This window comes from Rhinatrema bivittatum, chromosome 3 (assembly GCF_901001135.1).
Source record: "Rhinatrema bivittatum chromosome 3, aRhiBiv1.1, whole genome shotgun sequence".
In the NCBI taxonomy this organism is placed as follows: domain Eukaryota; kingdom Metazoa; phylum Chordata; class Amphibia; order Gymnophiona; family Rhinatrematidae; genus Rhinatrema; species Rhinatrema bivittatum.
In genome coordinates, this window is record NC_042617.1 from 419,923,538 (window position 1) to 419,995,626 (window position 72,089).

Sequence of the window (72,089 nt, forward strand, 5' to 3'; positions counted from 1 at the left end):
GACTTAGAACAAATGTCAGGAAGTATTTCTTCATAGAGAGGGTGGTGGATTCTGGAATGCCCTTCTGGAGGAAGTGGTGAAGACTAAAACTGTGAAGGATTTCAAAGGGGTATGGGATTAACACTGTGGATCCATAATTGCTAGTGGATGGGAATGAAGAGAAGAGCCATGGGGGTGATTTGCTGGAATGTTGGCTACTCCCTGATGATTGCTACCCTTACTCAATAAGCCTTCACACGGTTAATGCAACTCCAACATTGCTCTCTGCTTCAATGGCAAGGGGAAATGTGGAAAAGATGATTTGCATTCAGACAACAACCAACAAGGACTGAATTACACAGTCTGGGTAAACAAATAAGCATTGGGTAGCTTGCTTATTGCGGCAGTTACTACCCTAAACCAATTAAGCCTGATACTTCACTTTCAATGCATATACAGCATTGATCTCTGCTTCAAAAGTGGAAAACAGGATTTACATTCAGACAACATCCAACATCTGTGCAGTCTGGGTAAACAAACATTGGGGTATCTTGCTTGATGTGGCGGTTACTACCCTTAACCATTAAGCCTTATGAGTCACCTTTGATACAACTCCAACATTACTCTCTGCATCAACGGCAAGGGGTGGCAGGAAATTTGAATCAAACAGTTACCAACAATGGCCCTGAACTTGGGGGTCGGTGAAACAGATAAGTATGGGAAAATAAGTGAGGGAGCTTGCTGGGCAGACTGGAATGGCCGTTTGGTCTTTTTCTGCCGTCATTTCTATGTTTCTATGTTAGGTTCCATATTAGGAGCTACCACGCAAGAAAGAGATCTAGGTGTCGGTTCAGTGTGCTGCGGCAGTCAAAAAAGCAAACATTTTATGAATAATTGGGAATTATTAGAAAGGAAATGGTGAATAAAACGGAAAATGTTATAATGCCTCTGTATCGCTCCATGGTGAGACCGCACCTTGAATACTGTGTACAATTCTGGTCACCACATCTCAAAAAAGATATAGTTGCAATGGAGAAGGTACAGAGAAGGGTGAACAAAATGATAAAGGGGATGGAACAGCTCCGTTATGAGGAAAGACTAAAGAGGTTAGTATTTTTCAGCTTGGAGAAGAGACGGCTGAGGGGGGATATGATAGAGGTGTTTAAAATCATGAGAGGTCTAGAACGGGTAGATGTGAATCAGTTATTTACTCTTTCAGATAATAGAAAGACTAGGGGGCACTCCGTGAAGTTAGCATGTTGCACATTTAAAACTAATCGGAGAAAGTTCTATTTCACTTAACGCACAATTAAACTCTGGAATTTGTTGAAATAGGATGTGGTTAGTGAAATTAGTGTAGCTGTGTTTAAAAAAGGATTGGATAAGTTCTTGGAGGAGAAGTCCATTACCTGCTATTAACTAAGTTGACTTAGAGAATAGCCACTGTTATTACTAGCAATGGTAACATGGAATAGACTTAGTTTTTGAGTACTTGCCAGGTTCTTATGGCCATGATTTTGTACAATCAAGAAGGGTGTGAAAATTAAAAAGATATCTCAAGGCGTATGGGAAAAGATAGGGATAAACTAAATGAATAGGAAATCATCAAGGAATATTATATTTGTTAAAGCTTTAGCTAGACCAAATGGTGCTTTCCACTGACATCTACCATGATACTGTGAATTACACTAGTTTCAAGCAAGAGTCTTTAACATTCATATGCATGTAAAGGTGTATTTTAAATCTGGACGCGTGCACATCTAACACATGTACATGTCTACTCGACTTTGTAAACCGCCCATATATGCACACATGTATCGATGCAAAAAAATCTCGCATTGGGAAAAAAAAGGGGCAGGATATGGGTTGGGAATGGGTGTTCCAAGATGGGGCCGAGAGATATGAACACATGAAGCTATCAGCCTGGGTGCACATCCAGGTACATTTTAGCGCCAAAGTTACTTCTGCAATGGATGAGGTGTAAGTCTCAATAAAACAATTTCCAGGTATCTATGAAATACCTAAAGGGTGTGTGTTAACTGGGGGGCATGCAGGCTAAAGAACCAGAGGGGTCTTTTTAAAGATGTCCATTTTGCCCAAATTTAATTACTTGTTTCAGACATTACCAATCCCAATTCCCACGGCCTTACTGAAAAAATGGCAGAAACGTTTTTTAGCTTTCCTTTGGAAGCAGAGGCCTCCTCGAATAGCGCAAGCGATATTACATCACCATAAATTGAGAGGGGGGATGGGAGTTCCAAAATTACAATGGTATTATGCGGCAGCTCAAATTAGTTTCATTTTATCCTGGCACAGAAAAGCTGAACAACCGCGGTGGGTGGCTATAGAACAAGATATCCTGGGTCAAATGCCTCTCCAAGCTCTACTGTGGCTACCTAGAGCCACATTGAGAATAGAGGGTTCTTTTACCCTCTCTTTACACACTTCTCTTCAGAGCTGGGACAAGTGGAAGCATCTCATTGTAGGGAACAGGCAATATTTCTTTAATACCCATTTATTCTACAACACTAGATTTTCACTGGGCTGGAATTCTTACTATTCACAGATCTGGAAGGCGAGTGGTCTTCATACCTTGGGTCAGATATGTAGTAATGATGCTATGTTTTCTTTTCCACAACTTCAGGAGACATATTTGATCCCATCCTCAGCTTTATATTATTATCTCCAACTCCGCCATTTTGTGGCACAGGAACACATTCAAGATGATCTCAGGAAGGGCAAATCCCAATTTGAAGGTTGGTGTGACTTAGCTGACTGTATTAAGGGAGGATTGTCTAAAATATATATATTACTACAAGGGTCCCTAATGGGGAGTCCTGCTTATACACATAAATGGGAGAAGGAGCTGGGTCAAAACTTCACAGATGAGGATTGGGATCAGATATTCTCCAGCACCAAATGCAGCTCTATTTCTACTTCACTTACTGAAAATGGATATAAAGTACTGTTTCGTTAGCATCTTACACCGTACAGATTGCATAGAGCGGGTCTCCGAGAAGATGCCTGTTGTTGGAAGGGGTGTAGACAGATAGGAACATTTATCCATTTATGGTGGAGGTGTGTTCATGTACAGAGACTGTGGCAGGATGCTATAGATATTATCTTTTGCACACTCCACAAGAAGGTGGTGCTGTCTCCTGCTCAGGGATTACTCAATGTACTTGTTGATGGTTCCAATTCTGAGAGTTTGTTGATTAATCAATTCTGCATAGGGACTCACTGTATTTTGGCTGCCTCTTGGTGACAGTTAAGAGTCTCCACCAAGGAAGCTTTGTTTCAGAAACTTGATGCTATGAGCTCCATGTACAAGATCACAGCCCAAAAGCAGCAACATCTCCCTAATTTTCAGCAGATCTGGCAGCCATATCTTACATGAAGGGAAAGCATGCAGTCGGCTAATTATGTTATCGACTCTACCTGACAATGTTCACACTTTTACGATGACAAGATAGTGGTTTCATCTTTTTAATTTTTATTTTCAATGGACCACCATATACCTAACAATCTTGTCTTTAGACAGGCCACAGATACATAAACCAATTACGCTTATTTGCAGTATGACAATGTGTTTAATTGATTATGTTGCTTATATACATTATTCATTTCACTTAGATGTCTTTAGATTTATTACAAGTGACATACAGAACCTTACAATCTCAAGATTGAGGATTACACACAAGTATCACATGTTACGATGTTCTTTAGCACAGCATAGTCTCTATGGTATGTGCTTATTTATTTACCTGTTTGCATTGACTGTATACACGTACGATGTGCTTATATTTGTTGTTAAAACTGTTCAATAAACTTTACATTACAAAAAAAAAAAAAAAGAACCAGTGGGGTCTTGAGGACCTAGCTGTAGACTGGGCAAACTGGTGGACTCGTGCCTGTTATACAATTCCCTCGCTTGCTTCAAAGCCGACATTTCCTCTTAAAATTAGGAGTACACATTCATGCACCTGGCCTATTTTATAACATGTGTGTGTAATTGCATGCACAATATAAAAATTTCAGCGCATCTGGCCGTGCGCCCATAAACACGTATATGGGTGCTTGTGCATCCATTTTAAAGTTACCGCCCCTTTGTACTGCCTTAATGCTTCCTCTAATGACAATACCAGAAGATTATTCAAAAACTTTTAAAATAATTTATGTAAAGAACAGTTCCTGTTTGACATTTTTCTTCTGGACTGATACATTAGAATAGTGTGTAATATTTTTACCTTACTTTCTGAAGTGAGGGAGAGTTATGTGTTTTTCTGTTTATCTATCTGTGAGTGCATGTGTGTATGTATTTTGCACATTAATAACTTTCTTATTCAGTGTGCGATGGACAAAAAAACTGTCAGGGTACATCAGAGAGACTTTGAAGAGTTGGGCACAGATATTTATTTTTCTCATTCCATGTATTCCATGAATATACACACACAATTGTCATTCCCTAAAATATTTTTGGTTTTGTATCTGATCCACAATAAATTATCACCATATGTCAAGGGCTGTAAAAGGATCATGACAGGGATATTTTTTTGGTAATTCGTATATTGCACAAATACAAATGTGCAATTACACCAGCTAATAACTTTCTGATTTTCCATCTGACCCACACCCGATTTTTAGGACATACCAGGGACTCAACAATGATCATAACAAGATTTTTATTTTGATCAACAAAGGTGCATATTCCACAAATATACATGTACAATTACACTACCTATTTACTTTTTAGTTTTGCATTGAATGCACATCAAACTTTCAGGACATCTCAGAGGGTTTACAAGGATCAAGAGAGATATATTTTTGGGGACAGTCCACAGATTCCAGGAATTCCATCATATTTTTAGAAGATACGGGGAACCCAAGAAGAGTCAGATGTATGGGTTTTTTTTTTTTGATCCATGTATATACATGCACAAACTTGTGCACACATTCAGAAAATTAGACTCCATTAGTTCTGTGTGGAAATTCTAGCTGTTAATTTTTTTTTCAATTCGTTCTTTAGAAATCACATAAAAAGAAAAACAGGTACTCGAGGAAGCAGGTTATGCAATTTACATGCACAGATCATGCCACCAATCTAAATAAACCCCCAGATTGTCATTTTTCTGTGCCATTAAAAGTATGTACATTGTTCATGTACAGGTACACAGCAGAATTTGTAGATACAATTTAGGATGCAAGTTTCACCCAGGAAATCTAGTTAGTTATGTCAGTAGTTACTCAGCTAGCTCCCTTTGAAAATGGACCTCTTAATATTACAATAAGAGATTTTAATTTTAAATTAATCCTAAAGTGGTAGGAGAACCTCAATTTTTCGATTCCTTATGCAACTGCTTTTACACATGTTTGTTTTCATTCATTGGATTGCTTTTTGGAAGGTTTAAACAGATTTTTTTTTTTTAACTGGGGTTTTGGTGAGCCTAGAAATGTGCTGAGTGCCTCAGTTTTATTTTTTCTTCTTGGTCCCCTGATATTCCATAATTAGAGTACAGATGTTAAACCACTGCTTTAGTATAGCTAACTGCAAAGTCAGATTTGTTGAAGTACTCCCCCAACAGCCATGTGGTGCAATTTTATAGCAATATATGCCTTAAGTAGGTAAAACTTAGCTAAAAATAATCTTATTATAGCAGCCGGATGACTCGGTGGCAAGGCTTCATGCTTCTATGCAGGAAACTTCAGTTTAATTCTCAGACTATCAGACTAAGATTCTACTCATTGAGTGTCAAGACCTGGAAATACAAAGGTAGCATTTATAGCCTCAAAAGTGTTTGGAAGGGAGAGTGGGAAAATCAGCCATCATACATCTTTGAGTGGATTTTAGGATTCATGAAGATTGTAAAGAGAACATGGAACTACCAGGGGCTATTGTTGCAATGATTGATTTATAAAAAGAAGAAAATAGAGGAGATCCAATATGGCAGCTATAGTAGAGGACGTGTTGCACTACTGAGCTCTCTTCTGTGTGTTGTTAAATTTTTCCTGCATTACAGTGAAATGCAAGGGGAGAGTGAGGAGGCATTCCCCTCCCCCCCCCACTCCCCCCCACACACACACACGTGGACTCTGGTGACTATTTTGCAGAACTTACTGATTACAAGCTCTGTGCTATGCTCTAATCCTGATTTGTCCAACATCTCTGCTGCAGAGGAGACTGGAGGGCAATTGCCTCCCTCCCCCTCCCCCCCCCAATCGAGCTGGAGCTTGAGACCATGCTTTAGTGTGGATGATAGAGCAATGACTCCAGTTCCTACTCGTAACATTGCCAGAGGTAGTGTGAGTTGTTCTTCTAAGTTTGTGTATGGTGGGGTGGAGGCTCTGGCTGAGAGAATTGTGGAAGATGGATGTTTAGCAAAGGAGGTGGGCATTGAAAGCATAGCACAGCATCGCTGGCAATGAAACAGGAAAGTGAGAGGACAACTGGAGACTCCCCTGAAATTCCACCTGAGCAAATTGGATAGCACCTGGCCCATGAATCAGGGGTAAAAGTGGCTGATATTCCATCCTTAAAAGCTGTAATAGCCAACCTGAGTCAGTCCTCTGTTGGAAAAATATGCTGTGGTGACTCTGAAGGCCATCTGGTCAGTTCTGACAGATTTGGAACAGACTGTTTCCTCAATGGCAGTATTGACTGTGGAGACTGACGCTCACTCCCAAGAGAGAAACTTAGCAATACATTAAGTTAAAATTAAGGAGATTGAGCAGCATACTCAGTAGCTAGGTTCAATGCAGGCTATGTGCCTTCAAGATAAGAATTTGGTGCATTCAAAATTGGAGAACTTGGAAATATGTGCAGAGTTTGAATCTGCTGGACCCCAGGGGCTTTTGGCAAGTCTTGGGGGACCCTCCTGACGCCCACAAGACTTGCCAAAACTCCAGCGGGAGTCTGGGAGCGACCTCCTGCACTCGGACCATCGGCTGCCAGTATTCAAAATGGCGCCGATAGCCTTTGCCCTTACTATGTCACAGGGGCTACCGGTGCCATTGGTCAGCCCCTGTCACATGGTAGGAGCACAAGATGGCTCCTACCATGTGACAGGATCCGGTCAATGGCACGAATACCCTTTCACATGGTAAGGGCAAAGGGTCATCAGCGCCATTTTGATTAGTGGCAGCTGACGGCCCGGGAGCGGGAGGATGGCTCGGAGCAGGAGATCACTCCCGGGACCCCCATTGGACCACCAGGTACCTGTAAAATGTTTTTGGGGGGGTTGGGAGGGTGGGGGAAGCTAAGGGGTTAGCTTTAAAGGGTCAGGGTGGGTTTTTTGTTTATTGGCTGGGGCGCAGCCGATAAACAAAACCACGATCAGGCCCAATGGAAAAAAACCCACATGTGAATCGGAACCGGAATCCGAACCGATTCCGGTTCCGATTCACATCTCTAGAATTAATTGTTCCCCTTAACTGAACATGTTTAACTCACATATCACATTTAAATAATATTGGTTAGAAGGGCACCAAATTATTTGCCTGCCCTGGGTGTCAACATGTCTTGGTCTAGCCCTGATGTTCATACACACAGGCATGTCCCACAGATATGGAGAACTGCAGATCTGGTCTCTCTTCATAAAAGTAGTAACAGGGAGGAGGAGTTTGGAAACTATAGGCCATTTATCCCTACCTCAGTGTTGAGAAAATTGATAGCTACTCTTCTGTTGGAAAGGACAGTGGACGATCTACAGTCCAATAGATTACAGGAGCTGAGGCAGCAAGGTTTAACCACAGGCAGATTGAGTCAAATGAATCTCATTGATTTCTTTGATTGGACGACTAGAGAATTAGTTCAAGGTCATGTGCTACCTGTGATTTACTTGGATTTCAGCAAAATGTTTTGATTCTTTCCTACATTGGAGGTTCATTAATAAACTGAGCAGTCTTATGGTGGATACCAAGGTAGTACCCAAAAAGCACAAAGGAAGGCGATCTATAATAGCCGTCAGGATGAAAAGAAGAAAATAGATGCCTGTAGTCTAAAATTAATCCTTTATTGCAGTAGAGAAACAAGGGTAGCCCGACTCTGGCCGAGTTTCGCTGTTACAAAACGGCTGCCTCAGGGGCTTACATCAATCTTCTTGAGTTCATTAGTCATATACAAACTAAAATGAAAGATGATCATGTAGATAACTGTATGATCTCTTATGTTGCTCCGTCTTGAAGCGTTCGCAAACATCGATCTCCACTTGTGAAGTGGTTTGACTTCACAAGTGGAGATCGATGTTTGCGAACGCTTCAAGACGGAGCAACATAAGAGATCATACAGTTATCTACATGATCATCTTTCATTTTAGTTTGTATATGACTAATGAACTCAAGAAGATTGATGTAAGCCCCTGAGGCAGCCGTTTTGTAACGGCAAAACTCGGCCAGAGTCAGGCTACCCTTGTGTCTCCACTTCAATAAAGGATTAATTTTAGACTACAGGCATCTATTTTGTTCTTTTCATTCGGGTACCAAGGTAGTGTCTGGATTAGAAACTGGTTGAGTGATAGAATGCAGAGGGTAATGATAAATTGAATTTACTCTTAGGCAAGAAAGATGATTAGTGGAGAGCCCAAGTTGCTGAGAAGTTAAAGGGAAAAGTTTGTCTTTTTTCAGATGACACTAAGATCTGAAATGGAGTGGATACCCCGAAGGAGTAGACAAAATGAAAAGTTATCTAAAAAAGCTTGACTTTTCAGCTTGGAGAAGAGAGGACTGAGGGGGGACATGATAGAAGTGTTTAAAATCATGAGAGGTCTAGAACGGGTAGATGTGAATTGGTTATTTACGCTTTCGGATAGTAGAAAGACTAGGGGGCACTCCATGAAGTTAGCATGGGGCACATTTAAAACTAATCGGAGAAAGTTCTTTTTTACTCAACGCACAATTAAACTCTGGAATTTGTTGCCAGAGAATGTGGTTCGTGCAGTTAGTATAGCTGTGTTTAAAAAAGGATTGGATAAGTTCTTGGAGGAGAAGTCCATTACCTGCTATTAAGTTCACTTAGAGAATAGCCACTGCCATTAGCAATGGTTACATGGAATAGACTTAGTTTTTGGGTACTTGCCAGGTTCTTATGGCCTGGATTGGCCACTGTTGGAAACAGGATGCTGGGCTTGATGGACCCTTGGTCTGACCCAGTATGGCATTTTCTTATGTTCTTATGTTCTTAATACTTGGCAGTTAAGAATCAATTTCATATGTGGATAAATGTGAGGAACAGGCATATTCAAAGGAAATCTCCAAGTTAATTGTAGTTTAGTCAAACACAATGTGGTGCTCCAGTGCAAATGTTTAAAGAAATAATTCCAATTTCAAAATACCAAGTTCAGCAGGATTCTGTATATACACAACAAGTTGTTTTAAATTCAATCCACCAACACAGCCATATTTCACCAGACGGCTTCGTTGGGGAGGAATACAGCTGAAAGAAAAATAGAAACAGAAAGTATATAATAATTTGAAATTAAATCACAACGTTGGATTTTTACATTACAGACTCTTGAACTATTGGGTGTTATATAAAAATTCTTAGATTGCTGAGTAGGTGCCTTTTTTATTTAATTTCAGATTATGCACTTTATATTTCTATTTTTATTTCAGCTTTATTCACACCCGAGGAGGCTATCCAGCAAAACATGGCTGTGTCAGGGGATTTAATTTAAAACACTTTATTGTGTATGTACAGAATCCTATTGAACTTGGTATATTGAAAGTGGAATTATTTCTTTAAATGTTTACACTGGAGCACCACATTGTATTTGAATAAACTACAATTAATTTGGATATTTTCTTCTGAATATAGGTTTGTTCCTCACACTTATCCACATTTGAAATCAAGGGGTAGATTTTCAAAGGGGTACGCACGTATGATACGTGCGTACTCCCCGAAAAAACTACCCCAAACCCCCCTGCGCACGCCGAGCCTATGTTGCATAGGCTCGGCGGTGCACGCAAGCCCCGGGACGAGCGTAAGAGCCGGGGCTTGCATGGAGGAGCGTGTTGGGGGCGTGTCGGGGCATGCCGCGAGTGCCGTGGCATTTCGGGGGCGTGCCGTGAGTGACGCAACGTTTCGGGGGAGGGCCCAGGGCGTGGTGCCGGCCCGGGGGCGTGGTCGAGGCCTGCTTTCCGCAGGCGTAAATCTGCCAACAAAGGTAGGGGGGGTTTTAGATAGGGCCGGGGGGGTGGGTTAGGTAGGGGAAGGGAGGGGAAGCTGAGGGGAGGCGGAAGGAAAGTTCCCTCCAAGGCCGCTCCGATTTTGGAGCGGCCTCGGAGGGAACAGGCAGCGCGCGCTGGGCTCAACGCGAGCAGGTTGCACAAATATGCACCCCCTTGCGCGCCGACCCCGGATTTTATAAGATACGCGCGGCTACGTGCGTATCTTATAAAATCCTGCGTACATTTGTTCTCGCCTGGTGCACGAACAAAAGTACGCCCGCACGTACATTTATAAAATCTACCCCTATATGTTTAATGTAAGGTCTGAAATATACATCCTGACTTTTGGAGATAAAAATCAATGCCGTAGAGTACAGAGTCATGCACTTGGGGTGCAAAAACCAACTGGAACAGTATGCAATAAGTGGTGAAGAGCTGATGTACATTGACCTGGAGAAGGACCTTGATGTGATAATGTCAAAAGATCTCAATGCAGAGAAACTGTGTGATAAGGCAGTAGCCAGAGCTAGGAGGATGCTTGGAAGCATAGGAAGAGGCATATTTAATAGAACAAGAGAGGCATTAATGCTTGTTTGCAGGTTATTGGTATGTCCGCATCTGAAGTGCTATATTTAGTTCTTGAGGCCATTACTCAGAAAGGATACAGAGAGGCTAAAGATGGTTCAAAGAAAGACTACCAAAATTCTGCAGGGTTTGTACCAAAAGTCCTATGAGATGAGACTGAAGGACTGGAATAATATACAGTGTATTCTCTAGAAGAAAAATGAGTCAGAGGAGATAAGATACAGACCTTAAATACCAGAAAGGAATAAATGCACGTGAAGACAATAATTTTCAATGTAAAGAAAGCTCTAGAACTAGGGGTTGGCCTATGAAGCTCCAGGTACATTGTCAGGAAGGATTCTTTTTGTACAGAGTTGATGGGTGCTTGGAATGACCTCCCAGAGGAGGTGGTGAAGACAAAAACAGTAACAGACTTCAGAAAAGGATGGGATAAATACAGGGCATCCCTAGTGGCAAGATAATGGTAATGAAGCACTATGCAATTTTCACTGAATATCAGTTGCAGCCCAGGACAATGGTGATATGTCTGAGTTGTTTTTCCTGGAGGGCATGGGGTAACCAGTGCAGAGAGGCAGTTGCAGCCCTAAAGGACACAGCAGAAGTGGGGGTTGCGTTCTATATGGGAATTTCATTTACTTTAGAGAGATGCACATAGAATCACTACTGAGCAGACTGGATAGAACATTTTGGTCTTTACCTGCTGTCATTTACTCTGGTTCTATGTTACTATGACTACCCAGGCACATAGGAAGACATTCTTAGAGATGTGCAGGGAGGTTGTCACTGTAGGGGCTAAAATAGTTATCAGATCTTCTCTAAAAATATGTATTAGTCCTGGGGGAGGTGCTTTATATATTCTTTGAACCTTCACAAGTGCATTCTTTCTAGGATTCTAAAAACCAGACAGATAATGCATTTATTTATTAACACTTGATATTCCACCTTCTATGCAATAGTCTCAAGGTAGATTACAATCAATTTGTAATAATATTTCATTACATTCATCACAATGTACAGTAGCATAGGAACAAAAAAGCAGGTGATGTGGCAGCAACACTGGGTCTACTCGGTGGATTGGGGAGCCAGGATAGTGAAAGGTATATTGAGGTAAGGCAAGCATCTAATGCAAAGGGAGTAATATAACTGTGGAAGACAAGCAGTGAATGACTAAGTGGTCTCATGGTCAAGACAGAAAGCTAGTGAAGAAGTGAGTCTCAGATATTGTTTTCATCATAGTGGGAACTGAGGGAAAGCCTGGCCAAATAGCCAAGCCTTGACCTTTTTTATTATTTCTTTTCTTCCTTTTGTGACTGGTCAGCCACTTCAAAGTGGATTTCATTCCAATGCTGTAGGTATTTTCCTGTTCATAGAGGGCTTTCAATCATAAGTTTGTAGCTGAAGCAGTAGAGGGTCAAGTGACTTGCCAAAGGTCAGAATGATTGTCAGCAGAATTTGAAACTTGCCTTCCCTGAACTGCAGCTTGCTACTCTATCCACTAGGCTACTCCTCCACTGAAGGTATAGTAGGACATCTCAAGATGTAGGGGCTGTGGTATCTTGGTCCATAAATTTGGGGCATCGCAGCTGACTAGTACCAATGGATGATGATTGTAGTTTTGAGTATGCTTCTGCTCTATGAATTATATTAACAGGATATTATTCCTTCTCATGTATAGTTTTATTTTAACATTTTCTATAGGATGTGCTCCTCATTATTAATATTGAGCCCCCCTCCCCTTTTATGGCCTAATTTTAGGTGTATAGCTACTAATTTCTTATTGTTTCATAATATATATAATTGATTTGGGCTTATATACCTATGTTTTTCTTGTATGCCATTTGCTTGACTTAAATAAATTTGGACATGAAAGTCAATCAATTAATTTATTAATTAGTTGTTTCCTTAATTAGAAAGTGGAATCTAACTGGAGAAAAATAAACCTGGCTGCTACAAATAAAATTCCATAGTGCTTCAAATTTTGACCCATTTGTTATAAATGGCAGTGAGTGGACTTGGAGAACATTATGACTGGACTGAAAGTTCATGTGTGAACGAAGGCAAATGAGTCGAAAATTAGGTAACCTCTCATTTAGAAATGCAATCTGCACCAATAAATCAGGTCTTCCCACTCAGTGGTGTGCAACACCCCTTACCTTATTAAGATTTGCACATAGACATATGTGTACATAGGTATTGTCAGATAGGGACCATTTTTCCCACCCAGCCTGCCTGTTTGTCCTTGCCTACACAACTTTCAGTAAAGATATTTCCCAGCTGCTTGAGCACCTACATTGCTCTGGCTCTTGTCATCCCCCATCCTTGTAGTATGCACTGTCCTCAGGTTAAAGATATCTTCCAGCTATTAGCTGTACACATCTGACTGCCTGCAAGAGATCAGTTCGTCCCCTTTTTGTCATTTGCTGTGAAATGTAGCCAAGTCAATCTGATGTCCATTCTGGAAAACTTGACACCTTCCTCTCATTATATCTGAGAAACTACCAAAATGCTTCTTATTTTCTTATGCTGCTGCTCCTGGCTATTTGTTAATCTTGTCTTCTTCTTCTTGGGAATTGGACACACACCACTGCTCTGTCAACTATTCTTTTTTGGCTTGAAACCATTTCAAGTAAATGAATATTCTTCACTATTATAAAATTTACACCTTTATTTACCTACATATCTTCACAGGATTTCAACTGGCAATCTTTGTACTTCAAAACAGTGACTCTATTGCTGGGCTATCAGACCACAATAATATAACAGTGCTGGAAACATTGAATTGACTCATGCCTGGTATGATTTTAGCAGAATGGATTATAGAAAAATGGAAACCTATTACCTGAATATAATCTGCTTTGACATGCCAAAAAGTGCTATATATATATATATATATATATATATATATATATTTAAAGAGAAGATAAATAAAGACCATTCTGTCTAGTCTGCCTCTTTTCACCATCTAATGTTAAACATGGACGTTACCTGATCTGACTTTACCCTTGCTTGTTCACTTCTGAAGATCCTTTGCTTGACCCAGACTTTCTTGAATTCCTACACTGTTTTTTCCCATCATCTCTATTGGAAACTATTCCATGTTCACTGAAGCAGAAGACGATGAAAATGCTATTTTAAACTCTTCTAGCTTTAGAGTGGTTTGTTGATCCTATATTGGTTATATGATACACTAAGCAATTATTGGATGGCTCACTGTGCTATAGTTTATTAAAATTGCTACAAAGTGTTTCTTAACTTTACTCTTCAAACATTTGTGAGGAGTGATGGGAATCATCATATGGCATATTATGATTCAGCTCTAAACATTTCCCTGAGAAACCCTGTATGTCCCTTGATGAAGGCATGCATATGCTGAAGCAGGATCCTTGTTGGGATGACTCGAAAAGGTTTTCAGGACTATTACAGAGGGTGCTCATTCATTTAATGAATTAATCAGCATATTTCAGTGATACACAGCCTGGCTATATTCATCTGATGAGCAGCATTAAGCGTACCTTGGGTATTGTGTTCATTCATTCTTCAAGTACTTTTTCTTGGATCCAGTTATTGACACCAGTCACATGTTCTGCTACTAATTTTCATTACCTTCAAATCCACCTCCATTCATGCACGTTGCCATCCTATAAATCTCTTCCTTCATGAATTCTGCTTCTGGCATAAAGTAAAGGTGAAAAATGGGATATACAACATGTTACTTTCACAGTTACTGCATTGTGGAAACTCTGAGCTTTTCTGCTTGTTTCTCTCCCTTCCCTATGACAAAAAAAAAAAATAAAATTACTAATAGAACAGCTAATTAATAAACCTTCTTTCTGCCAAGAAATGACTGATTTCAAACCATGTATTTTTTTTCTTCCTCCTTCTTCCCAATTTGATTTGTACATTGTTCATTCTTTCCATATGTGAACCTTTTAATTTCTCTTTACTACTGAGAAAAACATGTTGCCCAAAAAAGTTCTTTTTTTTTCAATGAAGAGAATGTATAAAAAAGGGCAATTTTCAAAGCCATTTAGTCAAATAAATGGCTATGGGGGTCATTTTCAATAGCTTTCACGTGCGATAGGGTGATCGGGGTGGAGTTGGCCCCGGAAGAGGAGGAGTCAGGGCGGCACCGGGGCTGACACTGCAGAGACATCGCTGGCGTCGAAAGGTAAGGACCCTTATCGCCGCCAGTTTCACACTGAATAATTACACCTTTTATGGTGTAGTTATTTGGTGCGAAAGCCGGCAGCCAGCGCCCCGCAGTGGTGCGATGGCTGCCGCCTTTTGCAGGCCCACACCCCGCTTCATCCCCCTGTACCGTGCGATTCACTATTTCCTGCGAGAATAGTGAATCCAGGCCTATATCCCTGGAAAGGCATTTTGAAAGTTGCCCACTCACCCTATGAGTGAAAGTATGTATGTTGTTCTATGACACACTTATTTCAACTTACACTGAGGATGATTTTGTAACAGTCCACATAAATTTGCCAGATAATATATGATCATGTATAAGTTACTCCAATTTTCGAAGCCAACTTATGCACTAAAATTTGCTTTGAAAATTAATCAACCAAATTTACCCCTACACAATTATACCTGCTATTGGATGCATAGAAAATTAGGGGAAAATTTTATATGCAACCTTTTGAAAATCCAAAAATGGGTGTATGTGTGTAAGGCCAAAACTCCCCACAACTCCATTCTTGTGAAGCCCTCTGCTTGGATTGGGTAAACCTATGTACATACAGAATATAAGCATGTTAAGGATTGTTATAGTAGAACTCTGGGTTGAGATTAAAGATAGGATTAGCATAGGATGAGGTATACTGTGATACTTGATTTATTTTATCTTATACCTAAAGTCTGAAGGGGTAGGCCTTGAGGAGAATATTAAAATCTAACTGGTTATGTTCAGACATAGCTGGTTATGTCAGTTATCTGGCTATATATATAGCCAGATAAATTTAGGAAAGTATATTTATTGGGACACCTATGCCATTGAATATCCTGGACAAGTTATCTGGCCAACTTTAGCCAGATAATTTGTCCGCTTGCTTGCTTACTGAATATGCCCTTTATTTTGATATTTACTTATTTATGAATTAAACAATTCTTGTGTTTTGCACTTCTATTTTATCCATTGCGGAATCCATTATATAGCTTGCATGAAGTTATTATTGAGTAGTCTTTCATTAATAAAGATCATAGCTCTAATTCTGCACAATTTAGATAAGCTAATTATTCTCTACTAGCAATGTCGTATGTATAATTGATGTGGATATGTCAATATTTTGGCTCCATTCACAATAATGGCATGCAGCAGGTTATTCCATTAAAACATGTGCTGTCTTACATAAGTATCTTTGTGACCACACTTATTGACTACATATTATGAAAGAGATGTGCTGAATATAAATGCAGTGACAAGGTAGAAAACGTATAAGACATGAGACTTGAGTGACATTTATGGTAAGGCAGATGGATTTCAATTTAACTATATTTCTACTCCACTTCTACCACTTTTCTACTAAATGCAAACTCTATTGTCAAAGGCAAAGCATGCTGATATTAGCAAGCAATTAGTATAGGTTTGGGTGGAAGAAGATTTTTTTCTTATAAATATATGGTTCTTAAACATAAGGGAAGCACTCTTATAAATGTAATAGGGTAGAGAGAGCTATTTTCTGCTATATAACTCTTCTATTTTTAATTCTATAGTTTTTCATTGCTACTCCCATCTTTGTTCTAAACAAGCATTAATATCTGAGTGATAAATATGCGTCTAAAATGCACATTTATCTTTTTGCATTTGGAGTTAATGAGTAATAGCCTCATTCACATGCATTTGCATATGATGAGCGCTATTTTGTTAAATAGGCGCTAATCCCCTTATTGCATTATGGGGTGGATTAGCACCTATTTATCCCACGTCCGAATGCGGGTTATACAGTGCGCTCAGCCCCTTTGGGTATAAACCAAGAATGCCAGATCACAACACATTCCTGGCTAATCTCAAGAACCTTGCTGACAATCATTTATCACAACTCAAGAATTCCTCTTCTTAGAAACATGTTTATCACTCAGTCTCCTGACCAATGACTCACAAGGCTTTTACTGGGGTCTGCTGTTTAGTATTGAAATGTACAACACTAAAGGCAAGGAGGCCTGTTGACCCTTTGTAACACCAATTCATCAGTTTTGCTTTTTCAGCACAATTCATAAAACTAAAGAATATATCACACACACACACTCACCACTTTCCTTCTTGTGAAACCTTTACCATTTTCCAGTGAAAGTTTCCAATTGGCAAATTGTAAAGATAATTAATGCAGTCCAATCTGCAATAGCTGCACTTCCTCCTCTTCTGGAGAAACTTCCTCCAGAGGTATTTCAGTGGGGGCCAGGGAAACAGCACTGATGCTAATTATCATTTTTATGCATAAGTAAACTATACAGATTCTTAAAGACTACAAATACAACGCTGATCTTTAGCCCTTGAAAAAGAACGGTAGCATTCGAAACATGGACCCATGTCGGCCGTGTTGAGAATTCATGGCTTCAGAGCTCAATATCATCAGCAATGTTTCACAAGATAAGTGATATGAATTGCAAATGAAAATATCTCAAAAAATGTTTTTATATTGTTTTGGACACTGACCGATGATTAAAAATAAGGCAAATAATCTAGCAATTTTGTTTTCACGATGAAGCCTATTATGACTGGTCAAAACTAATAGAAAGCATCTATATGATAAATCTGATGTACTCCTGGCATTCAGAAGGTAGAAGGTGACATCTTCATTGTAAGCTTTAATAATTAATTATGTATAGAAGAATTGCCTCATTATACTTACAATCAATAAACTTATGTACATGAGTTATAAGATACCCTGCAGAAGATTACTGTTTAAGGAACTAAAAAAAACAGCCATAATAAGCAACATTTTAATTAAAGTGGTACAATTATTCTATTGTTTTATATATCAAACAAAAGTTGGCAGTGAATGTTAAATTTGTGTTCTCCTTAAACAATAAAAGGTGAATTATAAAAGCCTGATTCATGTATCAACGCTTGAATATGTTGGGTTGGCAGTGGCACACACCGAGCGGATTTGAAAAGCTGCCCAGATAAGCGTGTACCTCCCGCAGCATGCATATCTCTGAACTTCTGAAAAAGGGGCAGAGTGAGGGTCTGGTCTGGGTGGGGCATGTACAGTACATGGGCATGTTGAGTCTTTAACCCGAAATTTGCACATCAATACTTACGTGATCCGACGCACGCTGAGGACCCCTGCCGTGTAACTTTAATTCTGCTATGGATGGCATGTAAGTAAAAAAATCTGAGCCATTTCAGAGGGGTGTAAAGTGTCTGGGATAACTTGGGGGTGAACAGACTATCAGACTGGGGGGGGGGGGGGGGGGGGGGAGAGTTGAAGGACCTAGCTGGTAACTGGGTAAACTGGTAAAACAGGCAATGGCGTTGGCACGCATCCCTTTTAAAATTTCCCCACTTCCATGGTAGAAGCAGCTTTTGCACACACAGATGTTCATCCACTTAAAACTGGGCACACTCGTGCATGTAGCCAGGCTATTTTATAGCATGCATACATATATATGCGTACTTTCTAAAATAGCTGTGTCCCAGGGCGCAGACCAATGAATGCGCACATATGCGCCCTAGCACCACTTTGAAAGTTACCATTCAAACATCAACAAAAAAAAAATAAAGACAACACCCTAGAATAATTACTTGATTTGGTTTTTCACACGAATCAAGCAATCCATGAACTGAAATTCATGGGGGAAAAAAGTTTCCAAAATTAACTGAAAAACAAAAACAATTTGTTTTTTCCTGCACATCAGTAGAACCCAGTAAATACTTACATAGAAAGTTTTATGCTCCATCCTGTTCAACGCCGAAGAGAATTAAGAACATAAGAAATTGCCATGCTGGGTCAGACCAAGGGTCCATCAAGCCCAGCATCCTGTTCCCAACAGAGGCCAAACCAGGCCAGAGAAACCTGGCAAGTACCCAAACACCAAGAAGATGCCATGCTACTGATATTTGTCTATATTGAGAGATGTTCGGGTTGAAAGGATTTTCCCCAAAACAGGCACACAGTCCCAAGACACTAGCATTGGCATTCAGTTTTTGGGTACTTGCCAGGTTCTTATGGCCTGGACTGGCCACTGTTGGAAACAGGATGCTGGGCTTGATGGACCCTTGGTCTGACCCAGTATGGCATGTTCTTATGTTCTTAGTGGATGTCGTTTTACAAAGCATTATTGGATTGTATTTTACTGGATTTGGAGACGCATGATCCTACTCACTATGGCGACATTAACTCATTTGAATGATTTCTCATAGTGATATTTGCTTCCTCTGGTTTGGAACACTTCACTAGTGTTTTTTATGCTGATACCTTTGAAATAATACATAAGAGCTGGAAGCATCATCTTTGAGTATCATACACTTGTGTTGTTTTACAATCAAAGAAAAGGTAGATTTTGTGATTTCTTAACATTAATGCTTGAACATTTTTTCAACAAAATTTTTTGCTTAGGTCCTTTATTTTTTGGACCAGATATAAATTGGATTATGTAAAAGTTTCTTTCTGTGTTTTGTACTATTGTTTTCTATGATTTCTACATAAGTATTTACTGGGTTCAATAGTAGGATATGGTCTTGAATATATGGTTTTTAATATATTGAATGTATGCATTGTGTGCATGTGAATTTTAATGATTCTTTCAAATTGTCATTTTTTAACATGTTTCAAAATTTATAAATAAAGTATATGTTCTTTTCTTCCAGATTTTGATTGGAACAGATTTTTACAGCCCTTTTTTTGTTAGATTATTGTTTTTAGATTATAGGGTTGCGTTTTTTGCTTTTCTTGCTTGTTGTAGTAATATTATATTATTACTCTGTCTGTCTTTCTACTCTCTGTTTATTCTTAGAAGTGCATCAAAAATTACAATGCATAAAAATTAGTTAGGAAGACCCAGTGCAGGGGTAGAAGCAGGAAACCAGCATATTAGCATATAGATCAGAAAAGGAAACTTAGAAATGCTTGTTACTGTTTTTCAGCTAATATAAATTATCAGGTAGCACAATGCATTTTTTCAAACAAATCTCAATACTAATTTATTCAAATGAAAACAAAGAAAACCACAATTCCCAAAATACATTTCCACTTAATACAAATCAATGGACACATACTTCATAAAGGAGAAAAATAATCTCTTTCTAAATAACTAAAAATAACCTTAACGATCTATGTTATGCATGCAAATATATCTCATACATATTCATTGTGGATATCCTGAAATCCTGACTGGCTGGGGTCCTCCAGGACAGGTTTGGGAACCTCTGATCTAAACTACTTAAAGGATTAACCAGCTCCATTGTTGTCAGTTTGTTTCTATTTAATTTGTTGAAAATTGAAACTTACAAGTATACTTGGACAAGTGCCAGAATAACATACACAATCCTTATCTTTCCTTATAAATATCATACTAAATCAAATAGAATTCTGACAGCATTAGACTGGGCAAGGAAATAATTTAACAAGTTAAGTACTAAAAATAGCCAGTACTCCAAACATATTTGTGTTGTTGAGATACAGTTAAGTTTGGCACTTTTGTTATGAAGGGGTCCATTTTTAGCTGCTATGTGGCTCAGATAGTTATCTATCTAAATGGCTTACCCGGCTATATTTAGCCCTTATCCAGAAAATTTCTGCCGAGTAACTAGTTATCCAGCTAGAGTTTAGATGGATAAGAAGGGGGCGTTCCGTGGGCAGGCAAGAAGCGTTCCGAGGAGGAGCGGAGATAGCTGGGTATATTCAGCAGCATTAACCATGGCACCAAATATACTCTGCTACTTAGCTGATATGTTTATCCAGCTAACTAGCCAAGCTGCACAGCAGCTGAAAATGGACCCCAAAATGTTTTGCCAGTTTGTATTTGACCTCCTCAAGAAGCCTTAGAAGGGGTGAAACTGAGGCCTCTGTTGGGGTTTTATGGGACTTGTAACTATCTGGACTATCATTGACTATAACATCATGTAGTCTAAGGGGTATTTGGGACTTGGAATCCTTTTAAATTATGACATTATGCAGTAATTCCTATTGATGTAAAATACTTCAGGAGATATATGGTATTCATTTATTCAGTTTATGAAGGTATGTGACAAGCAAATTGACATACGCCACTCTATACTGTGCATTCTATTCTTAAAATCATAAGACTTTTGAGGAGATATTCATTATTTATTTACAGGGATGTGCATCTGTTGTGGATGAATTAGGCAAGTTCATCGAAATTGCATAATTCGTCCTGTTTCAGGGAATCAAATTTTTGGGTCCCCCGAAAAAAAAAGACCAAATCGCATGAAAAACAAAATTTCCCGTAGTGGGCCAAAAACGAAGCCCGAACCAAATGATTTGGGCAATGCACATCTCTATTTATTTATGAACATACAAGATCACATGGATTTTTTTTTTTTTTTTTTGCCAGTGATGATTTCAAAATCATCTAGCATTGGTATGATATGAGCCACCAATTTAACTGTCATTATAGCTATCATTAAGGACCTTTGTTTTTAGTTTTTACTTTATTTTGCCTAGGAATTTTCATATTATACCAAATAAAGCCAATGGAAAAATAATTTTCATATAACACACAGGAGAAAATTCTATGATTTCTTTTTGTTCTAACATTGCTCTAATTCAAATTAAATAAAATCTGAAAACAAAGGTCCCTAATGATAGCTACAATGACAGCTACATTGGTGGCATCTATGAACCAGCTTTTTCATCCTTTAAAAAGGAATTGAATTTATTTTTGGTTGAGATATTTTTTATACTAGGGTGTTGTCTTTATTTCTTTTCTTGATGTTTCAATGGTAACTTTCAAAGTGGTGAAGGGCTCATATGAACGCGTTCGTTGGTCTGCACCCTGGGACGCAGCTATTTTAGAAAGTACACATGTATATGTATGCAAGCTATAAAATAGCCTGGCTGCATGCACAGTTTAAAGTGGATGCACAGCTGGGCACACAAAAGCAGCTTCTACCATGTAAGCGGGGAAATTTTAAAAGGGACACATGCTAACGTCATTGCTGTTTTACTAGATTGCCCAGTTACCAGCTAGGTCCTCCAACTCCCCCCCCCCCCCCCCCAGTTTGATAGTCTGTTAACCCCCCAGTTACCCCAGACCATTTATACTCCTCTGAAATGGATCAGTTGTGTTTTTACTTACACGCCATCCATAGCAGAATTAAAGTTACGTGACAGGGGAACTCAGCGTGCGTCGGATCACATAAGTATTGCTGCGAAATTTCTGGTTAAAGTTCCAAAATCCCCTTGTACTCTACATGCCCCACGCAGACCAGACCCTCACCCTGCCCCTTTTTGAGAAGTTATAAGATGTGCATGCTGTGGGAGATACATGCATATCTGGGCAGCTTTTAAAATCCGCTTGGTGTGTGCCAACTCCACATATTCATGCATTGATACGGGAATCAGTCTTTTATAATTCACCTTTTATTGTTTAAGGGGAATACAAATTTTACATTCACTGCCAATTTTTGTTTTAAATATAAAGCAATAGAATAATTGTACCCCTTTTAATGAAAATTTCACTTAATATGGCTCTATTTTATTAGTTCCTTAAAACAGTAATCTTCTGCAGTTATAATCTTATAACTTATGTACATACGTTTATTGATTGTAAATATAATGAGGCAATTTCTCTATACATAATTAATTATAAAAGCTTACAATGAAGGCGTCACCTTCTACCCTAAATCTTATTATCATATTTCTTAAATAGAACATTTTTTAACCAAAATATTATACCAATCATATACTACTCATACATACCAACATTCATATATTGATGTCACTATAGCTTCTAGGGGTGTGCATTCGTTTTGAACTTAAATGTAAAACGCTACTTTTTTTTTTTTAACTTAAAAAAGTGATGAGGCGAAAACGATCGGATTTCCAACTTATTCAACACAGCTATGTTGAATACGTTGGAAATCGCGATTGTTGATCCAAAATAAAAATTTAAACCCCTCACCTTCCTTAATCCCCCCCCAAAGACTTACCACAACTCCCTGGTGGTCCAGCAAGGAGTCAGGACGCCATTTCTGCCATTTCTGAACTCCTTTGCGAGGAGCACGTGACGTCGGCGCCACGTCGGAGTGACGCGGCGTCACGTGATTCCCCGCGGGTTCGCTCCGGGACCCTCGTTCGACCCAAAAGGAACTTTTGGCCAGCTTGGGGGGGCCTCCTGACACCCCCAAGCTGGCCAAAAGTTTCTTTTGGGTCGAACGAGGGTCCCGGAGCGAACCCGCGGGGAATCACGTGACGCCGCATCACTCCGACGTGGTGCCGACGTCACCTGATTCCCCGCGGGTTCACTCCGGGACCCTCGTTCGACCCAAAAGGAACTTTTGGCCAGCTTGGGGGTGTCAGGAGGCCCCCCCAAGCTGGCCAAAAGTTCCTTTTGGGTCGAACAAGGGTCCCGGAGCGAACCCGCGGGGAATCATGTGACGCCGCGTCACTCCGACGTGACGCCGACGTCATGTGCTCCTTGCAAAGGAGGTCAGAAATGGCGTCCTGACCCCGCTGGACCACCAGGGAGTTTTGGTAAGTCTTGGGGGGGGGGATTAAGGAGGGTGGGGGGTTTAAATTTTTATTTGCACATATGGACATAGACTCAACTTATGGAATTCTCCATATGTCCATATTGACCGCAAATGGGACCCCCTTTCGACTTATGGACTTATGAACATAAACTTTTGCTCTGCACATCCCTAATAGCTTCCACTATTATAAAATGGCAATCATCCTCTTGACTAAAAAAACACTCTCCTTACAACAAACCACTGTACATTTGATTCCGAATCATCAATTATAGCATTACAGATAATTTTTCATTAATTACTATCCCTACTTGGAGAAGATAAATACCTTCAAATCTTAACTAAGAAGACATCCTTCTTGGTAGTTGGTTCTTCCTTACGTGTTTGCATCAATAACTCCATTTGCTGGGAAAAATAACGCCTTCCATTGTTAATAATTGTACATCCTAGGGAAACAGTTTTTTCAGGTCAACAATTCCTACCATTCACTGGGGGAGATACCACCTTCGAATGAAAGCAGCTAATCACACTTGAAACACAGTTTTTATAAATCGCTGACCTCCACCTTCAAACATAAGCATTTATTTGACCTAAAGAGACAGTTTTTATCGATCAACAACTCCCTACAAAGTCCTTTATTTTGCCTCATAAGAGGCTTCTTCAGGGGATGTTGAACATTACAGAGAATACTTCATGTCAGATTACTAGTTTGCAAACATTCGGTGGCTCCTTTTGTTTAAAGTTCCATGTTTCCGCATGTCTAGTTATGGTTCAAACATTATGACTTAAATTCTATTTGTTGAAGTATCCTAGCAGTGTTCCCTCATGAACACAGGAAGTTTGAACTACTGGAAACTAGCTGGTGCATGCCTAGATATATATATGTATATGTCAGCCTTGAACGATAAGAACTTTAATGCAAAACTAATTTATTTATTTATTTATTTACTTATTTGTTTGTTTATTGCTTTTATATACCGACATTTGTTGGCGTACATCACATCAGTTCACATCAAAACAAATGGAATAGTATGACTAGAGGTCAAACTATTTTACATTAAAACATTATAACATTGTTCGCATTAACATTGTAACTTAATTTTCGCATTATAACTTAATTTTCACATTAACTCAAGCAGGAGAATAGGTAGCAAGAATAACGTTTAACGAGAATAATTATAGATGTTGAGGAAGGTTGGTGAGGAGGAGGGGCTCTATGCTGAAGCTAAATGAGCGAAGTTTGCAAAAAGAGAGCTTGGGAGGGCTAATGGGGGGGCGGGGGGGGAGGGTGGGGGGATGGAAGGCTGGGGATACGGGGGGTGGGGGTTAGGTTGTGTGTTGGTAGGCTTTCAGGAATAGCCATGTTTTCATTTTCTTTTTGAATGAGTGGATGGAGGGTTCCAGCCTGAGTTGGGGGGGGAGTTTGTTCCAGAGGGTGGGGCCTGCTACAGTGAAAGTGCGTTGTCTGGTGGAGGAGAGGTGTGCTAGTTTAGTGTGGGGTATTGTGAGTAGACCTGTGTTTTGAGATTGCAGGTTTTTGTGGTAGTGTTGTGATCATGGGGGGTCATTGGTCCACTTGATATTTTGGGTGTTGATGGATTTGTGAAGTATGGTGAGAATTTTGTATTGTGATCTGTGTGATATGGAGATAAAATAAAAGATTTCCCACTCAGTTGCCACGTTTCATCCATTTGGATGAACAGACTGCTATTTGAAAATAAACTTTTGCTCCTTGCATTGCAGCCTGAGCAAATTGCACTATTTCAATAAAACAATTTGCTGAATAATAAAAAATCATAATTATTCAATTGTGTGGTTGGTATCTAGCCACTGCTGAACAACTGAAGCTTCACTTTTACATATATACAACTTTTATGTTGTATAATGTGCATTTTTATTGCCCACATATGCCCAATATAAAACTTTCAACTTTGGCAAATGACGGCATAAACCACCTGAGATATATTTCGTGTGAAATGTCCCTAAGTCGGTAATAAATCGGTAAAATAGGGTGCTGAAACTCTTATATCTGCATGCAGTTTTTGCATACTACACTTTTTTCACAAATGTACTGTTCAGATTGTTGGAAATCAAAAACCTGTTGTACAAGATAGGTAAAAACCAGATTGTCCCTCAAATTACATCTCCTAGTTTTGACAAAGATAGATTTTTCTCTAAATATTTGATACACTGCAAGGACATTCCAATGTTTCAAAATTATATTTTGTACTTCTTATGCCCAGGTAGAATACTGGGGGAATGCATACTGAAGGTTGTAAAAGCAATTCCCTGTTGGCATAGAAAGCTCTTTTGTATGCCCTCTTGATAACCTTATGGTGGTACCCTCTCTACAAAAATATTCTTTCATAATAACAGTGGTTTAAATCCCTCCACATTAGTGTAAATTCAACAGAGCCTCAAAAACTTCCCAATAGGAATGTTCTTACAAAGCCTCTGAGGATGACGACTTGAAAAAGATATTCAAGTATTTCTGTCAGTTGGCTTGTGGAAGATGGTAGTTTTCAATAAGCCCCTGATGTGTTTAATATCCCCTGAAGATGTTTTTATGAGACAAAACAAAGGCCTTTGTAGGGAGTTGTCATCAATCCATAAAAACTTTCTCTGTTTATGTTTGAAGGTGGAATTTTTAGATCTGTGGACCCTTGCTGCTGTGGTGAAGTTATGCAGGAGAGAGATGGACTAGGAGCTTCACCTGTACCAACCCCTTTCCCCTTGGGTTCCGGGGGCTGGAAAGTCTTAGGCAAGAATCTCTATGGCAATGGCTTAGGTGTCGATCCAAGGCCAGGCTATGGTCAGAGGCAGGCAACAAGTAAGAATGGTCAGTGTCCCGGCAAGTGGCAAAGAAGAATGGTCAGTAGCAAGGCAAGGGTCAGATCCAGTCCAAGAGGAGACAAGGATATGAGGCAAAGCTGGTCTGGAGAGATGAGGCAGGGCCCAGCAATACACACTACACAGGCAGTGTGGGAGACCCATTGCTGAGGTGATGCTAGGATGTACAGCTGGACCTTAAGTCCCCAGTTGTGTGACATTATTGGGAGGTGATGGCAGCTCAGGTTCCTGCCACAGGTCCTAGAGGCAACAAGCAGGGAGGGAGGACAGCAGTATGCTGGCAATGTTCGGTTGTGAAGAAATTGTCTAATGGCTTCCAGGCCATGAAGAGGTGAATGAGGGCTAATAAACTAGGGGAGTTTGGAGGACCTAGCTTTTAACTGGTCATGGTGTGTTGTGGAGGCATGCCTGTTATAAAACTCCCTGCCTAGTGATGAGAGAGCAAGCAAGGAAGAGAGCCTTTTTATGGGCCTCAGCCTGACACTCTATTTATGCACCATTGTAAGGGGGGCACTTTGATGCGGGGTGAGTTTTCGGGAGGTGGGTTGGGGTTTGAGGGGTGGCGTTACAGACACATTCAGAGGTATTCATTGTAAAATTGAGATCATTAAATAATTTTAGACCTTATAAGTGATGAAAATTCTAACAAGAGGAGTTGATTTGTACACTGCAGTCTCTGCTAGCTGCATTGTATAAATCAACTCCTTTTCATTGCCTATAAGGACTAGAATTCTTTAATGATGAATTTTACAATGAATACCTCTGAATGTTTCTGCAACACTGACCCCCAAACCCCAACCCATCTCCCAAAAACTCACTCCGAATCAAAGTGCCCTTGATAATGGTGCATATATAGAGTGTCAAGCTGACCCCTTCAAAGAGGTGCTTTCTCTCTCACTCCCTCCTGAAGACATAATGCACCAGGTTTTACAGTTACCATCCCTATGAGCAGATATTCTCTTGTGTTGATGCAGAATAAATATTTTGTTTTAACCACTAACATTTTACTTTTAAATGGATAAAACCAACCATGACCATTAAACTCTCACAAAATGGAAAACATTTTTAATAATTATGTGTTTATTTTAACACTGAAATATCAATGGCTGCTAAAACAGACATCATCTTCAACCAACCTCATGGACAGAGTGGCTAAAATTAATTTCACAGGCACATTAGTAAAATAAGCCCTTGATACAGTAAGGAATTTAATTACACAATCCTCCAAAATGACTGAAGGACAGGGGTCATCAGAGAAGTGAAAAGAACAGATTAATTGCTGAAACAAAGCATTATCTACAGAATTTGCACAGAATGCTTCTTTTTTCTCCATATCATGTAAAAGAGTAAAAAGTAGTAAATCTATTCTCAACTCTGAGCCATGTTTCTTTACAGAGGATTTTTGAATGAATAGATTTTGACTATTATTTTTTTTCTAAGTCTGAATTTAGGCGAATTGACTCCCAAGTACTTTGGATTTGGGATATTTTGTCTGCTGATTTACTTTCACGACTGACTTACGAATTGCTAGTGAAGTATTACTTTTATTACCTCAGAGTTAAGATGCTGTTAAGGCATTCTTTTGTTTCCCTTCTATTTTTCACTAATGCTATACACACTGGATATTGGTAGCTCAGACAGATTTTCTCTCTTTAACTATATCATGAGTAAATAGAAGAAAAGAAACATTCCAGCTGCTTGCTAGAAATTCACAAATTGTGCAGTAGCATTGGATGTCTACCAGTCCGAGAAAGCATAGTCCTTGAGGATGATGTGTTTTGTTTTTTTTAATTTTAAGTGACTATCAAAGTGCAGCTAATAGATCTGTTTGTATGGTTTCTGGTGTGAGTTGGTACCAGATTCGTGTTGCTGGAAGTGAGTTAATTTGAATTTCTCTTTTCTTGAGTCTTGGTGACTTGCTCTGTGTGTCTCAGGTATTGTGGTTGTCACTGCCTGTGCTCTGCTGAGGGTGCAGGGTAGTGTATCTTAAAAGAATGTGAAAGTGAATTCCTTTGTCTTATCGGGAATCGTGATACAGAATCATATTTTGGATTCCACTTTTTTCTAGGTCATTATCCGAGCCAGAAGAAAAGCATGGGAACATAGAGGTATGCATTCATTTTGAAATGAGTTTCAAAATGCAGTGAAACAGCCTATTTTACTACATGTCATTTCAAAACCGAATGAGATAAAACCTCCAAAACAATTTTTTGATGTTTATAGCAGGCACCCATTCCTGGTCTTCCACCCTTGCTGCCTCCATAGCAACAAACTCAGATCTGCCAAAATTTAAAAAACACCAACCTCAATGGGCCTTTTCCTATGCCCTTCCTTAACCGACACAACCCAGACACCTCTTACCTATTCCATGGGGTCTCCAAAGGCCAAATGGGACAGGAACAATCTTCATTTAGATTTTTTCTTTATTTTCTCATTTTTTCTCTTCTTTTTTCTGTTGAATATCTTTTGAATAAACAAAACGAACTATAACAAACACTGAGTAAAATTAAAAAAAAAAAAAACCTGCAAAAATAGAAAACATGAAACAATATGATTTTTTTTTTAGTGCAAACTCCTGGGAAGCAATGTGGATATATAATTTTCAGAGCATAGTTTTCAGATTGTAAAATTTTCCACATTTTCTTTTTCTTTGAAATATCTCTCTTTGTTTTTCTTTTGAGGCATGTTTGTCAGAGTGGGTCTGGAAGTTTGAACAGTGGTACTTATAAACACTCTGAGAAGTATTTTTATCTATTATTGATTTTTATGTGGGGTCTGAAAGTTTGGATAGTGCTACTTATAAACATTCTGCTTGTTATGGTTTTGCCTTAGTAATGCCACATTTGGTTCTTGCCTTTTAGTCATGAAATTTGAACAATTAAAATTTGTGCCAGACTTGAGGCCAGTGACTCGCGGCGTAGAAGCCGTGCATTTCAAAGGGTGGCAGCTTCTGGAGAGTGATGCCGAATGGCAATAATGTTTTATCCTATCTTTCTGGCCCAGCAAGCATCAGAGGGTGCTACCTATCTCCTGCCTCCTGCTACTGATTGATTTCATTCTGTTCAGTAGAACTAATTAGAGGAGTGAGGCAAGAGAGCACAGCCATATACTCGAGTTACTACTGCCAGACACAGGAGCAGAGGGAGAGACTGGCTGAAAGAGGACAAAAAGGAAAGAACATGAAATTGGAGGGAAGGAGTGAATCAAGGAAAGAGAGAGAGAGAGAGAGGAGAGAAAAAGCAAATAAAAGGAAATGAAATTGGATTGGAAAAGCAGCAAAGAGGAGGGAATTAGAAAGTCAAGGAGCGTAAAGAGGGAAAACCACCAAATAAGTTGAAAGGTAGAAATCAAGAAGTGAGCAGCAATCAGAGGTGTGAGCTGGTAGCTGAGGAAAAGAAGACAAATATGAGAGCGAAAAAGGGAAACAAATTAGGAGAGTGAAAGGTGAAGATGGGAAGGTTTGCAGCAGAGAGGAAGAATGGGACAACAGCAGAGAGGAGAAGGGGAGGGAGGGAAAAGGAAGAAAAAGAGAGGGGGAAGGGAGTAGCTTAAAGGAGGGTAAGGAAGAGGAGAGATGGAAGAAGAAAAGGGGAAATAGGAGAAGATCAGCAAAAGAGGAATCTAGGAAAGGGGGAAAAACAAAGGAAAGAAAAGGAGAAGGTGTGAAGTAAATATGGGGAAAGGGATATGGGTGCAAGTGTACAACAGAGATGAGGAATTTAGAAAAGGGGAAGAAGGAGAGGAGGATAAAAAGAGAAGGAAACAACAGAGAAGATGAGAGTGAGGTTGGAGGCCAGGAGTAGTAAAAGAAGTGCTGGCCTCTGGAATGATAACTGAAGAAGTCTCTATATCAACTAGAGATGTGAATCGTGTGCCAGATCGTCTTAACGATCAGATTTGGCTGGGGGGGTGGGGGACATCTGATCGTTAACATATGTGAATTGGAATCGTTTCCGATTCCAATTCACATCGCTAATTTTTTTTTTTAGGGAGGCCCGCGCCACTAAAAAAAAACAACCCACCCGACCCTTTAAATCGACCCCACCCTCCCGACCCCCCCCCCCCCCAAACCTTTTAAAATTACCTGGTGGTCCAGGGGGCCTCGGGGGGCCTCGGCGAGAGATCCAGGGGAGCCTCGGGGAGAGGAGAGATCCAGGGAGGCCTCGGGAGAGATTTCCCATTCCCAGGCATCAGCTGTTCTAAAAAAAAATGGTGCCGATGCCCCTTTGCCCTTACCATGTGACAGGGTATCCGTGCCATTGGCCGGCCCCTGTCGCATGGTAGGAGCACTGGATGGCCGGCACCATCTTTAAAGATGGCGCCGGCCATCTTTACTCATCAGCCCCTATTATACTATACTCTATAATAGGGGCTGATGAGTAAAGATGGCCGGCGCCATCTTGAAAGATGGCGCCGGCCATCCAGTGCTCCTACTATGCGACAGGGGCCGGCCAATGGCACGGATACCCTGTCACATGGTAAGGGCAAAGGGGCATCGGCGCCATTTTTTTTTAGAACAGCTGATGCCTGGGAATGGGAAATCTCTCCCCGAGGCCCCCCTGGACCACCAGGTAATTTTAAAAGGTTTTGGGGGGGGGGGGTCAGGATGGTGGGGTCAATTTAAAGGGTCAGGTGGGGGGTTTCTTTAGCGGCGCGGGCCTCCCTAAAAAAAAAGGGTCAGAAGGGTGGGGGAGGCTAAGGGGGGTCGATTTAAAGGGTCGGGTGGGTTTTTTTTTTAGCGGCGTGAGCCTCCCTAAAAAAAAAAGGGTCGGGAGGGTGGGGGAGGCTAAGGGGGGGTCGATTTAAAGGGTCGGGTGGGTTTTTTTTTATCGGGCCATCGGCGCCATTTTAATTAGTGGCAGCCAAAATGGCGCCAATGGCCCGAGAGCGGGAGATCGCGCCGGGACCCCCCCCCCCCCCCACTGGACCCAGGCAATTTAACATTTTGGGGGGGTTTGGGAGGGTGGGGGAGGTTAAAGAATTGGTTTTAAAGGGTCGGGGTGGGTTTAGGGGTTGTTTTGGTGTGCCGGTTTTCCCACCCTCCCCCAAATAATTCCCGTGCCCTATTTAACGATACAATACAAATGCCCCTGATGAAAAATCGGGGGCATTTGTATTGTATTGTGCACTCTAATGAATTAGGACGATTTTAAAATTATCTGACGATAATTTTAATCGTTCAATAACGATTCACATTCCTAATGTCAACTGTTTGGTGATAGCTCAAGGATGATGGGCAAGCGGAGAAGTAGGTGGAAGCATGCTTATAGATCCCTTATTATTCCTTTTCATTTCTTGTGTGGGAACAATCCTATGCAGTTGTAAGAGCCACTGTGGAACCTTTGAGCATGCCCTGGCTCTTAAGCATCCTGCTCCTTGGCTTTCACCATCACCATCACAACTGCTAGAGGGGGGCAGCAAAGTACCAGTAATCATTTGAAGAAGGTGGCAAAACAGGTAGCACCTGCTCTGGGCAAATGCCATTTACTTAGACTCTTAGAGCAAGATTTGTTTATTGGGAAATGTAGGTTCTCTGTTATGGCATGTGTCATAACTGTTTTTGTCAAATAGAAACATAGAAGTATATAAAATGATGACTGATAAGGATGTAAGGGCTCATCTAATTTGTCCAGTTTCATTCCTGGTGCATCCAGTTGATCGCTGGCTTTCCCATCACTTCTTTGCATGTTTTCTTGATTTTGATTGCTGTTTCTGACTCCACCACCTCCCTCAGGAAGCCATTCCATGCAGCCATCGCCTGAGTGTACCTTCTAGAGTCTCATAATATAACCTTCTCAAGGTAAAATAGTATTTCCTCTGAAAATAGGTTTCCTGCTCATGCATTTTCTATACCTTTGAGGTATTTTGATATCTATTGCATCACCTCCATCTCTCTTCTTTAGCATCTACATATTTAGGTACCTCAGTTTCATCTCATATGGATTTTGGTGTAGATCATGCCTCTTTACACAATGCTTATGGAAAACACTACATGATATTTTTCTTATACTATAATATATTTTATAGGGATGTGAATCGTGTCCTCGATCGTCTTAACGATCGATTTCGGCTGGGAGGGGGAGGGAATCGTATTGTTGCCGTTTGGGGGGGTAAAATATCGTGAAAAATCGTGAAAAATCGTTGAAAAATCGAAAAATCGAAAAACCGGCACATTAAAACCCCCTAAAACCCACCCCCGACCCTTTAAATTAAATCCCCCACCCCCAAATAACTTAAATAACCTGCGGGTCCAGCGGCGGTCCGGAACGGCAGCGGTCCGGAACGGGCTCCTGCTCCTGCATCTTGTCGTCTTCGGCCGGCGCCATTTTCCAAAATGGCGCCGAAAAATGGCGGCGGCCATAGACGAAAAAGATTGGACGGCAGGAGGTCCTTCCGGACCCCCGCTGGACTTTTGGCAAGTCTCGTGGGGGTCAGGAGGCCCCCCACAAGCTGGCCAAAAGTTCCTGGAGGTCCAGCGGGGGTCAGGGAGCGATTTCCCGCCGCGAATCGTTTTCGTACGGAAAATGGCGCCGGCAGGAGATCGACTGCAGGAGGTCGTTCAGCGAGGCGCCGGAACCCTCGCTGAACGACCTCCTGCAGTCGATCTCCTGCCGGCGCCATTTTCCGTACGAAAACGATTCGCGGCGGGAAATCGCTCCCTGACCCCCGCTGGACCTCCAGGAACTTTTGGCCAGCTTGTGGGGGGCCTCCTGACCCCCACGAGACTTGCCAAAAGTCCAGCGGGGGTCCGGAAGGACCTCCTGCCGTCCAATCTTTTTCGTCTATGGCCGCCGCCATTTTTCGGCGCCATTTTGGAAAATGGCGCCGGCCGAAGACGACAAGATGCAGGAGCAGGAGCCCGTTCCGGACCGCTGCCGTTCCGGACCGCCGCTGGACCCGCAGGTTATTTAAGTTATTTGGGGGGGGTTCGGGAGGGTGGGGGATTTAATTTAAAGGGTCGGGGGTGGGTTTTAGGGGGTTTTAGTGTGCCGGCTCACGATTCTAACAATTTATAACGATAAATCGTTAGAATCTGTATTGTATTGTGTTCCATAACGGTTTAAGACGATATTAAAATTATCGGACGATAATTTTAATCGTCCTAAAACGATTCACATCCCTAATATTTTATACATTGAGCTATCCATGCAACAGAATGCATATGTATACATAAATTATGCACAAGATTAAGGCAGCGAGAGTGAAATATCCCCTGAGATGTCCCAATTATCTTTTTTGCAATGCAATGAAACCCCCCCAAGTTGAATTTCTTCAACTACTTGGTCATCTGTGTAGCAATGGAATACTGCAAATAAAGGATGTCTATGCTAATATTGTATGTGTAAATGCTGTAACTGCTTTGACGTCTCTTAAGTGCTTTTATTAAGCATTTTCAGCCTGCATTAAAAGTCTCATTAATACTGTTTCTCAACCAGCTGAGCATTTCCAACTGTTTAGCATCATCTGTGGTTTCCACAGAATACAAAAACATATAATAGATGTATTAGGATATGCATGCCTACAATATGCAGGTACTCAAAATCAACAACTTTTTCATTTTAATATTGATAATTAAGAGCCATTTCTTTAAAAAATAATCAGTGGAAAATGTCACATCCCACTGTTGCTCCTTGTGATCTTGGGCAAATCACTTTATCCTCCTTTGCCTCAAGTACAAACTGACAGGGTTATTCATTAAATTGTGTTAAGGCATTATTGTGGGTGTTAGGGCTCTAATGACTGCAATAATGCATGTGTTATTTATCTCATTAGAGATGCATATGCAAATTTTTAAAATGTAGTCAAAAGAGAAGAGTTTATGAAAATGAGGGGTGTTTAACATTGTATGCAATAGCATAATACTAGAAATAACACCTTTTTTTGCATTATGCTGTGTGATATGCCCAAACTGGAATTTGTGATGCAAATCCTGTTTTGGGGGGAGGGAGAGAGCGAGAGAGACAGCCTCTGTGGTGGAACACATTCTAGTCAACTATTTATACCACTGTAGGAGGGTCAACTAGTATCTCAATGTGACGTTTTGGTGGTACTCTAGGGTTTGGGAGGCAGTTTTACATGTACAGTCAGATGTATGAACTTCACTGTACACATCAGGGAAGATTTGATGAGATTTGGAGTGAGGAAAGGTACACAAAGATGAGATTTGTACAATGTACTCTTGCATCAAGCTAGGGCTAGAGTATATTGTACAAATTTCAGTCTCGACATGGGGTTGCTCCATCTTTTCTTATAGAGGATATAATTCAATCCATTATTAAAAGGGATGTACTTGAACCTTTCAATATGGCACATTTGAGACTCATATCTAATCTACCTTTTTTATCTATTTGTTTTGGAAAGACTAGTCTTTCAGCAATTGATATATTTTTTTGAATAAAAATTGAGGCAATCAGGCTTTTGGGTGAATCATAGTACAGAAACTGCACTGGTTGGTACGCCAAATGAGATAAGACTTAAGGAAGTCAAGGGGAAGGCCAACCTTATGATCTCTCTAGACATGAGTTCTGCTTTCGATACCATGAACTATATATTATTCCTTAATTGCCTGTTTGAGGCTGGGTTAAAGGTTGCAGTTTTGAAATCATGTATGTCCTTTCTTGCTAAACAAAGGATCCTCTGCACTAATCATCCCATGAATTCTGGGCCTGTAAGCACTGGGGAATTTGACAGTCACAGTATGTACAAACTAAGAAGCTCACATTCCCTTTAGCAGTAGCACTGGCCTTTGACCCTGAGTACAATGAGTTTGACATTAACTTGGGCCTCTCATGGATAGGAAGTTTAAAGGTATGAATAATAAGAAAAATAAATAATTCAGCAATAAATGCCAATTTTGGATTTGGATTTTTTTGATTTAGTTCACCTTTCCAAATCCAAGTTCCAGGCAATTTATATTCATATACTGTATGTATTCCGCTGCCATAGAAAATCTACAGTCTAAGGGCCCTATTTATTCAGCTGTGGCATTTTCCCATTGCAGTGTAGTAAACCCTGTGGTATTTTCTCTGGCATTAAAATACTGTAGGGAAAATACTATAGCTATACAGAGCCCAGGAAAAAAACACACAATGGTGGCCTGGGTTTCAGATTTACATGGTTTCTCCTAGTAATGAGCTGATTAACATGCATTTGCATGCTAATCATCTAATTACCATACTCATGGGAAATTACAGGCAGTATTTAAAATACCATGTGTTATTGCATTTTTCATATGGTAAATATATAGCACAGTTTAATAAATGCCCCCCCCTAAGATTTTACCCCAAGTAATTAAAGGTGAAGTGACTTGTCCAAAGTCATAAGAAGTGTCAATGAAATAAGTGGAATTTGAATCCTTGATTTCCCTAGTTCTCAGCTCAGTTCTCTATCCATTAGTTTACTTCTTCAGTAAAAAAAATGTATTTTAATGCTATTTTTTATTCAGGCCCTTTGAATCATTAGCTAATGAAAACAAATAGCTCAGAAATTGAACTATATTTCCACTGCAGAATCATTCAACAATCCTTTGCCTGATAGAATAAAGAAAAGAGACTCATATATAAACTATTTTCCTGGATCAATTCTATATGAAATTGTGTTTTGTGAGATGTGATTTATTTTGTCATTTGCTGTACACCTGATTTTTCCTGAATTACATATGACTGACAAAATTCAAGTCTATAGGTTTTAAAGCCTGCACACATGATGAATCAAACTACCAAACAAGATTTTGACTGTATAATGGAAAAATATGGAGAGGCCTAAAGGCGGAAATTTCTCCATTTTTTTATTTGACCAAGGTTTCCTCCAAACTTAAATGTATTTCATACCATCACATTAAGGGCCTGGTTTTCAAAAGGATTTATATGAGTAAGTCGGTGTGCAGTGAAAGAGGCAGAGCTTGCCCACGCTTGGTTTTTTAAACCCTCCAGGATACCCCACCCTCCTCCACCCCCAGAATGAGGCTATTGAGCTGACACACCAACCTGATCTCAGATAACCTTGTCCAGGGCTAGAGATCAGGCAGCGATTTTAAGCTGGGTGTGATGAGCATCATGCACCAAGGCAGTGGGCAGTGTTGTATCCTCATCCACATTAAAGTATGGCAGCTCAGAGACTTTATATAACAAATCTCCAGTGCCTGCATGTAAATTGCCATATTAATATCAATTTTGGGTCAATGCATGCAAAAATATGCACAGAACATGATTTTACACATACATTTATGCACATTCTAAGAAGGCATTCTGGGATACAGAGTTGGGACAGGGAAAGGATTTACATGCATATTTTCAATTTTCAAAAGTATTCTCATAAATCCACATGAACAATGTTACATCTGCTCTTGAGCAAGTGTACCTTTATGCATGTATTTATTTGTAGTGCAAGCAAATTGGAGAAGTGCCATCAAGTGCTTCTTAGATCCCTGATATAGAACTCCAAAACAAGTAGAGTTTTGGCTTTTGGACGTAATACAAAGAAAAATATTGAAGCTGTTTAAAGGGAAGTAACCTTGATGGAGGATTTACATTTCCAATGTAAGTTCTGTGGGGTGGGCACCTACAGTTGAACAGTTCTTCAAAGTCAAGATGCACATCACCAAGTGCATACCATTCACATAAAATTGCTTTCCCAAGAAAGCTTATGCCAATTTGGTGAAGTAAACTCACATTTCTGGTAGCCAAAGTTATTCTATTGCTGTGTCTAGTCTGGTAGAAATACACTACCACATGGGCATAACAATAGATTATCATGGCCACTAGAAATGTGAGTTAGTCTGTACTCCACCGCAGGCCAAGGAGTTGACCTGAAAATGCACTTAAGTACATTAAACCAAGAGTACAGAGAAAAGCACTTGAAAATGGAAGATGTATGACCAAAATGGACTTGCTTGCAAGATTGTGCCCAAGTTGAGATGCCCAGTGCCAATTTTGCAAGCAAATCCATTTTACCAAGTGTAATCAAAACAGGCAACTGAAGTCATTTGAGATGCATAGCAACAAAGTGCACACTGTTCAGTTGTAGGTACCTGCTCTAGAGCGCTAACCCTTTGATTTCATTTGGCATGCCTTGCCCAAATGGTCTTGCATGTGAGATTGTGACCAGGTTGGAATGCCCAGTGCCAATCATGCATGCAAGGTTATTTTGGTCACACTCCTCAAGCAATTACCTCTTACTCCTCTTTTAAAGTACTAGTTCTATGTCATATGTTGTTTTGCATGAACAAAAAATAATCAAATAATGTTGTAGTACAAGAAATTTGGAAACCACATGGGTCCTTTCTTCATATGCAGTGAGGACTCCATTGCTTTTTATGAACTATTTATTTTCTAATATTTTGCATGACTCAGTCATGCATGCTGAAGAGAGACATGCTGCCAACACTGTCAGCCTTAATTTTGTTGTATAAAGCCCAAAAAAATAGCATTCTATGGTGTCAATGTACTAAATGTGCATTAAATTTAATGCACAAACTATTCGCATTAGCATTTACATTATTTAACACACTATGGAGAAAGGTCCCTGATGTTTAAAAAATTCACAATTTTGTTAATATATGATTTTTCAGAGCACACTTTTTTTTTTTAGCATGTGTGCATTATACATCTCATTAGTTTACTATATCAATAATAAAACTAATGATTTTACAGCAATGCTAAAAAGTTTGCACTACTTTTTAGTATACATTTCTTCAACACAATTTTAATACATCAGCCCCAATGATCTTCCAAAGGTAGTAATACATGCGCAGTAAGTACAGCAGCCATTATTGTTTGCTAAACCACAGTGGTAAAACAGCATTTTTTTAGAAATTTATTCAGTGAAAAACCTAGATAAAGCTATCATTGGTGATTGCATCAGTAATTGTACCAACAACAAAGTATAGTTAAACATTATTAGTTATTTTTACAAAAAAATAAAATGATTGCATTCCTAGAGTTCAGAGATAGGATCCTGTTTTTCAGAGTTTTGTAATAGCAGAGAATTGGAAAATACCTTTTCTCAATGGCTCTCATGCTTTGAAATACATTTATTCTCCCAACAACACACTGGGATGAGCACAATATTTTAAAGAAATACCATACTTTCATTCTGAGTACTGCTTTAGTATTTACATTTTGCATTCTCTCTGTCAACATGGCTACATTAATGAAAAAATTTACTTTCTATTTTTTTACTGAAAATCTTGGTCTTCTTTCTTGAAATGCTGAAATAATGCATGCTGTGAAAAAGATATATTACTACATTATGATCCATATAGGCATTTTAGCCTTAGAAACCTAATGATGTGAGCTTACCCTTCAGTAGTTGGGTATGGGCGTGGCCTGGACATGGCATGGGTGTTCCTGGATTCAATCTTGAAATTTGCATGTAAATTCTTATCTACACTGGCGCACCTTGCTGTGTATCTTCACTTCTGCTTTGTATGACATGTAAGTTGTAAAACAAAAACTTCCAGCCAGATCAGCGGGGTATTAAAGGTCCAGTCTAACAGGGGAGAAGGGAGTCTATTAAACTAGGGGAGTTTGGAAGTCCTGTCCCTTACCTGGGTGAACTGGGAATGAACAGGGAATACTGCTAATGGCATAGGCGCGCATAGGCACTTGTCCATTTAATTTTGAGCGCACATATGTGCAGTTGAGTGTGCCCATGTGTGCCTACGTGCTGGTTTAAAATTTACTAACCCTGTGTACTGGCAGAATTTAGATTTAATAGCAGTGTCTAATTACAAAAATAATAAAAAATGAAACATTTTTAAATGGGCAGATTGGGAAAAGGCTACTTTTTAATGCATGTGCGGATCTCATAATAGAGGAATAGCTTGTTCTATACTTACCAAACTGTATTCTTCATTTATTTCCTATTTATAACTAGATTGTTAAAAGACCTGCTTGAAATTTAAAAGCAATATGCAAACTTATGCAATTTTTCTCCTCTGAATCCACATTTAAATATCTGTATGAAAAGATCAAGCTTAAAGAAAGCATTGTAAAGAATCCATTACTGAAGAGTCAGGCTAATAAATATTGAGCAACAAAGTAAGTTTTTAGGCCACTTATTTTAGCTATTGCAAGGTCTGTATTTTCATTATCTACTCTACAGAAGACATACACAATCATTAGATAAATGTTTATAGCACTTTACAAGCATACCGTAACTTCCATTAATGATACATACAACAGTTATTTATAAAAACAAGCAATTGCAGTATTTATTTATTTGTAGGCAGGAACTGATTTTTCTTTCCTAAGGTTTTACTGAAGTAATGCGAAGAAAGACCATTCATGACTTTCTGATAGTTCTATGGTATAGCCAGCTTTGCTAAACTAAAATAATAACACTAGACATTAAAGGTGAACTTTAACAGATGCACGCACCAAAATCAGGAGATTGGGGCACGTGTAGCCCATGCGTGTGTCCACCCGGTTTTAGAAAGTGCGGGGATGTGCGTGCATGTGCCAATGTGCGCACATCTGGCATCGGCGGGGAAAAAGGGCATAGCGTGGGCGGGGAATGGGCATTCCAGGATGTGGCCAAGAGATGTGCACGCAAGAATCTCATGTCTGAGCACATGCCTAGGCCCAGTGCCATGTACATTTACGTTTGCTAGGCAGGAGGTGTAAATAAAAAAAAAAAAAAATGAGGCATCCCTGAGAGGTTTAAGGGGTCTGGGGTAACTGGGGGAAGTACAGGCTAAAGAACTAGGAGCAGGGGGATTGAGGACCTAGCTCTAGAGTGAGTGAACTGCTGGATGAAATGGTGAAACTGGTCATGGCGTGGACGCTTGCCTGTTAAAAAAAAAAAAAAATCCCCCCACTTGTGTGGCTCAGAGCTGACTAGGTGCATCTGTGCATGCTCACTAGTAAGATTAGGTACACATAAACGCATGCTGAGGCTATTTCAGAACGAACGCACGTATGTGCATGTATGTTATAAAACCGCCGTGTCTTCGGGGCACGTGGCGATGCATACATGTGCACCCATGTGAAAGTTACCGTCTCTCGGAATAATTTTTAAACTCCACATATTATGGAGAAATAATAACAAAAGATTTTTTCTGCTTATCTTCAGAAAAATCTGTCTCTGCAATTTCCCTTCACTGATGCATGTAGATATAAAATCGTCTAAGTCTACAGAACTTATATTAGTGGATCACATTTTGAGTCTCATATACTCATTGTACTGTAAGACATAATATCATTACGCTTGACAACCACTATTGCATAGGTTTTCAAATATTTTGCAGGACTGCAGAAAATTAGAATTTGAATCAAATGTAACAATGTCAATTGTGGGAAAGGTTTTATGTGCTGAGCTAAGTAAACTATATTAGTTACAGCCACTAGGTGGCAGCCAAGTGTATTCCTTCAACCAAATGTATTGGCGATCTATTGGTGTTTCTGATTTTTATATTGGTACTAGTTGTAGAGAAGTGTGCAGTTTATCAGTAAATCAATGCTGAGATGATTTGTCTCTATTTCTGTTTTTGTGATTATTGTGTTGCTATTGTTATCATGTTTTTTTTTAATCTTGTTTTGACTGTAACTTTGTATCCCACCTAGAATTTTAGATAGTGTGTTACACATTATTTAAAGCTCAAAAATTAAAATTAATAGTAATTACATATCAAAAGTAAGAAACCAATGAGGAAGGCAGCTGGCTTTCTGGATGACCAAGGAGATAAGGGGGTTATCAAAGATGATAAGGCTATTGCAGGTAACTTTAATGATTTCTTTGCATCAGTCTTCATCAGCCTTTTTTAGGTGTAATGCCTCTGAAGTGTTGAAAGACATCACTGTAGAGTGGGAAGAAGTGATAACTATTATAGGCTAAACAGTAACAAGTCCCCAGAGCTGGTTGGAATCCACCCCAGAGTTTCAAAGAACTATTACTAAGAAATGAGACACACCTATTTAGCACTAAGAATGGCTGCTGTACCAGATTTTAAGAGTGGCTCCTGAGGGGAACCAAATAATTTTAGACCTGTTAGCTGGCATCAATACCAGGTAAGATGGTAGATGCAGTTATCAAAAACAAAATCATTAAGCACCAAGAAAGAAATTGAATAATTAGGAATAGCCAGCATAGATTTGGGAAGGCAAGTAATGTTTCACAAATCTAGACAGATGGATGCTAAGTGAACTGGTTTACATTGTCAAATGCCTTTTTAAAGTCCACATACACTAAGTATTGCATCAGAGATTACTCAGGAATCTGATAAAGGGCAAAGTATCAGTACCTGATTAAAGGGAAGGAGATAGCAAGTGTGATTGAATGGACAGTTCTCAAACTGGTAATTTCAATGTTATTAACAAAAAAAATCAGTGGAAAAGTGATTTTAATATAACACACAAGAGAAAAATCAATGGAAAAGTCATTTTTCTACTGATTTTTTTTTTGTTCTAACATTGAAAATCCTAGTAAAAATAAAATAAACACTGAAAACTAAGGTCCCTAAATATGCTGCATGCTATTTTTTGACAGACACCTTTTTCATAGTGAACACTGAGTTTTAGTGTTTTTAATATGTGAAATTATGAGATACTCAAATTCTACAAATTATAAATATGGTTAACTGTGAACAATCTTCTTGCATTGGTACTGTGCAAGGGCAAAGTTTGTCCCATTTTGTATACTAGTTTTAGTGATTTATCCTCCTTCCTCACCCCCCCCCCCCCACACACACTTTAATACTCTTGAAAAATGAACTCCAATTTCTCTTGTTCTTGACCTGTAGTTAGAAATGTTTGCCATCATAAACTAAAGGAAATCAAGACAGAACCATGGTGCATGTTGAAACTGCCAACTAAAACTGTTTTCTTTTCTTCTGTACTAACATCATGACATTGTTTCATATATTTTAAAATGCTCCTTTTATACCTTGTAAACAACATCTGTTCTCTGGTCCTTGGATAGATTCCTAAAGCTATCTTTTATAAATCTATTCCAGCACAAAAATGCATTGTGCCATAGCAGACATATTTTACCTATGGATGATGTAGTACAGCCACGAGCTGGAAAAAAGAAGCAAAACCTCCCTCTGGGCTGCTCAGCTGTGTAGAACTGCATTTCACTGGGGTGTTTATCTCATTTTCAAATGCAGAAAAGGCAGTGAAGAGGCAGCTGTGTTTATCTCATTTATACACATTGAGGAGGTTGCGAACTCCATACAAGGGAAAATTTTAGCTCTCATCATCTTCTATACTTGTCCAGCTGTGTAGGAAGCTTAAGATGATGCAGAAATCTAAGCTATCAAATGAAGTGTACATTACAAGACATAACATGTTTCAGGTGTCTAAGCGTCAGTTCCCTTTTTCTTGCACTATGACTAGACGCTATAGATTCTACTTTAAATTATCTTGCTTGATTCACTCGGTTAGAGGCAGGAAAGGAGGCTGAGGTGAATAGCTGTTTGGACAGGTTGGTGAATAATCAGTATTCAAAGCTGAATGGATAGGGCGAGAGCTGGCATTTAATGAAGAATTTGAGCTCACTCCCATCTGAGTCACAGAAAGCATTAGCTGCCTCATTCCCCTATGCATAAGCTTGAATATCCATTTTCTGACATGCAAAGTTGCACTGGTGGCATCTATTCCCTGTAGGAAAGGGTATAGAAACCATACCCAACAGGCTCAGGATGTGATAGCAAAGCAATCTTAGGGCAAAATGCCAAAAATGATTCTCCTCATTTCTCTGTCTATACCCTCTCATTTCCATAATTCCTGAAACATGGATTCTCTCTGATTTCTTGGCATTCAAAGGGGAACACCCCAGAACAGACATGCTTGTTTAAAATAAGCAAAAGCACTTTCTAAAGGGTATGCCTTACATCAGTGGCTAGGTAAGGTACCAAGCATCATGTGCTGCAGTTTTTACAAGCAGGCATGTATGTAAGCTCTGTCTCTTTTTTCATTGATGATTGGCTATTTTTCTCATAAAAGAGCAACATGCCATACTAAGATGGTTAAACACATTTTTCTATCAATTGGGGGAAGCACTCTTTTGCTTTTGCAAAGTTAGCACCACACAGAAACACAACAAGGTAAAATAACATCAGGAAAGTAGGAACAGGGTGAAAAGGTCTTACCTTTCATAGCATACTATGAAACACCTTTAACAGAAAAGTTCATTAAAAATAGGACAACAAAGCACAGATGGGCAGTAAGACAAACATCTTTAACATTTAAAATTCTCAGCAGTCATATAATTATAGGAATATGCATTCATTAGAAACAACATTTCATGTCTTTTTCAAAATGGAAAGAAAGAAAAACAAACAAGATTTTGTTGGCTTTACTTTCATTTTTAAAAAAAAATATCCAAGGCCTAAGCCCGACGTCAGGGCCAGGCTTGTGGCCTGCTCCCTGCGCAGAAGTCTAGGCCCAGTGCCTGGGCTAAACGTTGGGGCCAGGCCTGAAACCTTGGCCTGGTTCTACCTTTGAAGCCTAGGCCTGATGTTGGGGCCCAGCTCAAGGCCCAGTCCTGTCACTGAGGTCTAGTCTGGGGCCTGGCCAGAAGTCTGGTCTCAGTGCCAAGGCCTAAGCCCAGGTCCAGTGTCAAGGCAAGGCCTGAGAGGGTCCCAAGAAAAAATTACCGAAGCTGATCCAATGTAGCAAATTAGCAACAGAGAAGAATAGATCGGTACAACAAGGATTCTTTATTCGTAGCAATTAAAAGCTCAACTCTGGCTGAGTTTCACTCGTATGAGCTGCTTCAGGGGCTGCAACAGTCAGACCAGCTCATGCATTGATGTAGTTAAAAATCCACATTTTGTATCAAGATTCCCTCTGTTGCCAGATATAATGTTGCTTTTAAAGTATAAAAGTGTTATTCATTTATATCAGCAATTTGGGCATCCTCTTTCAGAGCAGCTTGGATAAGTTGAAATAGACAACATATATGTCTTTGATCTCATGGTTTGTAACTTGGTCAGAGTTGCAAAGATTTCCCTATACCTTTAAGTATAATAATCAGAGTGCTAGGAGCAAAGGCTAGCTAAATCAGCTTTCATTTTATATATCTGATCCACAAATTCATCAGTACAGAGATCAACAAGACTTTCAAACAAAGAATTCACAGCAGGAAGAACTCAGAACCAGATAGTCACATTGTTATAAGGAGAAGTCTGTGTATGAATGGGGCTTTCGGAGTTTGTAGTGTGCAAGCTGCAGGTTTCGGGTTGGAGCAGGAAGAGAGAGGAAGAGATCATGTGATGCCATTATATCATTGCCACCTAGGGAGGCTGCAGACCCTTCCATCATCATGAGTGGGTAGAACAGGTAAATAGGAACAATTATTATTTACCCTTTCAAATTCTACTAAGACTAGGGAACACTAGTGTTGTGCAGCCAAAAAGTTTGTATGTGTGTATGTATGTATGGGGGTGTTATTTTGTTTTTGGATTAATTTTCCAATATATTTGTTTTTTTTTCTTGTTTATTTAGTATGCTGGAAGCATACCTAACCCAATGCAGGCTATGTTCACCTGGCAGAATGTCGCAGGCGACATTGACCTGACTGCAATGTCATCTAAGAGGCATGACAAGGATGCACACACAGTTTTGTCAGCAGCATCCATGCCAGTAACTGAATAGGGTGAGAGTTCTTCATTGGTTGATTCCAAAAGGGGGTGACAGAGTCATCATAGAAATACGTTTATGCAAGCTGAATGCAGGCGATCCTCTTTATACTCCAGCAGATTATCCATTCCTTCATCCTCCTCCTCCACCTCTTTGAGGGCCTCTTTGGCAGCAAACAAGGAATTCCTGGCTGCTGTAACAGGATCCATCCGGAGCAGAGCATGGACTCTGGAAATCCCTACCTAAGTCCTTGAGGCACCACATCAGGCATTGCCATTGTATTGATATTTTGGATTGCTGGAGGGACACAGGAAGTGGGGACAGTCTGTAAGGAAGAGAAGGTGGGAGTTGGAAGCCACTAAGCCCTCACAGTGGGAAATAGTTAACAGTGTGAGATCTTTTGCATGAATGGACTTGGTGATTGTCTGTGTGGACCCCTCTGTGGATCAATCCTTATTTAGCTATTTGGACTTTATATTGGGTGCATATAGAGAGTACAGTGGGTTTGCATGTCTCACTTATGATGCAGTCTTTCAGGAGAGGATGGCAGGCAAGATCTCCATATCATGGGGCACACACGATGTTTGTCTTTGGCTGACAAAGATGACAGCCAAAGCTTTTGATCCCAGGTCCAGTCATTTGAGGCATGCAGGGGCATGGGGGACAATTGCAGGCACATACAGTGCAATCAAAGTGGTCCTAGATTCCCAGTGACAATCTGCTAGAGATTCAGCCAAGGTGCATGTACATCAACCAAATGCAAATATAAATATGTATTTAACATGTATGCTGCCCCTAATCAGGCTAATAAATGCACACAAAGAGACACCAAATAAAGGGAGAGGTCCTCACCATTGCCCCTACCCCAGTGCAAAGGCAGCAGATGATCCCTTGGCTGAAGAGGTACCCTAATAAAGAGGCAGTGAAATCAATCATGGCTAGTTTCCGCAACAGTTTTGCTATTCCGCATATTGGAGTCATCCTAATGGGAGCATTGCGAACACAGCTTCTGTGCATAGGAGGGCCAGTGTGATTAGGGAGAAGCTTGCCAAAGTGGTGCAAGTGAGTCAAATCGCCAGCCATTTGCAGGTCTTCACCTTAATCTGCTGATCTTGTCCCTCCTGGCCATAGTACCCAAAAATGATGTCTGTATTATCAGGATTATACATAACCTGTCTTTCCCTGAAGGGTCTTTGGTCAATGACCATATCTCTGCCAAATGCTGCTTAGTTCAATATGCCTCTTTCGACAGCACACTGGAACTGCTTAGAGCACGTGGCCAGGGAGCACTCATGGCCAAAGCCAACATAGAGTCAGCCTTTCGGTTACTGCCAATGCATCCGAGCAGCTTTTGTCTGCTTGGTTTCCACTTTGACGTGGCAATTTACTATGACAAGTGTCTGCCAATGGGATGCTCAGTATCTTGGGCATTCTTTGAAACATTTAGCTCTTTCCTATACTAGGCCATGATGGATACGGCCCATCCTGCGTTACTTAGAAGACTTACTTAGAAGACTTTTTATTTGTCGGCAAAAAGAGTACATCTGAGTGTGCTAAGCTTTTTGACAACTTCCGGGATCTAGTGCAGACTTTGAGCATCCCATTGACAGAAGACAAATCACAAAGGCCAAACAGCACCCTGACATTCTTGGAGATAGAATTAGATTCCATGAGTATGAAATCTAGGCTTATTCAGGACAAATTGTTGAAGCTGCCAAATTTAGTGGCAGTTACAGAATGGGGCTGGAAAGTAACACTGAGGCACATGAGGTCCTTGATTGGAAGCTTAGCCTTTGCAGTGTGGGTCATCCAATGGGCCGGGTTATCCTATGCTGCTTGATTAGGGCTACATACAGGCTGGTGCGTGATCACCACATTTTGAGTATCAGCAAGCCCCTTAAAGAAGACCTAGCTATTTGGCAAAAATTCCTCAAGCCTTTAATGGAGTTTCAGCCTGGCTTCTGAGACCTGTTAGCAGTAACAACCTCCACCTGCACACTGACACTTCAGGAGGCATCGGATTTGGTGTCTTCTTTAATGGGTCTTGGTGTGTGTACTGAAGACCAGAGGAGTAGGATCAAATTGGGACAAATAGGAACATTTTTTCTGGAACTCTTCCCTATCATAGTCACCATGCACATTTGAGGAGGGTCCCTTGTCCATAGCTATGTGATACTTTGGTGCGATAATGAGGCCATTGTGCAGCCCATCAATAAGCAGATGTCTAAGTGCTTCCTTGTATCAGAGTTGCTGAGGGAGTTTATGTTATGCTGCATGTACCAAAAAGATTATGGTGTGAGTGAGGCATATTTCTGGAATGCAAAATGCAATTGTGGACTCTCTCTCTAATTACAAGTGGTTAACATTCAGGAGATTGGCTCTGCATGCAGACGAGTTTGGGCAGGAGGTACCGGTGCAGCTCTGGTCCTTCAGAACCAGACAGCATGTGAAATGCTGTGAAAATCACTCAGCCCATCCACGTGGAAAGCCTACATCCAGAACTTCAGAAAGATGACAGCGTTTCTCGATGAGCATGGTTGATCAAGACAATGGGTTCCATAGGATCTGCTCAACATCTGTTTAGTATACTCCAAATAGAAAGGTCTGACCAGGAACATGGTCTGCTCACAGACATCAAGCTTTGTTGGTCAGAGATTATTCTGCAGAGGCAAATGTTGAATAGCAGATGGTGGGCATGTTATCACGCCAAATTGAACTGGAAAGTTGTGAATAGACTATAGCAACTGGGGGAACTCCATCTGCAAATGACTGGGTCGATGTTCACTCTACCGATCTATATGTGCAGGATGGGTTTCACTTGTCAGACATGGGCAATGATCTGTTTTTGTAAGCTATTCAGAGGATATTTGGTTATTTAAATGTGTAGGCTACAGCCTTTTGTGGGAACACCTCCTGCAACAGACAGAATATTCCTGTCCAGCATATGAAAACATCTCTATGGTGGGGATGGTGAGTGGGGAGGTGCCTTGCTAGGACCACCAGGTGGTGGACGCTAAATGGAGGAGGCTGATGTTGGCCCCAGGGATTGGGCCTTGGTGGGCCAGATGGCCAGAAGGATATGGGAGGGTCCTGAGTGGACTTGCTGTGTGGCGGCTTACACAGGACTCCTCATGGATGGTACTGCACCCCACCCCCCCAACATCTCTTAGGTTTGCGAGAATGAGACCTCATGGTTATCTACTTGGGCAGATGCTCTCTGTTTATAGTCTGGATGCCTACCCATGATTAGGTGCAGTTAGACGCACAAGGCTTGGCATCCCAGATTAGATTCCCTTGTTAGGCATCTAATAAATGGCTGCGGCCATTTGCATCCAATATATGTGTTATTTTGTTATTGTTCCTTGCTCTTTTATTGTCATCAATAGATGTGGGTGGCAAAGGGGAGGGAGCAGTGAAGCCCTGGATGTCTAGAATACTCCAGATAACTACCAACTTGAGATTAATTTAAACCAGAGATGTGAAAATGAAAGACACTGTAGGTGCATGTTATGCTAGGGGACCATTGCTACTTCATGATATAGGCTCCTTATTGATAATGGACTACATTTTTATTGAACTCTGTGCTTGTTAGACCTGCTGCTGCTTCATATATGATTGATGCTGGCTGTGATCCAGAACCTACTTACAAGTTCCTGCATTCCTGCACTAGATGCTGCATGAAAGATTTTGTATCCTGCATCAATCTAATGATGTATCCAGTGTCTGTTTTAAACCTATCATTATTCAACACTAATGCTAGCATTTTTTTTTCTGCATTGCCATATTAGCTTTCCTTATCAGATATGCTGGGAAGGTGACCAGCAATAAAAGTAATTTGTATGACAGTGAGATTAGATTTTAATTACATGTTTAAAACAAAAGGTGTTTCAGCTTTTAAGTCCAAAATAGCTGACTTGCTAGGAAAAAATAAAACAATTTTCTATAATCTAATATTAGTATTTTGGTTTCATAAAACATTTATCAAAATAATATTTTGTTCAAAAATAATATTTTATTACAGTTTTATATCAGGCATGGAATAATAGTTATGGCATTTGCATTTAGTAAATGCACATTTGTAATAAACAATTCACAGATTTTAAAAGTGCAACAATGAATCAATTGCTCAATAACAAATTTGCATATAAAAACTTATTTGTTATTTATATTCTCGTTTTATGGAAGTACCTACAGAGGGCTTACAATCTAAAGACATCATTTTCTAAGCAATTTTCTCATAGACACAGGAGAAAAGTCTTTGTAAATCAGTCCCTAATTTTGTACCAAGGACAGTAACTTTTAAACAAGAATGCAGGTGCACATGTGCGCACGTTTTCCGGCTCACACCCTTGGACACAGCTATTGTATAACATACACGCGAATATGCTCGCATGTTATAAAACAGGCTGAGTGCGCTCACATATGCACCCAATTTTAAGTGGGCGCCTACATGTGCTCGCAGATCCCGCTTCCATGGCATGAGAGGATTTGAAAAGGCACCTGCATCTACAACATTGTTAGCTTCACCAGTTCTCCCAGGCAAAGGATAGCATTCCAACCCCCACCCCCTTAGTTTAATAACCTACTTTGCCTCCTATTAGCACCAACACTTAAAAGCCCACTAACTAGCCTAGAATGAATTTTCTTACTTACACATCATCCATACCAGTAGTAAGGTTATGCAGCAGGGGATCTGGGTGCACGCTTGTGTGTAGAGGTATTTACATGCACATCTCTTGGCCTTCCCTGACATGTCCATGCCATCCCAGGCACCGCTCACACCCCACTCCTTTTTCAAAACTTTTGATTTGTGCGCATAGTGGTAGTTATGTGCGTACATGGGCAGTTTTTAAAATCCGCTTGGCTCCCTCTGGCCCAACCTCTGTGCATATCTCCCTATTTTGGCACCCATAGGACTTTTAAAATTCACCTTTAAGGCAATAGAGGGCAACGTGGCATGCCCAAGGTCACCAGGAATGTCAGCATAATCTGACCCTTGACTTTCCTGGTTTGCAGCCTGCTGCTGCTCTAATCACTAAGCTATAGGGTACATGCTTTTGGAAGGGGAGACTTCTTTGCCCAAATATGTAGCAATTCACATGATTAAAAGGGAACCTATTGATAAGCATAGGACAGAAAAAGTTGTTGATTAAATGCCTTGCATGGCAAAAGTATATTTTTTCCTTTGGATCAACTGTGAAAAAAGATGTTATTGTCTTTCACCATTATTGTACGACTCGCATTTATTATTTATTTATTTTATTTTTTCTATACCGTTGCACTGAAATGATTTCTATCTCCACGGTTTACAAAGTAAAATTTGAAATAAAAACATTGAAAAGGAATAAGCACTTCTTTTTACTAATAAAATATCCAGTGACAATCTTCCAGCAAGGACAGAAGTACATTAGAGATAATAGAGAGAATGTATACCAGCATTATTTTTACCATGAGTGGAGTAGCCTGGTAGTTAGAGCAGCAGGGTATAAACCAGGAGACCAGGGTTCAAGTCCCACTGTCACTCCTCATGACCCTGGGCAAGTCACTTTACCCTCCATTGCCTCAGGTACAAACTTAGGCCTGGATTCACCATTCTATCGCAGAATGGTGAATCCAGCAAAAATTACCCCCTTAGATTGTAAGCCTTCTGGGGATAGGGAAATACCTAGAGTACCTGCTTTGAAATGCTGAAAAAAGTGTGAAAAGCAGAATATAAAAAAAATCATTATTTGAAATTTAGAGGACCAAAGTCAACAATGTATAAAGCTACTAATTCTAAAAAATAATTTGGGGGGTATGATCAGTCCTTACACTCCTTGCTGTAGTATAATTTCAATGCTGGTCTATGTTTTCACATGCTTTGAAATGGTATTTAATGTAATTCTAGGGTGGGGCCAACATTTACGTGTTTAAGGTGTTATTTTAAAACCTCTGAATGCAACATGCGTATGGCTATTACATATTTTCTCCTGGGGTAAGTCAGAATAAAATTCTTTATAGAGAAATATTAACAGGGTAAGGGGTCTGGGTAAACTGGGGGAGTTCAGGCTGAAGAAGCAGGGGGGTCTTCATGACCTAGCGATAGATTGTGAAAACTGGTGGACTAATTGGTAAAACTGGTAATTACCTTCACTCACACATGTTTTAAAGTTTGACAATTTACATGCAAAAAGCCAAGTGCTAAGGAAAATATGCAAGTTAAATTTCCTCATTAAATGATTAAAATTAGGAACACAAATATGTATGCATAGCATATATCTGCCACTTATTTCAAGATTTCTATGTAAATCAGAGATCTCACTTTTTTCACAAAACAGCAACTTTAAATTATATCAATTTGTATTCTGATTCATGAGATTTCAAAAGTGAAGAAGTTTTGGGTCTTGTTTCTACTTTGACGGAAGACCTCCAAGTTTTATGAATACTTTAGAAAGAAATGCTAGCTGATCAGGAAATGGCAGATATGTGGATATTAATCTTATGGATCTATGCAATAAAGCTTAGCATGCAAACAAAGGCCATGTAGGATGCATTAAAAATAGAAAAGGCCTTATTGACTTAGCATGTATGCTAAAATAGGGCCAGAAGATATTAGCATGTGAGTGCTTATAATTAAAAAGACATCACATGAAAATGAGGCTTTAGTATGTGCACATGAAATTGTGTGGCATGCAGTCCACCAAATACTATTTACCTAGAGATGTGCATTCGGGAGAAACAAAATATGAAGTGACGGCAAAATTTCATTTTCTGTTTCATTTTGTTCTCAAAACAAAATTATTGAAAATCCAGTGAAATTTTGTTGGTATTCCTGTTTCGTTTTGAGAACCACAAAAGAATAAAATCACCTGTCAAGCCTAGACCTAGAGAATAGGTGAAGGCCCAAAGCAGGGGCCTTGGTCTATGCCCAAGCACAATGCCAAAGCCTTGGTCTAGGCTGAGATCCAAGGCCGGGGCATGACAATCTATGCCCGAGCATGATGCCGAGGTCTCAGCCTAGTCTCAGGCCCAATGCCAGGGCCTAGGCCAAGACCTGAGCAAGGGCCCAGTCCCTCAAAAATATTGCCAGGACCAGGAAACATTTTGACCCCCACTTACCTGATCCGACATCCTGGCTCAGCCCAAAGGATGGGTCCCCATGCCTAGACCACAGTCTAGATCAAGGCCCAGCCACAGGCCCGACACTGGGGCCCAACTTGGAGGCCAGGTCTCAAGGACTGAGTCTTGGCCTAGGTGAAGGCCTAGGCCCAGGCACTGAGAACCGGTCCAGACATTGGGTCCCAATGCAGATCCAGGCCTATTCCGGATTCCTTGGAGCTTCTCTTCAGAGTCTTATTTCTTCGGCTCTTCTTCGCCATAGGATGACAAAAGAACTCTATGAGACCTAGGACACATGTTGAATTTTTAACTCCATTAATAGATTTCGACAAAAGCCTTTATAGCATACCTACGAGACTCAACATTAAATGACAGCAAAAAGTACTAGCATCATTAATTTAATTCTTTATTTATTACATAAGTTACAAAGATAAGGAATCAAGGCATTATACTATGTTCTGAACAGCTACCACCTGTTGGCCTATGTTCAAAGCATGTGCCAAGAAATGTTTTAATCGGTAACATTTTTATTGCATAAATATTTTATGCATTTTGTTGTAAAAATAGTTTTATGCTGATTTAAAGTCATATTGCAATCTCATGTACATAATGATTTACTGTTATTTTATGTGTTTTGCTGAGTTAATTTGTCAGTTTATTAATGAATGACTTATTATGTATTATTGATTGATGTTTATATGTAGTTATTGTATTTTTATATTATATTTTCCCTATACATTGTAGCTCTCATTGAATACTGATTTTACCAGAAGAAAGGCATGACTAAAACCAAAAATTACATTACATTACATCACATAATAAAGATGTAAAACAGATCTAAGGCGGATGTTATATATTTAACATTATCATACTCATGATAAAAATAGGAGTGCACAGGAGTAAAAGTTTTGTTTTGTTTTTTAATTTCATTATTGGAAAATTTTTTTTTCATGATTTTTATTGTGTTTAATCTTTATTTCGTTTTCTTCAAACTAAAGAAATGAAATAAACATTACACAAAACAAAATTTGTGGGGGAACCCCCCTAGAAAAATGAAACAAAAAACAAAATGAAATTTCCCCCCTTCTTACCACTAGTTTTAATGTGAATTCTAAAGTTGTCTGCTTATAGTAGGTCCTATTTATATAAGAACATAAGAAGATGCCATACTGGTTCAGACCAAGGGTCCATCAAGCCCAGCATCCTGTTTTCAACAGTGGCCAATCCAGGCTATAAGAACCTGGCAGGTACCCAAAAACTAAGTCTATTCCATGTTACCGATGCTAGTAATAGCAGTGGCTATTTTCTAAGTGAACTTAATAGCAGGTAATAGACTTCTCCTCCAAGAACTTATCCAATCCTTTTTTAAACATGGATGCATTTCATTTAGTTCTCATTTAGCTTTCCCCGGTATAGTAATATGCATTTGTTGTTCTGCTTTTCCTATTTATTTCAGTTTCTCAAAATTATCAAATTATTTTCCTATTGTCCAAGGTTCTTGCAAACTCTCCCATGTTGGGATCATCTGTGCTGTGCATAGATTTTAGGATGTGGAGGATTGGGTCTTCTGACTAGGAATATTTTCTTTTTCATAGGTATCCAGCAAAATGTTGTATATAGCTTGTTAATGTTCCTGGATAACTTTAGGACTGCTCTGGTTCTGGATAAATTAACTGGATATATCAAGCTAAGGGGGTTATTTTCTAAACGTTTATTACATGTGTTAGGGCCTTATTGCATGCGATAGGTTGCAAATAAGCTGGAGGGGAGGAGTCGGGGTGGGGAGGGGGTGGAGTTGGGGTGGGGATGGGAGGGGTTGGCTGCAGCACCGCTGCCGGTGATAACGTGAAGGACATTATCACCAGCAGTAGTGCGGTAAATAGCGCCACCTTTTACGGTGGCGCTATTTGTGTAAAAGGCTGCAGTCAGCCGCACTGTGGCTAGCAAAATCGCACTGCCATGGTGGCAATGGCTGTGGCCTTTCACAAGTTCGCCCCCCCACCCCCTTTTTCACTGGATTCATCATTCTGTGAAGAATGATTAATCTAGCCCTAAGTTTGGTAAGTTAGCTGGACAAGTTCCTTTGAATATGGACCTCTCAACAAGTTTTTTTTCTATGGACCAAAAAAATGGGGAAAAGTCATTTTTTGAAGAAGGTGTTCTTCAAAAAATGACTTTTCCCCATTTTTTTGGTCCATAGAAAAAAAACTTGTTGAAAAGTCTCTATGTGCTTGTTATTCTTTCTAAGGTTGAATTATAGTAAGTATCCTTGCCAAAATTTGTTCACAGTACGAGCACAATTGAAATACTTCATGGTGTAAGCTGTTATGTGAAGGTCATTTTCATGTGAAAATCAACTCTTCATGCTCTGCACACAGTGTAAATGAAATATATAGAATCTTGCACTTCTGATACTTAGATCTCTGTTGTTAGGTTGAAAGCCATAACAAATGCTAAGACCAAGATGAGGTGAGAATGAAAAGCAGTTAGTGTCCTAGCAGCATGTAGCTCATGTATCATCCCCACTGGAAAAAAGCAATTGAACAGAGACTGCATAGATGTTCAGCAGTAAGCAGATTACAGTTTAAACTCTTCTCAGATGGAACAAAACTAATATTGTCAGATACTGCCAACAAAGTTAGCCAAGTAAATGTATCCAGCTAAATTTTTCAGGATATTCAGCAGCACGTGCGCCTGAAAATATAATTGGAAATCCAAAAGTTAACCAGATAAGTTTATCTGGCTAACTGTAGGACTGCTTTTCAGTAGTCCTAAAGTTATCTGGCTAAGGACTGGATTTTCTAACACCGTGGGGATTTGTGAATGCCGCGGTAATTGGGGGCGGGGGAGGGCAAAACGGGGGGGCGGTCCTGTGAAAGCCAGCAGCTATCGTACCACCGTGGTGTTATCGCTACCAGCTTTCACATCCAATAGCGCCACCGTGAAAGGTGGTGCTACTGGGCGCGCTACTGGTGAGGATAATGTGGCCTACCTTTTCGCTGCCAGCGAAGTAATTGCAGAGTCCACCCCGACGATGCCCCCGACTCCTCCTCTTCCGGTGCGGACTCCGCCCCGGTAAGCTATCGCATGTGAAAAGGGACTTTTCGTGTGCGAAAAGTCCCTTTTTGCATGCGATCCTGTTAGAAAATGACCCCCTATATTAGATGGGTAATGTTGAAAATCGGCATTTATAGGGCCATCTTGGCCAGATAACCAACCCTTCCCCTATTTAGCTGGATATATATTTTTTCTTTTTTTCCAGACAGCTCATTATCTAATTATCTCAGGGTCAGTCAATGCAGTGTGATTTGAAAATTTAGCTGGACAAATGGTGCTGAATATTGGTTTTCTGTATCTAGTTTTGAATTAAAGGTGGAATACTGAAAAGCAATTCAAAAGCAGTTCTTCAAGCAATAAAACATTTTTATTATGATTTTCTACAACAACAATGCAGTGCAGAGAGAATAAATTACCAAATGAAGTATGCTGATATTGCATTTTATCTGTCAAGTCATTGGAAAAGTTTACAAAATATTTTTTTTTTTAGTTTGAATCAATCTATTTTCTATGTTTCTGTCTAGCCTCAGGTCTGTCTGAATCAAAGTGTTGCCCAATAGGGGTCCCTGAAGGATTTTCTGGTAAACAATTTTATTAGTAATGTGGCCCATCTGTTTAAGATTTATCTTGATCCAACAGCAGTTGGTGTTAAAACTGTTCCAGAAATTTCTCAGAAGAATACAGCATTCATTGGCAAAAAAAAAAGTGAAATTTCTTTTAAAAAGACAACTTTAGTGGGGATATATTTGAGAAGATTGCCAAATATAAATATCTCTTTCCAGGAAACCAATTTATTTTTAGGATGACACCCTACACAGTCAAACTTTTTCACAAATGTATGCAATAATTATTTGGAACAGCATGATCATAAACTATATATTCTATGCCATGATATTAAAACAAATCTTTCATTTTCATTTTAAAAGTTTTCAAGTTAAATCTCAAAAATAAATTTTATAGCAATTTTAGTATTAGTAAAACATATGTTGATTAGAAGTTGTTGTACTTCAAATAGACTCACACTATAAATAGTCGATACGTTCAGACAAAATCCAGTAAAGCTAGAACAATCAAGACATAAAAGCAGTGTTATTCAAATTACTAATATCAGAGAGAAAATCTACAGACAATAAATAAATGTTCTTATAAGGACCATCATACCACCCTCTGCGGATACTGGGGCCACTTTTATAAGTCTTCTAGTTTTTTCACATGCTAAGGTCCTTTATGATTAGCACAGTGAATTACAATATCTGGTAAATCTAGGATAAGCTATTAAATCATGCTGTTCTGAATATTTATTTAGGAATTTTTTGTATCCTGCACCCTCCAAGGTTTTGGGCAGAGAACATAAAAGCATACATAATCAATAATCACACATACATAAGTGACAACAAAGACATACAAAGTCAAAGGCTGCAGCCCTTTAAATATGTATTATGTCATCATTAGCATGATTTACATTTTAGTGAGGCATTAGGTAGTTATGAGGTATGGGCCACAAATAAGTTATGTTTTCAGTAGAGATGTGCATTCATTTTGAGCCAAATGGAAAAATGCAGCAAATGAGTACATTTTCAGTTTGATTTTGGGCATACAAACTGAATAGGAACTGTCCTCGAAAAAATCGAAATCCTTTTCACCTCATTCAGTTTAGTACCATTAAGCTATAAGGGGAAAGAAACAAAGCATTACATTTTTTGAACTGCAAGTCAGGCAGAACAGAGCTGGTTAAAGAAAGAAGAAGGACCAATCATGTTTAAGCATTTTTTAACTAGACTATCCCAGCAGGCAGCTGCATGTCTTGACTTATTCTATTTTTTATAAATGAAAGTGAAACTATGAACACTTTCATTTTGTCCCTATTATTCCTCTTTTGCAACTCAAACAGGAAAGGCATAGGTTCTGAAGGGCCTTGCTTTATAGTAGAGAGTGAAAGAAATGATTAGAAAAAAATATTGGTGGGGGGTCTGGGAGGAGTGGGAGACATGCTTGCTGAAGAACCAGGAGGTTCTTAAGGACCTGGAGAAGGAATGGATGCACTGATGGACTAATTCCTTGATGCGTGTATGTTTTTAAATTGTTGTTTGATTTGAAAATCCATTAAAACAGATTTAAAAATAAAATTGGCTGACTTACACTTGTAAACTGGGACGTACAAGAATAAGTTATAGTTTACTTTCACGTCTAAAATATAAGCATGTATATATTTAAAATAGGTGGGTAAAGCATGCATGCTCAATCCATTGATATATATGGTTTCAATGCATTACATATATTAGCATATAAGCCTATGTATGCACATATGTTGCATGGAAGAATTATACATATTTTATAAAATGCGTACATATCGGAGTACATTTTATAAAAAAGCACGAGCGCGTACTTTTGTTCCCGTACCAGGCGCAAACAAAAGTATGCCAGATTTTATAAGATACGCACGTAGCTGCGTGTATCTTATAAAATCCGGGGTTGGCGCGCGCAAGGGGGTGCACATTTGTGCACCTTGCGTGCTGAGCCCTGCGCGCGCTGCCCGCCTCCCCCCACCTTCCTTTCCCTTCCCCTACCTAACCCACCCCCCCAGCCCTATCCACATCCCCCTATCTTTATTCCCAAAGTTATGCCTGCTCAAGGCAGGCATAACTCGCGCACGTGGGCCAGCTGCCGGCACGCCAGGTTCCGGACCGGGGGCTGGTCCGAAGGCCGCGTCATGCCCCACAGAATGCCCCCGTGCTGGCCATCCATTGCTCCTTCCATGTGACAGGGGCCAACCAATGGCACCGGTAGCCCCTGTCACATGGTAAGGGCAGAAGGCCACTGGCGCCATTTTGTTTACTGGCAGCCGACGGCCCAACAGCGGGAGATCGTTCCCGGGACCCCCACTGGATCACCATGGATTTTAGGCAAGTTTTGGGGGGTCTGAAGGTTGGGGGGGTTGTAATAAACTAAATTTTAAGGGTTGGGGTGTTTTGTTTTTTTTGTGAAAAATCGCCAAAAAAAACCCAAAACATTGGAAAATGAAGTTTTCCATGGGTCGCCTGAGCCGAAGCCTGAGCCGACATGTAAAAACTAAACACATCTCTGGTGTCTAATGACCTGAAGTCAACGAAGCAATGTGACATGGCGATAGCTAAAGCCAGAAGCCAGCTAGGCTGCATAGAGGGAGAAATATCTAGTAAGAAAAGGGAAGTGATAATCCCCTTGTACAGCTCCTTGGTGAGGCCTCACCTGGAGTACTGTGTTCAGTTCTGGTGACTGTATCTCAAAGGGGACAGAGACAGGATGGAGGCGGTCCAGAGAAGGGCGACCAAAATGGTGGGTGGTCTCCATCAAATGACTTGTGAGGAGAGGCTGAAGAAACTGAATATGTATACTCTGGAGGAGAGGAGGAGCAGGGGTGATAAGAACATAAGAACATAAGAACATAAGAAAATGCCATACTGGGTCAGACCAAGGGTCCATCAAGCCCAGCATCCTGTTTCCAACAGTGGCCAATCCAGGCCATAAGAACCTGGCAAGTACCCAAAAACTAAGTCTATTCCATGTTACCATTGCTAATGGCAGTGGCTATTCTCTAAGTGAACTTAATAGCAGGTAATGGACTTCTCCTCCAAGAACTTATCCAATCCTTTTTTAAACACAGCTATACTAACTGCACGAACCACATTCTCTGGCAACAAATTCCAGAGTTTAATTGTGCGTTGAGTAAAAAAGAACTTTCTCCGATTAGTTTTAAATGTGCCCCATGCTAACTTCATGGAGTGTCCCCTAGTCTTTCTACTATCCGAAAGAGTAAATAACTGATTCACATCTACCTGTTCTAGACCTCTCATGATTTTAAACACCTCTATCATATCCCCCCTCAGTCGTCTCTTCTCCAAGCTGAAAAGTCCTAACCTCTTTAGTCTTTCCTCATAGGGGAGTTGTTCCATTCCCCTTATCATTTTGGTAGCCTTTCTCTGTACCTTCTCCATCGCAATTATATCTTTTTTGAGATGTGGCGACCAGAATTGTACACAGTATTCAAGGTGCGGTCTCACCATGGAGCGATACTTGAAATGTTTTAATGATCCATGGTCAACAACAAACCTTTTCCATTGGAAACAATTTAGCAGAACTGGGGGTCATGATTTGAAACTCCAGTGAGGAAATCTTAGAACCAATGTCAGGAAACATTTCTTCACGGAGAGGATGGTGGATACCTGGAATGCTCTTCCTGAGGAAGTGGTGAAGACTTAAACTGTGAAGGATTTCAAAGGGGCGTAGGATAAACACTGTAGATTCCTAAAGGCTAGAGGATGGGAATGAATGAAAAACCTTGCGGATAACTTACACAGAGTGGCAGTTACTACCCTTAACAGAAACATGGGGGTAACCTGCACGGAGCAGCAGTTACTACCTTTGGCAGAAATGTGGGGGTAGCCTGCAAGGAGCAGCAGTTACTTGGGAAGCTTGCTTGGCAAACTGGATGGACCATTTTGTTATTTTTCTTCCGTGATTACTGTGTTACTATGTTACTATAGATGTTCTATTTATCAGTAGTTTTGAATATTTATTTTTTTATTACTATGATTCTACTATTATAATTGTTGCTTCATGTTTCTTGATTTTATTATGTTATGAGGAATGGTGGTTCTGTTTTTCCATTGTTACACTGTAGACAGTGTCTGGCTTCTTGGGGTTTCCATTTCAGTTTTTATCTAATTTGTGATCCATTATTCTGTATTTGGTCAGAATCTGTCTCTGCTCTGTGCATTTGACCAATGTGAGAAATTTTGATAGCATGTAGTGTCTATTTAGGGATCTATAGCAATCGGGTTTGTTTCATTTCCCCAGTACGTGGTGTATTGGTATTCTTGGACCCACTGTAATATTTATAGTGCTGCGTTTTCACAGGTAAGGTTCTTGGTTTTACTACTGTTACGTTATAAGTTTGCTGTATAGATTCTGAGTGTCTTTTTTGCAAGGTTTTGTGTTAGTTCACAATGGGGTAGATTTTTAAAAAATGCGCGTTCGCGTACTTTTGTTGGCGCACCAATCGCAAACAAAAGTACGCTGGATTTTAGTAGATACGCGCGTAGCCGCGCGTATCTTCTAATATCCAGGATCGGCGCGTGCAAGGCTGCCGATTTTGGGCAGCTGGCGCGCGCCGAGCCGCGCAGCCTGCCTCCGTTCCCTCCGAGGCCACTCCAAAATCGGAGCGGCCTCAGAGGGAACTCTCTTTCGCCCTCCCCTCACCTTCCCCTCCCTTCCTCTACCTAACCCCCCCCCAGCCCTATCTAAACCCCCACCCACCTTTGTCCACGGATTTACGCCTCCCGGAGGGAGAAGTAAATCCACGCGCGCCAGCGGGCTGCTGGCGCGCCGAGACGTGACCCGGGGGTGGTTCCGGAGGGCGCGGCCACGCCCCCGGGCCCGCCCCCGAAATGCCGCGTCCCGCCCCCAAAACGCCGCATCGATCGGCCCCGCCCCTGACACGCCCCCGACAAAAAACCCCGGGACTTACGCGAGTCCCTGGGCTCTGCGCGCGCCGGCAGGCCTATGGAAAATAGGCACGCCGGCGCGCAAGGCCCTGCTCGCGTAAATCCAGGCGGATTTACGTGAGTAGGGCTTTTAAAATCCACCCGAATATGTCTAACAGTGGAAGGCATTTGTGCAGCTATTATTGTGAGGTGCCTGACTGCATGTAGTGTGGTATCTGCCTCTCTTTGTGTGTATCTGATTTCTCCTGTTGGTAACCTTAAGAGAATCAAAATTGGAATTTTGAGCTTCTGGTTGGCACTATGATTGCCTGTTATTTGGAAACAGTTCAACAGCTGATTGGTTAGTGAGAGACTTTGACATATATATATATATATAAGAATATAAGAACATGCCATACTGGGTCAGACCAAGGGTCCATCAAGCCCAGTATCCTGTTACCAACAGTGGCCAATCCAGGCTATAAGTACCTGGCAAGTATCCAAAAACTAAGTCTATCCCATGCAACTGATTCTAGTAATAGCAGTGGCTATTTTCCAAGTCAACTTTATTAATACAAGTATTAGACTTCTCCTCCAAGAACTTATCCAAACCTTTTTTAAACCCAGCTACACTAACTGCACTATCCCCTGGCAACAAATTCCAGAGTTTAATTGGGTGTTGAGTGAAAAAGAACTTTCTCCGATTAGTTTTAAATGTGCCCCATGCTAACTTCATGGAGTGCTCCCTAGTCCTTCTATTATCCAAAAGAGTAAATAACCGATTCACAGTCATTTACCCATTCTAGACTTCTCATGATTTTAAACACCTCTATCATATCCCCCCTTAGACATCTCTTCTCCAAGCTGAACAGCCCTAACCTCTTTAGTCTTTCCTTATAGGTGAGCTATTCCATCCCCTTTAACATTTTGGTTGCCCTTCTCTTTACCTTCTCCATTTCAACTATATATTTTTTTAGATGCGGCAACCAGAATTGTACAGTATTCAAGATGCGGTCTCACTATGGAGTGATATAGAGGCATTATGACATTTTCCGTTTTATTCACCATTCCCTTCCTAATAATTCCTAACATTCTGTTTGCTTTTTTGACTGCTGCAGCACACTGAGCTGATAATTTCAGTGTATTATCCACTATGATGCCTAGATCTCTTTATTGGGTGGTAGCTCCTATTATGTAATGTAATATATATGATGTATCCGAACTTTGGTGGGGGGGGGGGGGGGGGGTTAAAAAATTGCATGGGGGGCTGAGGCTGAAAAACTTTGCTCACCCTCCACTAGACTACTCCTCCACTCCCTAGAGTAATGAATATCATTTTTTTCAACGTGTAATTTGGAAATGTTTTCCTGGAAATTATCACAAATTTTCTTTAATCTTTGATATATATATATATGTATATATTTTTAAGACATTTTCACCAAATACAATTGATGATCTATTCTAAAGCATTTCATGTAGTGCAGAGATGTGTTTAGTTGTTTAAAATGCAAAAGTCAATGTGTTGCTTCAGTTCATTTTGTAGAGCATTGCGTCATGATCTCAGGACAGCCTGCATACAAATAGCTCTTCTGTTGTAGTCACATAGCATATTCTTGTGAGGAAATGAGTAGTTCCTTGTAAACAGCCTATATAAATCTCTGAATTATGCAAATGTGGGTCTTTCTAGATCTATTTGAAAATCTAGGCACATTGCCAGGTTGTAGGCAAGGAATGAATATGTTTTTTGAAAAAAAAATCCCTGTATAAAGGATAAATTGTTTTTATATAAATGTTTTCATGTTTAAAAGACAATATAATTTAACACAAATTAAAACCAAGTTCTTACTGAAACATCTCTCCCCTTTCTATTTCAGTGCAGATGCATAAAATATAAGAATAATAGAAAGATTCCTGCTGTTGTAATTATTAGTCTCTGGTCTTGATTGATTAAGAGAAATGACTGAAATGCAACATGTTTACAAAAATCATCAGTATTGAGCATTGTATCCTATTAACACACAAGGCCATACTTATGAAGTAGTTCATGGAAGTCAATGAATTTGGCTATGATAAAGATTTGATTCACCCCCAGAGGCTTTAGACTCTAATGGATGAAATGCAATCAAATATTGTATTTTTCAAATGTCTTTTGTAGTAAATAGTGATATTCAATTGGTATACATGCGGTCTTGAAATATTAAAAATGCTATTTGGATGGACTCATAAAAAATGATTCAAAGAATACATGTGGTGACACTTCTCCATACTCAGCAAAAATAAATGGAAGTTGCTAGTACTGGGGAGCTTATACAAGTGAAGTTTGCCATCTTCAGACTATTAGCTTTGATAACATCTATTGATTGTTTGAACATCCAGTCATGGAACATTGGACTATAAACAATGGGATTATTTTGTTTCTAATGAAAAAATGTTTTTTTAAATCTCTCTCTCGCTCTCTCTATTTATAATTGCTCTCTATTTATAATTGCTTTAAATGCAATTACAAAACTTGAAAAAGAAGTCCATTTTGAGAATGTGGTAAATGATTGAGATCATTCCAAGATCGGTCACTATAGTTGTTTCCTAGTACTATGACACTTAGGACTGTCCATTTTTTGACCAAATAGTTTGGTACATTTTCTGATAACTAGTGAGAAGGTCAGAAGTATTTTCTCATGTGCCTCCACTTTTTTTGCTTTGCATTTATCTTTTGGTGGTTGGCTTTTCTGGCTCTTTGTTGTGAGTAGTATTGATCTAGGCCATTGATTCTCAAACTTTTCCCATTGTGATCACTTGACGGACAACATTCTCATGTGTGACACACTGCTCTTTACAATCCATGGTGGAAATTAATATGCTCCGTATTACTTTTATTGTTAAGAATGACACAAGGGAAAGATAAGAGTACTCTGTCTCTGAACAGAAATTACATAAATAGTAAACCTCCCATACCAGAACTGCACCAATTTCCAGTACTCAAACAGTAATCACCTTACCTAAGAAAAGGCAACACTGAAAATATTACACCAGGCCTTAAAACTGAATACTCCCATGGAACAAATCAGGCTTCTTTTTTTTTTTTTTTTTTAATTCTTTATTTATCCATTTTTACAATTACAAAAAACTCAATTTTGCAAATTTTGATAATGCGGGGGGGGGGGGGGGGGGTATTCAAACCTTGACAATTTATCCAAAACATAACATTCCTTCAAAAGAAAATAAGGAAAAAAAGAAAAAATCTCCTCCTCTCTACCAGAATAAACAATATAGTAATTTTAAAGGACCCAGAAATTAACAGAGAGTTCATCATTACAATATTTTATAACACAAAGCTTTCCACGACTACCAGCTATTTATTAATTAATTAACTATGGGGGAGGAAGTGACAGCGGGCTTGGATGCCAGAAAAATGTTCAATTGCTCTGCATCGAAGAAAATATTAACTTCCTCTCCCTTCCTCAAAACACACTTACTAGGAAATTTTACTTTGAAATTATACCCCAAGGAAATTGATTGTTGACATAGTGCTAAAAAGGCTCTACACTTTAATTGTGTGGTTGAGGATAGGTCAGGGAAAAGTTTTATACTTCCATTCAAAAAAGAGAGGAAAATTTCTAAAATAATTTTTCATAACATTTTGCACATCAGAGGTTGAAATTAATGATACCAAAAGAATGTTTCTATCTAGAATTTCAAAAGATGAGTTCTCAATAATTTCTGTGAGATTTTCTCGTAGATTAAGTCTATTTGATGTTGTTACTCCCCTTGCTTTGGGAAGGAAATAGCATTTATTAATTGACAGAGTATTCCCATCTTCAAAGCCCAAAGTTTCTTGAAAAAACCTTTTAAGGGTAATAAAGGGAGTCTCTCCTATAATTCTAGGAAAATTGAGAATTCTAATATTCAAATGCCTGGATGCATTTTCCAATATTTCCACTCTTCTAGCAATAGCATTCTGATCCTTCACCACCGCTGCTTTAAAATTTAAATGCTCTATCTCCTTAGATTCTAAAGTTGAAACTTTTGTGTAAATCTCTTCAATTTTTGTTTGAAGAGCAGTTGAAAACTGAGCATTTTGGAGTGCCAAAGTCTCTACTTTAATACTAAGATTATTCAAAGCATTTGCAACTCCTGCCAATAAGTCCCATAGCTGAGCCATTGTGACTGTCTCAGGGCGGCTAGGAATCACCAAGGGTTTAAACTCTGACAGGGGGTTTGGGAAAAAATGCAGGTTTTTTCCAGCTGTACTCACTCCCAGAGCCAGAGCCCCTTCTTCCTGCCCGGGTCTCGCTGTTCCTCCGCTGCTCAAGTCCTCCTGGATACCTGCTGAAAACAAAACTACTTCTGCAGCTGTCATCAGCGTTGTTTGCTCTGCTGTCCGGGATGTGGTGCTCTCCGGGATGTGGTGCTCTCCGGGATGTTGTTGCAGCAAGGGTCCGTGCTGCAACAACAGCCCTGGTCTCTGCTTTGGTGGCTGTCTTAGACCAGGGCTCAGCGAAGTCTCCTCCGGTGTCAGCACGGCTCTCTCCACGTTGGACACAATGGTTTCCTCAACTCGCTGGATATTAGCTGTTGTATTTAGGAAATGAGTGATCTCTTGCTGCATGATTGGTGACGGTGGAGGGATAAAGGGTTAAACCCTTATCTTTCCCTTCCTTTTTGATGGCATTGGATAAGGAAAACAGGTAAAATCCAAACGCAGCTGGACTCCAACTTGTTCCTACTCACAGCATGTGGCCATCTTGGATCCCTTACCCAAGTCAGGCTTCTATAGACAAAGAAATAACATGCCAGCAGAATACCTCATCTCAGTCACATGTGCAGACCCTCACCTAACAAGAATATAAAGCGTAAATAGAAACATGCAGACAAAAACTAAACTGGAAACCACAACAAGACAGAGACTATGCAGTGCAACCAAGGAAAAAGAGAAACATCACTAGTCCTCATAAAACAAATCAAGAAATATAAAATCAATAGTAGAAAACCATAATAATAAAAAGAACAGATTATTTCAAAACAGCTGGAATACCCAAAACGTATATAAAAAATGTATAGACACCAATAAAATATTCAAAACAACAGACACAAAGACCCATTAATTAAAAATAATAAAGACAAAAAAATGCTCTGCTCTCCATACCTCGGAACATTGAATTTGCAGGTGCCCTGAGACTGTTGTGAAATAGCAGGGGGGAAGGGTTTGCTAGCAAATTTCTCCTCTTTCTCAGCCATACACAAGGTCTCTGCCTCACTTACATACGCTCTCAACCATACACATATACATGCTTTATCTCCAATGTGGCTCTTTTTATGCAGACCTAGGTAGCCTTTACTTATTAAACATTTAGCACATTCCCAACATTTAAATGTTTTCTGTCACATATTCATTATTTTATACTGTCTCAGTATGGGTTTATAATAGAAGCAATGGAAGGACTATTCACTCTCATAGATAAGTGGCCATTATTTACTTTCCTACCATAATAGATGTATTTGTGCTTAGAGCAAATATGTGTTCATAGAGCCTCTCTTTTCACCAGGAAGCTCCTGTACATAGAGAGTCTACCATGAGTGTGTTTATATCAGTGAATGAGGTGAAAGGTCGGGAGAAGGCATTTTTGTGTGTGTCTGTGTGTCAGTGTAGAAGGTGGTAGTTTAATTTTGGAGGGAATGTACATATGTATTCTGAAGTAGAATGCAATACTGAATAAAGTTATTTGATGTGTCTGCTGTTTCGAAATAATATATTGGTATTTTGGGGGACATTTATAAACATTTGTATGAAGTTTTAATTATCAGATTCATCAGCTGATTGACATTTTTATTTTTTTTTTCATAGTATGGTTTTACTATTATGAATGATGCTTTATTTTTCTTGATTTTATTATTTGTTGATCCATCTGTGTTCTATATGTATGACCAGGGTGAGGTATTCTGGTAGTGTATAGATTCTATGTTGGGGTCTATAGGAGTCTGGCTTGTTTTGTTTTCAATAGGAAGTATATTGCTGTTTGAGTCTTGGGAGTTAATTTTGTTTGAAGTAGCAGATTTGTCTCTTGGGATAAACTGTATTCTCACTATACGTGTGCCATTGAGAAAATGTAGGACCTGCCTTTAGATGTGTGTCTCTGATCTGACATCTGAAAAAGGGACCTATGTAGTTTTAAAAGCTTTTGTACAATATTGTTTTGTACATGTGCAGTAATATCTGTTCACTGAATTATTAATGTCCTGCATTTTTCTTATTTCATATTTGCTACATGTTATTGTTGATGATGTTCAACTGAGTGCATACAATGATTTAAAATCAAAAACCCTCAGCATGGTACTTGTGTATGTATGAGAAAGATCCTGTATGTATGTGTGAGAGATCTGCAATGTATTATAATTTTGAAGATCCCATATGTGATATTTGGCCTACGTAAAATGTACTTATTTTTTTATTAAAATAAAAACAAGATGCTTGTTTTGTTTGCTATGCATGGTTTGTAGAAATATAAGTAATGTGTGGCGATCAGTTTTGTGGGAGCTAAAGGGGGAGGGCATCATTAACAATTTTCACCCAGGGCACCTTTTGCCCTAAATCCGGCCCTGGGCTTGCTTTACAGCATACCTCATTAGTTCTCCCACCCCCCTATATATGTACCTGTCCCTTTGCTCTCTATCTCTGGTATTCCTAATATTTATGTTCCTGAGAACCATATGTCTCACCCACACCAGGAAAAGGACTTTTATATGATCTGTGTCACCCCTGTAGAATACTTTACCACTACATATTAGACATTAGGGATGTGAATCGTTTTTTGACGATTTAAAATATCGTCCGATATATTTTAAATCGTCAAAAATCGTTAGAGGCGATATTTAATAGGAATTCCCCCGATTTTTCATCAAAAATCGTAAATCGGGGGAAGGGGGAGGGGAAGGGGGAGGGCGGGAATACCGGCACACTAAAACAACCCTAAAACCCACCCCAACCCTTTAAAATAAATCCCCCACCCTCCCAAACCCCCCCCCCCCAAAATGTCTTAAATTACCTGGGGGGGTCCCGGTGTGATCTTCCACTCTCGGGCTACCTTTGCCCTGTCATATGACAGGGCAAAGGTACCGCCGGCGCCATTTTGGTTCCTGTCCCCCGACGTCACGAGCATAGGAGATTGCTCCCGGAACCCCGCTGGACCCCCAGGGACTTTTGGCCAGCTTGGGGGGGGCCTCCTGACCCCCACAAGACTTGCCAAAAGTTCAGTGGGGGTCCGGGAACGACTTCTTGCACTCGAATCGTGTTGCTGTATTGCAAAATGGCGCCGGCCATACGGCCATACGGCCGGTGCCATTTTGCAATACGGCAATATGGCCATATGGCCATACGGCCGGCGCCATTTTGCAATACGGCAACACGATTCGAGTGCAGGAGGTCGTTCCCGGACCCCCACTGGACTTTTGGCAAGTCTTGTGGGGGTCAGGAGGCCCCCCCAAGCTGGCCAAAAGTCCCTGGGGGTCCAGCGGGGGTCCGGGAGCGATCTCCTACGCTCGTGACGTCGGGGGACAGGAACCAAAATGGCGTCGGCACTACCTTTGTCCTATCAACGCACCCGTGGCCTGAGAGTGGAAGATCACACCGGGACCCCCCCACTGGACCCCAGGTAATTTAAGACATTTTGGGGGGGTTCGGGAGGGTGGGGGATTTATTTTAAAGGGTCGGGGGTGGGTTTTAGGGTTGTTTTAGTGTGCCAGTTTTCCCGCCCTCCCCCGATTTACGATTTACACGATATTTAAAAAAAACAAAACCACGACGATCCGATTCCCTCCCCCCCCCAGCCAAAATCGATCGTTAAGACGATCGATCACACGATTCACATCTCTATTAGACATACCTCAGATCTCCGACCAATTAAAAAACTGTTTAAGACCTGGCTCTTTGAAGGAGCTTGTGGCTCCAACTTATAATGAACCTATGGAAAACTCTCCATCTACCCCTACTCATTAGAAACACTCGACTGTTTTAAGTTTATACATTGTACTTCTGCTACAGTGCTGTAACATACTTTGAACTCTCCTGTTGGAAAAGTGTGCCATAAATAAATGTTGACTCGAATAATTGTAATCTAGTTAAAATGTTTCTTTTACTATTTATTTAATGTATTACCTTTGTATATACCGGTACATGGTTAGTTAATCCTAGTGTCTGCACTATTAGGTATAAAGGCTCATTATAAGAAATCCAGCTTACAGTATATCACTAAAATAGACAATAGCCCAATAGCAGATGAGGATAGATGGCTGCCCAAACTCTATTTTTAAGCTAGAAATATGTAATCATGCACAATGTCTTAGGAAATTACTGAGATATGTTCTTGTGTCAGTAGGAGGCACAACTATAAGGCTGGTATGGGTTCAGGATAAGAGAGATGCTGTGTTGATAGTTGCATTGATCTTGAAACAGCTTGCTGAAAATTTTGTCTAGTATTGTTGATTTTGATCATTGAAAGAATTGCACTACTTGTTTTCCAGATTTAAAAAAATGTACCAGGTTTGAAACAATGATTAATATCATCAATATTATTGATGGTTTTTATTTGATATCAGCCTCTAGCTAGTGAACAGTAATCAATGGTTTCATTAGTGTTATTATTCCCTGAAGACTCATGTCTCACTTCACAGTTTCTACCTCTATTTCAAGGTCTGCTCTTTCCCTTACCTATGCAATGAACTCTTCCTAACTGCATCACCTCAATTGTATTGAGTCTATCTGTGCTCAGCTATGTTTGATCTTGCCGTAGCTTGCAGATCATGAGCTCAAATGGAAAGCCAGAGCAAAGAATATATTCTGATGCATTGATTTAACTCTTTCTGATCAACAAAGTTATTCTGCAATCAAAATATCAAGGTATTTTTATACCTTTTATTATAACAAAGGTTAGATTGAGTATGATAAACTTTTAAACACAGAACATGATAGCAGATAAAAACCAGTTGTCCACCCAGTCTTTCCATCTACTTTGCCTGCTTAGCTTTATAGGTCCTTCCTCTCACTTAGAGAATCTAACAGGTGAATTATCAAATGACTTGCATGCGTAAATGTAACATACTACCATATCAATTTTCGAAAGTCATTTACGCGAGTAAAGTGCACTACATGAGAAAATCCTATGAACAATTCAATGGCATGTATTGTAGCAATTTTCAAAGGTCAGCTTACACAGGCAAAGTGCATTTACATATGTAAAACCCATTTTTAAGTGTAAAATGCTTTTGAAATCAGGTCCATTCTGTGTTTGTCCCATGGACTTATTGCATTCTGATATTGGTCTTATCTCTACCATCTCCAACAGGGAGGCTGTTCCATCTGTCCTCCATCATTTCTGTAAAAAAAATCTATCTTAGATTATTCAGGAGTCTACACTCTTTTAACCTCATCTCATAACCCCTCATTTCAAAGCCTCCTTTCCATTGAAGAAGGCCCACTTCCTGTGTATTTATTCCTTGGAGGTATTTAAATGTTTCTATCAAATCTCCCTTCTCCCTTCTTTCCTCCGGTTATATATATATTTAGATCTTTAAGTCTTTTCCCATATGCTTTATTATGAATGTTGACCATTTAATAGTTGCCCTCTTGATCAACTCTATTCGGTTTATATCTTTTGAAGGTGCAGTCTCCTGAGTTGTACACAGCACGCCAAATGAGTTCTACCCAGAGACTTATAGAGGCAGTATCACCTCGTGTTTCCTGCTGGTTATTCCTCTTCTTATGCAAACTTCTGGCATACTTGTGGCTTTGCAGTTGCTTTATCATTTCTGGCTTTTGCCATTGCTTTTGTCTTAAGCCTCACTAGATCCATTCTCATATTTTTTACATTTTACAAGGTATCTACCTTGTTTTAGATTTTGGTACATCCACAAAACAATATTTTCCCATAGCCTTTCCACAATATCACTTACAAAACTGTTAATGCCCTTGCATGAAGTTTGCTTTACTCCATTCCTTTATCTTCTTTTTTGTTTGCTAGCTCCTTCCCTGAAAATTGTCTGAGGTCTACCTCATTTCTTTTCCTATTTATGGCAGTGTTCTGTGGTCTTACTCCAAGTTCTTCCTCAGAACAGAAATAATTGTAATGCATTTCTACTTTTTTCACTGTCAGCCTTCACCTTAGAGAATTATAATCACATTTTTATACTTTCTCCTGCCATAAACATATCTTTAATAAAAGACTTTTTCAGCTGATAAGCTAGCATGATTTTCTATACTTGTTAGAATGACTTGAAGGAAGTAAAGAATGTCAATGAAAAATATAATAATAGTATCCAGATATTCTTTGTATTCATTAATTTAAAAAGAATTGAATTATAATTTATGATTGTTCATTGAATTGCTATGTTACTATCAGATATTAGATATTCTTTACGAAGCATATGATTTTGATACAATTGTATGACTGGATTTTTGAAAATGTGTTGTACCTTTTATTTTACCATTATAAGAATTTTCACAAAACATTATTATTCATGAGCTTTCAAGGATGCAGAGATCACAACTTCAAAAGTTTGCCTGAAATCTATGACTAGGGATTGTATCTGAATTACATATATGGTATTTTAATATACAATTAGGAAAACCCATTGACAGTGATGAGGTAAAATGGGTTTTCACTCACCCCTTGACATAATCCTCTTCCTCCTCTATCCTTTGGGCCCTCTCTCACCAAAACAATAAGGTGGGAGGGAGGGCGGGAGATCACAACTTCAAAGGTTTGCCTGAAATCTATGACTAGGGATTGTATCTGAATTACATATATTTTAATATATGATTAGGAAAACCCATTGATAATAATGCGGTAAAATGGGTTTTCATTCACCCCTTGACATAATCCTCTTCCTCCTCTATCCTTTGGGCCCTCCCTCACCAAAACAATAAGGAAGGAAGGAAGGAGGGAGGGAGGGAGGGAGGGAGGGAGGGAGGGAGGTAGAGTGCGAGAAAGCACCTCTGTATAGAAATCAATATGTTACCCTATATTTATACCACTAAGAGGGGGCACATTTAGCTTGGTGTGGGTTTGGGAGGGTGGTTTTACATACACAGTCAGAGGTACAAACAGCAAAGTTGACATCACTGAAGCTAGGTAGAGAGTGTATTGTACAAATCAACTCCTCTTCTACCTTTCATCGATTCAAACAACAGAAAACCTTCAGTGATGTCAACTTTGCAGTTTGTACCTCAGACTGTGTATGTAAAACCAGCTCCCCAAACCTACCCGCCCCGCCCCATCCAAACCCCACCCCGAGTTAAAAGTGCACCCTCTTATACTGGCATAAGTAAAGAGTGACAGCTTGGGGGGGCCTCCTGACCCCCACAAGACTTGCCAAAAGTCCAGCGGGGGTCCGGAACGACCTCCTGCGTCGAATCGTATTGGTCTATGGCTGCCGCCATTTTGCGGCGGCCATTTTGCAAAATGGCGCTGGCTGAAGACACCACAATTTAGTGTGCCGGATTTCCTGCTCTCCCCCTTCCCCCGATTTAGCTACGGACCCAGGGGTAATTTAAGCTACGGACCGCCGCTACGGACCCCCAGGTAATTTAAGGCATTTGGGGTGGGGGATTTAATTTAAAGGGTCGGGGTGGGTTTTAGGGGGTTTTAGTGTGCCGGGGTGGGTTTTAGG